The sequence below is a fragment of the Giraffa tippelskirchi genome, chromosome 2 (genome assembly GCF_054371585.1).
Source record: "Giraffa tippelskirchi isolate mGirTip1 chromosome 2, T2T-mGirTip1v1.2.pri, whole genome shotgun sequence".
In the NCBI taxonomy this organism is placed as follows: domain Eukaryota; kingdom Metazoa; phylum Chordata; class Mammalia; order Artiodactyla; family Giraffidae; genus Giraffa; species Giraffa tippelskirchi.
Genome location: NC_137276.1, coordinates 64,721 through 136,082, shown reverse-complemented (window position 1 = coordinate 136,082; position 71,362 = coordinate 64,721). Strand labels below are relative to the sequence as shown.

General features: G+C 45.6%; 1 protein-coding gene, 1 long non-coding RNA gene and 1 pseudogene across 3 annotated transcripts; all 3 read right to left on the bottom strand.

Annotated features, from left to right (window-relative positions):
- Window positions 1-27,130: 27,130 nt before the first annotated feature.
- LOC145539161 (histone-lysine N-methyltransferase PRDM9-like) lies at window positions 27,131-42,880 on the bottom strand. Of its 2 annotated transcripts, none has more exons than XM_081572714.1 (11): window positions 42,753-42,880; window positions 41,679-41,776; window positions 41,149-41,272; window positions 40,734-40,841; window positions 36,343-36,392; window positions 34,420-34,576; window positions 33,195-33,296; window positions 32,707-32,978; window positions 31,924-31,991; window positions 30,613-30,806; window positions 27,131-28,932 (listed from the first exon to the last, which is right to left on the bottom strand). In XM_081572714.1, the coding sequence occupies exons 2-11, from the start codon at window positions 41,751-41,753 to the stop codon at window positions 27,563-27,565; spliced, it is 2,520 nt and encodes an 839-aa protein (XP_081428840.1). In that variant the 5' UTR covers window positions 41,754-41,776; window positions 42,753-42,880; the 3' UTR covers window positions 27,131-27,562. The 2 variants fall into 2 exon arrangements, with proteins under 2 accessions (XP_081428840.1, XP_081428839.1); XM_081572713.1 differs by having other exon boundaries at window positions 42,660-42,810.
- LOC145540064 (small nucleolar RNA SNORA26) lies at window positions 39,747-39,878 on the bottom strand (annotated as a pseudogene).
- Window positions 42,881-60,197: 17,317 nt separating the features above from the next.
- LOC145539164 (uncharacterized) lies at window positions 60,198-65,952 on the bottom strand. Its single transcript, XR_014077612.1, has 3 exons — window positions 65,012-65,952; window positions 64,444-64,571; window positions 60,198-61,365 (listed from the first exon to the last, which is right to left on the bottom strand). It is a non-coding gene; the product is annotated as an uncharacterized LOC145539164 (long non-coding RNA).
- Window positions 65,953-71,362: the final 5,410 nt, after the last annotated feature.

Below are 71,362 nucleotides of genomic sequence, written 5' to 3'. Positions count from 1 at the left end.
CCATAGTTATTCAGATACTCTGTCTATCAGATCTAATCCCTTGATTCTATTTGTCACTTCCACTGTGTAATCATAAGGGATTTGATTTAGGTCATACCTGAATGGTCTAGTGGTTTTCCCTACTTTCTTCAATTTAAGCCTGAATTTTGCAATAAAGAGTTCATGATCTGAGCCACAGTCAGCTCCTGGTCTTTTCTTATTGTGCATATAGTCTGTGCCATTTTCCATATCCACAAGCAAAGAGTAAGGTTTTCAATTTTCTACATTGCTGTTAATATTTTGTTCTTGATTATAATCATTTAGTGAATGTGACCAAATATTGCATTGTGATTTTAACCTGTATTTCCATCATTACAGAAAGGAAATATACTTAAGACAATTTTATTATAAACTCAAACCTCAGCATCCTGCTTAGTAGCCATAGCTGTTTGCATTAACAAAAACTACTAACAATTAACCCATGTAAAATAAAACAAAACCCAAGCCCCCAAATCATTCATCAAAATTCATTAGGATATCATAACCAATAATAAATCCAAACCCACTACAAATCTATGAAGGTTTTGAAGAAAAAACTTATAAAACTGACAACAGAAACAGTACTTAAAATACAATGTATGTCATCAGAATTCTTACATGGACTGGAAACATGGCAATGAAATGAAAAATCATCATGTTGTTTTGACTGTAAGAACATTAATAACCAACAGTTGAAAATTCAAGATGTTAATCAAAACTGTTAATAGTGCAGTTATTGATCTACCATGTTCATCAAATATCTTATCATAATAAAATTCCCATAGTTTGCTTTGTATTTGTTTAATTTTGCAAATGAAATCATGACAGATTTATTTCTAGGAATTGATTACACATCAAGTACAATAACTGTCTTATTCATAAGCCATATGTACCAATATGTAAACAATCTATGAATTATTTGTTATTTACATGAAAATTAAGGTTCTAAATTCTTTATTTATTCATTTAGCGCCTTATTAGAGATATGAAACTTTAGAATCATCCCACTGTTTGTTTAATAGCCATAGCATTTATACGTCACCTGTTACGGTGAGTTTAAATGTCCTTTTGAGGAGAAACAGTTACTCCAAATCTTGTTTTAACCATTCCTCCCATTGGCACTAACTTTGTCAAAAGAATCAGAGGAGGATTCTCAGCTGATAAGATTCCCTTCATTTGATTATTTGCCTTCCACTTTATCCTCTCATTTTTTTTTTAATTGCAGTTATAGCAGTAAATTCCCTACTGTTCTTTCATGAAACAGAGTCTAGTAAATATAGTCCCTTGTGGTCCTCTTATAAGAAGCCTGTGATTACACTGAGCTCACCCACTGATCCAGGTGACTCTCTCCATTGCAAGATCCTTAATTCAGTCACCCACAGGTTTCTGGGATTCAAGGCGGATGTTTAGAGGGTGCAGCTATTCTGCTGACCACACCCAGTGTCCACAGACGGGGCACGGATGAGCAGGTGACTAGTGGAGGGCGTGACTGACGTGCTTCTGTTTGGCTTTTGATACAGACCTCCACTGATGGATGCTCTCCGTGAAGCAAACAGCACTTTTGCCATCAACTTATTAAAAATGTTGTGTGAAGAGGACTACTCGCAAAACGTGTTCTTCTCTCTGCTGAGCCTCTCCTCTGTCCTGACCATGGTCTTAATGGGGGCTGAGGGGAAGACGGAGGCCCAGATGTCCCAGGTATGTGGGCTTCCTCTGTGTTCTCATAGAGCTCATCTGTTCTTACCTCACATTGACTGATGGAAGCCAGTGAAGCCGGGAGGTGGGAGGGGCACCGAAGGGATGGAGAGAATGCAGACCTGAAAGTGGCAAGGAGAACTGTGTGAGACGAAATCTCCTGCTAGTGTTCATGGGATACACTGAGTGTTATTTGCTGCATCTTTGATAAGCAAGGGAAATTACAACTCTATTCCACAAAAAAGTCAAGAATTTCAACTTTGTTCTATTTTAAACTTTTGCTAATGTTATATTTCAAATGAAAATGCAAGCATGTAAATGAACTTTTTGTTTATTGTGTTGTTTCTAGTATAAAGTTACGCACAAGTGAGAAAAGTGCAACACAAATGGGGACTTATGTCTTTTGGAATTTTTTAGATATAATCTCACTATCTATCTCTCTCTATATATACATATACATATACACACTATAGAACAGCTGTATATATCATTTCAGTTCAGTCACTCAGTCGTGTCCGACTCTTTGCAACCCCATGGACTGCATCATGCCAGGCTTCCCTGTCCATCACCAACTCCTGGAGCCTACTCAAATTCACGTCCATCACATTGGTGATGCCATCCAACCATTCCATCCTCTATCGTCCCCTTCTCCTCCCACCTTCACTCTTTCCCAGCATCAGGGTCTTTTCCAAAGAGTCAGTTCTTCGCATCAGGTGGCCAAAGTATTGGAGTTTCAGCTTCAGCATCAGTCCTTCCAATGAATATTCAGGACTGATTTCCTTTAGGATTGACTGATTGGATCTCTTTGCAGCCCAAGGGACTTTCAAGAGTCTTCTCCAACACCACAGTTCAAAAGCATCTAAATATATATCAGTCAATATATAATCTGATTGATCTGACATGGTTTATATATGACTTTAGATACAAATGAAGTGGGCTTTCCAGGTAGCTCAGTGGATAAAGAATCCGCCTGCCAATTCAGGAGACCAGGTTCAATCCCTGGGTCAGGAAGATCCCCTGGAGAAGGAAATGGCAACCCAGTCCAGTATTTTTTCCTGGAAAATCCCATGGGCAAAGGAGCCTGGTGGGCTACAGTCCATGGGGTCACAAAGCGTTGGACACGATTGAAGTGACTGAGCTCACACACATGCACCAGTGAAGTAGTGGCTATTACTTTAGGGAGTAGACTCCCTGGTGAAAGTGTCCCAGAAAACTCATATACACATCATGTTCTTGTGAATACCAGGGTACACGGACCCTCCTCAGAGCCATCCCTAGCCCCAGCTGAATCCCTGGTGGCTGTTTCTTTCAGCTCCCTGGAGGAGGGAGGCTTTGGGCTAGGGTGGTTTGGAGATAGGAATTCCTAATGAAACATTTCCATGTCTATTTCTGCTCATCCCTGTATTCCAGAGGTCATTCCATGTATCTGTTTGTTCTCTTCATTCTCCCTCCTGAGTGATTGTTGCTGCTTTCATGGAGTAGAGAAACCTGCTAGAGCAGGGCTGTCCACCTTGGGGGCGATTTTGCACCCCCGTGGACAGTTGACAAGATCTGGACAGCTTTCACACCTTCTACACTGTTATTCTAATTGTTTTCTAACTGATCTCTCCAAGTCCAGCCTGGTCCTTCTACACTACTGATAGAAAAGTCTTTCTAAAATTTAAATCTGTCCCTGAAAAATAAGATTTTGAATCTGAGTATTTCCTATTTACCGCAATGTGTAATTCCAAAGTTCCCTAGTCCAGTAAAAGCCTGCCATTATTCAATAAGTGAGATCCAAAAAACTGTGCCATACGATAAGCAGAGGGATGCTGTTTTAAGATTAGTGAAAAGATCAGGGTAAGTCTGGCTATCTTACCAGTTGGCAGCTCCGAGGATTATTCTGTAAGATGCAACTATAACCTTGTCCTAGCTGCTGTTGGGTGCTACCCGGTGCAGATTACTTGCTCTGGGCTTCATTGTTCTTGGAGATGATTCTGAGTCCTTAAGCTAGTTAGGTTTTCTAGGATAAGTACTTGTGATTCCAGGAATCTTCTGGTTAATGGATGCTCATTTTTGAATATCAGCCAGATCTTTGAATATTGTAATTGGGGAATATTGAGGACACAGGGGATCATTCTCCACTTTTCATGGTTGCTTGGGTTCTTCTTCTCACTACATCTTCTTTCCTCTGTAGAAGCTAAAATGTTTGAGGACAGGAGATGGGTGGAGGATGGGAGCCAGTTGCCAGGCACATTATAGCAGAAAACAAATTTTCATGAGGTGAATTATCTGTGGATTTTAATGTGTTACATATAATGCCCTTCCTGATTTGACCCCAACTTACATTTCATGACTCATCCCTTGTTACTTTTTCCCTTAATTCCCTACACACACACACACATACACACACACACACACACACACACACACACACACACACACAGATTCCATTCCTGGAAGACATGCAAGACTTTTTGATAGTCTAGTTCAAGCCTCCCAATCATTCCATAAGGATGTTTCAGATCCTCTGGTCGGTGCTGGTGATACAGAAATGAGTAAAACAGGATTAGACCACCTAGTGGAGGAGATAAAATCAAACAGAAGGTCAATATGGAGTCACATGTTTCACAGGAACGTTTGTGGGCTGTTTTATGCGTGGCTGCCGCCATCCATGTTCTCAGAACATCCTGCAGCTTCTGTGAGTGTGTGTGTCTCAGCAGACTGTGAGCCTGCAGCTCTCTGTTGCTCCCCGCTTCGGCATGTGGCAAGCCAGGGGCCGGCCCACCACTACTCGCCGGGGGCCCGTGGGAGGTGCCAGGTGCCCTTGGCCGGGTGACCCCAGCATGGCACTTGGCCACCTCAGATGCACTCCCGCAGCCTCCTTCCCCATGGGCAGGACCGTGCTGACCTAGGAATGTGTTTGCAAGGCTCCCAGAGTGTGGGCAGACTCCTGGCCCTAACTAGGGAATTGAGGCCCAGGGAGTAGGCCCGGACGTCTGGCGTCTAAGGAGCCACACATTTGCTGCGTGATAGAGCCCTGAAAACCCACTCTTGGGTGGCCTTTCCTGCCTCAAAGGAAGACAGCGTCCCCATGAGCCTGCGGGCTGAGAGTCACCCCTGGCTGGGAAGCGCTGGCTGGGAGGTTATTTTTCAGTGGCAATGGCCCCTGTAGCCCTGCACCCAGATAGGGCTCCCACACTCCCAGGCAGCATCAAGGCACCCTCCACACGGCTGTTCCGTCAGGTTTGCTCTGCAAGAGAGAGCTCGTGAGCCTAGGCCTGTCTGCACCATGCTCAGATCCTGAGGGGAGAACACCCTGGGTGCCCACCTGGATCCTGGGCCTAGGGGACCAAACTTGCATTTTTCTCCCGGGGAGCCCTAACGCGGGGCGGCCCAGGAGCTGCTTGCAAAGGCATCCCGTTGCTGTTTGCGTCCTTCTGCCAGAGCTACCTTTGCTCCCCGCTTCAGTTTTTCGAAAGCCAGGGGCTGGCACGCCACTCCTGGCTGGGGTCCCATGGGAGGTGCCAGGTTCCCTCGGCTAGATGACCCCAGCATGGCACCCGGCCCCCTCAGACACTCTCCAGCAGCCTCCTTCCCTGTAGGCGGGACTGAACTGACCTAGAAATGTGTTTGCAAGGCTCGGAAAGTGCAGGGCGACACACTGCCCTGACTTGGGAATTCAGGGCCTAGGAGCAGGCTTGGAGGTCTGACCTCTGAGGAGCCAAACCCCTGCTGTGAGGAGAGCCCTGAAAACACATTCCTTCGCCTGCCTTTCCTCCCTCCAAGGTAGATAGCTTTCCCAGTCTCTTGCGTGCTGAGAGTCACACAGGGCTGGAACGCTTGCTTTAACATCAATATTCAGTGGCAATAGCCCCTGAGGCCCTACGCCTAGGTCAGGCTCCCAAACTCACAGGCAAATCAAAGTGGCATCCAAATGAGTCACCTCTTCACATCAAGTGGCCAAAGTATTGGAGTTTCAGGTTCATATTAGTCCTTCCAATGTATATTGAGGCCTGATTTCCTTTAGGATGGAGTGATTGGGTCTCCTTGTAGTCTAAGCGAACTTCGAGCGTGTTTTCCAACACCACAGTTCAAAAGCATCAAATCTTTGGTGGCCAACTGTTTTTATAGTCCAACTTTCACATCCATACGTGACACATGGACAAACCATAGCCTTGACTAGACGGATTTTTGTTGGCAAAGTAACGTCTCTGCTTTTTAACATGCTGTCTAGTTTGGTCATCACTTTCTTTCCAAGTCATAAGCATCTTTTCGGAGAAGGCAATAGCACCTCACTCCAGTACTCTTGCCTGGAAAATCCCATGGACGGAGGAGCCTGGTAGGCTACAGTCCATGGGGTCGCTAAGAGTCGGACATGACTGAGAGACTTCACTTTCACTTTTCACTTTCATGCATTTGAGAAGGCAATGGCAACCCACTCCAGTGTTCTTGCCTGGAGAATCTCAGGGACAGGGGAGCCTGGTAGGCTGTGGTCTATGAGGTCGTACAGAGTTGGACACGACTGAAGTGACTTAGCAGCAGCACAAGTGTCTTTTAACTTCATGGCTGCAGTCACCATCTGCAGTGATTTCCAAGCCCCCAGAAATAAAGTCTGCTGCTGTTTCCACTGTTTTCTCAACTATTTGCCATGAAGTGATGAGGCCAGATGCAATGATCTTAGTTTTCTGAATGTTGAGCTTTAAGGTAGCTTTTACACTCTCCTCTTTCACTTTCATCAAGAGGCTCTTTAGTTCTTCTTCCCTTTTTGCCATAAGGGTGGTGTCATCTGTATATCTGAGGCTATTGATATTTCTCCCGGCAATCTTGATTCCAGCTTGTGCTTCATCCAGCCCAGCGTTTCTCAGGATGTACTCTGCATATAAGTTAAATAAGCAGGGTGACAATATACAGCCTTGACGTACTTCTTTTCCTATTTGGAACCAGTCTGTTGTTCCATGTCCAGTTCTAACTGTTGCTTCCTGACCTGCATACAGATTTCTCAAGAGGCAGGTCAGGTGGTGTGCTATTCCCATCTCTTTCAGAATTTTCCCCAGTTTATTGTGATCCACGCAGTCAAAGGCTTTGGCATAGTCAATAAAGAAGAAATAGATATTTTTCTGGAATTCTCTTGCTTTTTCCTTGATCCAGCGGATGTTGGCAATTTCTGCCTTTTCTAAATCCAGCTTGAACGTCTGGAAGTTCACAGTTCATGTATTGTTGAAGCCTGGCTTGGAGAATTTTGAGCATTACTTTACTAGTGTGTGAGATGAGTGCAATTGTGGGGCAGTTTGAACATTTTTGTCATTGCCTTTCTTTGGGACTGGAATGAAAATTGACCTGACAACCTAGATGTTTTTAATTGCATATGCTAAAAGAACCACTTTGCAGTTTCCAAGAAAAAAAACGTTTCATTTTAACCAATTTTCTCTGAAGTCCAAGGAATATCATGGCCATCCTGCATCAAAAAGTCATCTTTCCTTTATGTAGTCATAGTTTCATGCCTAAATTATAGACCAAATAGTGCTCAAATTGACTCTGATATCAGGGGCAGATCAGCTGATAAAAAGCTTGGATGGTCCCTCTGGAGGGAAGTGAGACCTTGGTCCCATCTGAAGAATCTGAGGGCTTAAGGGAATTTGCAGGAGTGGGGAAAGCTTGGTCCATCCTACATGTACCATAATCTTAAATAATGCTTATTTACTTTACCGAAGTAAAAAAAGATTATAAAAACAAATATAAATCACTGAAAGGTAAAGAAATTCGTAATCTGTGATCGAAAGCTACATTATAAGAAAACTGTGTTCTCTTAACCTAGAGACTAGACTAAATTCCAGTCTGGTACCAGCTTACCAGATAACAAACAAAAAAAATTGTTTACGGGTAAGCTTAGAAAAGTCTTTTCCATATATCTTGAAGCAGCAGCATTTTTGCAAAGATATCAGTGTGGTGAAACCATAGAAGGCATGTTTAAAACCTGATTAAATTGAAATTGACAAAGTAATCTGGTCATTGCTATGACTTGAAACACTTTAATATGATAACTAGAATTATAACTGACAGCATTTTGCCAGAACCTATCAGATTTTCATGAATGTCACATAATTTCTAGGGTATCTATATTGGTATCATCAACCATACAATATAACTTGAGAAGATTCATCACTCCTTCTGACAACACTTCCCATGGAGTTTAACAGGCCAAATGAATACAGGTTGTTCAATATCTCTGTTTGGGAGGTCTCAGGGGCCCTCTGAAGCATCCCAAAGTTAGCTAGAAGTCAATTATTTAGGAAGGTTTGTTCATAAATATCCAAAGGGTTTGTAACAGTCAGGTAGGATCACATACGTCACTGTGAAACAATACTTACCCACTGAGCCAAAGTTAACAAAAGATTCCAAAGGTAAACCTAGAACAGACACTGAAGAGGTAAAGAAACCTAAAACCCATCAGCAAAGGCAGTTCAGCGTCTCAGGAAAACTTGTTCTAGGCACAGAGCTCTTTTCCGGGGGCCCACCTTCCATAAAACCTCCTCATCCCTTTCTGTACCCATTCCTTTGCTTCTCCCATCCTGAAACTGCCATCTGTAAGTCAGAACTACTTTTTTCTTCATAAAATGCGATTTCATTCCTCATACCTTCTTTGATAACAAGACAGACATTTTCCTTAAGCAACGAAGAACTGACTTTTATACTGACATTCTCTAGATTGGTGAACATACGTATCAGCGATACTATCTAAAAAAAAATTTTGCTTTCTTATAGTGGACATCTCAGGATGGCACCAGACACTGTTCATGGATAGTCAAAACCCTCTTTAGTTTCTGTGTAAGAGGAAAGTCCTGTCAAGTAGTGAATGTTTCAGCACCTTAATTTATTTGGAAATGACCTAGCTATTCAATATACTGTCATCACTTATTTTAGCACAACGATAGAAATTCAGGTAACCAAAATCTGGAGAAACTATTGTAAGTTCAGTTCAGTTCAGTTGCTCAGTTGTGTCTGACTCTTTGCGACCCCATGGACTGCTGGATGCCAGGCTTCCCTGTCCATCACCAACTCCCGGGACTTGCTCAAACTCATGTCTATCGAGTCAGTGATGCCATCCAACCATCTTATCCTCTGTCGTCCCATTTTCCTCTGCCTTCAATCGAGACTATTATAGACAGATATTTTAAAGTATAATTATTTTTAATAGTTTATCTAAAAGCTCATATCGCATTTACATTTTTTAGGAGTTTTTTTTTTGTCTGTACTTTCTTTGTTGACAAGCTTGTGACAGATATAACAATATCGCAATATATAACTTAAACCTAGGCAGTATAAAAATTTTGTGCTTAATGTTAATGACTCTTAGACATGTCTATATTAGAGTAACAAAAAAAAATACTAGATATTTAATATTGACTATTTCCCAGTTCTAAAATCATGAATCTAAAATTCATTTAGGTCAATTTTTTCTTGTATTTAGAACTGTTTGATTTGTAAAGGCTTCCTTTTCTTTGGATTATTTAAATAGGAACTCACTTACAACTTCAGCAATATTATCAAAAAACCGAAGACTCACAATGAGACATACATAAATCCACACAGACAGACAAAGATCTAGTTTTCCGCCTAAGATTTAAAATATCTCTTTGACCTCCTTTTTTTTGGGGGGTGGGGGTGGGGCTTGAAGTTCTCATTTGCCCAAGGCTGAGATCTCAGTCAAAGTGGGCAGTGTTTTTCAAGGAAAGGGTTAACTTCAAGCTTTGCCCTAGGCGGGCCTTTTAACAAGCTAATTGTTCCTAATTGCATATGCAAAAGAACCAGCTTTACAATTTCCAAGAAAAAAAATTTTTTTTAATTTTAACCAATTTTCTTTGGTTCTATAGAGCATCATGGCCATCCTAGGTCAGGTCATCTTTCCTTTCTGTAGTCATAGTTTTATCCCTGAATTATAGACAGATCAGCGGATAAAAAGCTCGGGTTGTCTCGGTGGGGTGGATTTGCTCGCTGACGGATGTCACCTGGCGGCAGTAGCGAGGCCCGCGGGCCTCTCCTGGGAGCGGGCGTGTGGGCGGAGCACACCTGGCCGCGTCGGGGGCGGAGCGCGCCTCCTCCGAGCTCCTAGGCTGTGTGTCTCGGGTCTCAGGGGTCTCCATTGCGGCTGCGAACGCCCATTTCGTGGGCTCCTGGGTCCCCGTCGATCGGCATCCCGTGAGCGGAGCGGAGGGGTGCGGACCACAGGTAAGGGAACTGGGGCTCGGTGGCGCAGGGCGGAGCAGGGAACCACCTATTCCGCCCTGTCTGTTGGCTCAGTCTCGGAGCCCCCTAACCTGGCGGTCGCAGAAAGGCCTCGCCATTGGGGTCAAGGCCTTTACCACTTTACCAGGAGTTGGTGGTGGACAGGGAGGCCTGGCGTGCTGCAGTTCATGGGGTCACAAAGAGTCAGACACGACTGAACGACTTAACTGATGGTTTTGGTAGAGGAATTCACATGGTTAAAGCTAGGCTCGAGGCTAAGATAGGTTCAAGGGTAAGTACAGGAACTGAGGATGTGGCTGGTCACAGGGCTTCTTTCTTTAATAAACAGTTTGGCTGCATCAGCAATAGTCTGGAGTAGGCTGTATGGCCCTACAACATTTGGGCCTTTGCAGAATTGTGTATAGCCTAGAACTTTTCATTCTACTAGTGTTAAGAATGCTATAGCTAGGAGGATGGGCATAATAAGTATTAGAATATTATGAACACTTTGTTAAGGATAAGATTTAAATCTCTGACCGTAGAGGTTCAAGTTTTATGCAATTATCAGGTTCTTCCACCTTAAATAAGCCCTGTTTTGGGGTGGAAATTTTTACTTTTCAATTAAGATAAAATTATTCCTTATTTTAAGGCAAAAGCTGGCCTTATTTCTCTTGTCCTTTCATACTGGGAAAATTGTATAATAGATGGAAACCGACCTGAATTACTCTGGTCTGAGCTCAGATCATGTAGAACTTTAATTGTTGAACAAAACAAATCTTCAATACTGGTCACACCATTCGGGTGTCCTGGTCCAACGCTGAGGCTGTAAACCCTGCTGTTACTGTGAGCTCTGAGATAGGACCGTGCTGTTATCCCTAGGGTTACTTGTTCCATTGATCAACTTCTTGGATCAATAAGTGATAATCTGATTTGACTGGGAGGTCTTGGCTTTAAAAATCACTCGGAGGATCCTTTGTTCTCCGAGGTCACCCCAACCAAAATCATTAGCTCATTAAAAATTCTGTTATCAGAGTGAAGTAAGCCAGAAAGAAAAACACAAATACAGTATACTAATGCATATATATGGAATTTGAAAGATGGTAGCGATAACCCTATATGCGAGACAGAATAAGAGACACAGGTGCATAGAACAGTCTTATGGACTCTGAGGGAGAAGGTGAGGGTGGGACGTTCTGGGACAATAGCATTGAAACATGTATATTATCATATGTGAAACGGACACCATTCCAGGTTCGATGCATGAGACAAATGCTCGGGGCTGGGGCAATGGGATGACCCAGAGGGATGGGATGGGGAGGGAGGTGGGAGGGGGGTTCAGGATGGGGAGGGAACACATGTAAACCCACGGCTGATTCATGTCAATGTGTGGCAAAAACTACTACAATATTGTAAAGTAATTAGCCCCCAACTAAAATAAATAAATTTATAAAAAAAAAATTCTGTTATCCCTTAAAGGTTTAACTTTATTTTGGGGGCTAATTAAAGTTCCATAGGGTCTTCTCGTCTCATTAGTTTTTTCCCTGACTTTATGGGAAGGTCAATTTCACTGATGAGAAGTAAGAGTAAAACGCTTGTGCGGCCATTTATACAAGTCCTTATTTAGAGAACCAGTGATTATGCTCCCTTTGCACAGTCAGGATACCACAGCTGTTTAACGATTGTCACTGGGCACGCAGTGCCTCTAATACTAGTGCTGCTAGAGATGATGTTTTTGGTGAACAGGCAGGGTTTATGTTTGCCGAGTTCCTTTTTCTTCTTTTACTCTTTGCTTGAGTGAATGCCTCTGTTGGGTTAACAGTGCAATTAATAATCTAATATTAGATTATTTTTTATTTACTGTTTACCGCCAAAGAGTAATACTAGTTGCTGACACAAACTTGTGCAAGGAGTCTTAGGGAGTTTTATTGTTTTCCTTTTCAGGTTTACAAGACCAGGAGTGTGGATATACTACAAAGTGTAGTATATGAAGACTTCTCTTCATTTTAGATTATTTTAGGTAATGCTGCTGCTGCTGCTGCTGCTAAGTCGCTTCAGTCGTGTCCGATTCTGTGCGACTCCATAGATGGCACTGGCATTAATAGTAGGATAGGGAAAAACATACAATAGATGCTAGTTGTCCAGTGATGATAAAGGGATGTTCTACTGGTTGTCCTCCAATTCATGCATGTGTTAAGAGGTCCACTACTAGAATTCAGAATAGGCGCTGGCTGAATGGTCAGAATGTCATGCTTTGTTGTTTGCATGTATGAAGTAATGACATTAATACTAAGATTAGGATAGAAAAGATTAGGGCTAAAATTCTAACTAGTTTGTTAGGGCTTGATCGTAGGACTGCATTTGTGAATAAGAAGTATCATTCTGGCTTGATGTGTGGAGGTGTGTTGAGGGGTTTGACGGGGTGTAGCTATCTGGGTCCCCTAGTAGGTCAGGTGAAAATAGGACTAGTATTTTTAACCCCAGAACTAGTAGCAAGGTACCCAAGATGTCTTTAAATGTATAATATGGATGAAATGGGATCTTGTCCATATCAGATGAAATTCCTACTGAGTTATTGGATCCTGTTTCATGGAGAGATAGTAAGTGGACTGTAACAAGTGCTGCAATAAATGAGCTTATAGAGAAGGGGAACCAACCATGTTACTGGTTGGTCAAAATTAATTGTTATTACAGAAATTACTTGTGGAAATTTAAATTATGCTGATGAGTAAGGTGATAAGGAAAGAGGAAATAAAGTGTGATTAGACCCTTTTGATCTGATACTAATGTAGAAGTTTTTATTTGAGTAAGGGAGGTGGTTTTTGGCAAAATATCCTCTCATCAGATTCAGTCTAGAAGGGGGATGATGACTTTTGGCTGGTTAAGTTTAAATAAGGGGTCAGGTGGTCTATGATAATGGAAAAGTATCCTAGGAAGTTAGAGAATTTGAATACATTTGAATAGTTGAACTTCAGGTTTTGTGTTACTGCTAATTTTGAGTGCCAAGATGAAGCCTAGAATATTCAGGGGCAGGGCAGTTATTTTGAGGTAGTAAGGTATGGTTATTTGTGGAACTGCTGTTGGGAGAATATTGTTGGTGATAATAAAGCAAAAATACTTCCACTAGTAGGCATTTAATAGAATTGATTAGGAGGGGCTTGTTCTTGTTAATGATAATTCGAGTAGAAAATGGAGGCCGTCCTAGTAGCATGAAGTAGATGGTGAGGATGCTGTAGACGGCTGTGAGTGAGGTGGCAGTTTGTAGAAGGGATCAGGCATTGGTAAAAGGCGTGTTCGTAGTTTCAATATTTAGGTCTTTAGAGTAGAATCCAGTGAGGAAAGGCATTCCTGTTAATGCTAAGCTGCCAATGATAAGGGTGGTTGTAGTAAAAGGCATAGCTTTAAACAGACCTCCTATTTTTTTAATATCTTGTTCATCATTTAGGTTGTGAATAATCTGGATCACGTAAATAAAATGGCCTTGAAAAAGGCAAGAGCATTTTTTGTGAGAAAGAGGAATGCTGGGTAGAGTTGGTTGATGCCAATTGTTACTATCATGAGGCCTAATTGACCGGAGGTGGATAAAGCAATGATTTTTTTGATATCGTTCTGGGTAATGGCACATATTGCTGTAAATGTTGTGATAGCCCCTAGGTATAATGTAACTGATGGGATACATTTATAGCTTTCTGTCAGAGGACAGAAGTGAATGAGTAGGAACATATCTGCTACTACTATTGTGCTTGAGTGGAGTAGGGCTGAGAATGGTGTGGGCCCTCTATTGCTGAGGGTAATTATGGATGTAGCCCAAATTGGCAAATTTTCCTATTGCAGCTAATACTAAACCTAATAGAGGTAAATTTGAATTAAGTTGAGCAAGAGAGTTCCACAAAAACATCTATTTCTGCTTTATTGACTATACCAAAGCCTTTGACTGTGTGGATCACAATAAACTGTGGAAAATTCTGAAAGAGATGGGAATACCAGACCACCTGATCTGCCTCCTGAGAAATCTGTATGAAGGTCAGGAAGCAACTGTTAGAACTGGACATGGAACAACAGACCGGTTCCAAATAGGAAAAGAAGTACGTCAAGGCTGTATATTGTCACCCTGCTTATTTAACTTATATGCAGAGTACATCCTGAGAAACGCTGGGCTGGATGAAGCACAAGCTGGAATCAAGATTACCAGGAGAAATATCAATTACCTCAGATATGCAGATGACACCACCCTTATGGCAGAAAGCGAAGAAGAACTAAAGAGCCTCTTGATGAAAGTGAAAGAGGAGAGTGAAAAAGTTGGCTTAAAGCTCAACATTCAGAAAACTAAGATCATGGCATCCGGTCCTATCACTTCATGGCAAATAGATGGGAAAACAGTGGAAACAGTGGCAGACTTTATTTTTCTGGGCTCCAAAATCACTGCAGATGGTGATTGCAGCCATGAAATTAAAAGACGCTTACTCCTTGGAAGGAAAGTTGTGACCAACCTAGACAGCATATTAAAAAGCAGAGACATTACTTTGCCAACAAAGGTCTGTCTAGTCAAGGCTATGGTTTTTCCAGTGGTCATGTATGGATGTGAGAGTTGGACTATAAAGAAAGCTGAGTGCCGAAGAATTGATGCTTTTGAACTGTGGTGTTGGAGAAGACTCTTGAGAGTCCCTTGGACTGCAAGGAGATCCAACCAGTCCATCCTAAAGGAGATCAGTCCTGGGTGTTCATTGGAAGGACTGATGCTGAAGCTGAAACGCCAGTACTTTGGCCACCTGATGTGAAGAACAGACTCATTGGAAAAGACCCTGATGCTGGGAAAGATTGAAGGCAGGAGAAGAAGGGGACGACAGAGGATGAGATGGTTGGATGGCATCACCAACTCAATGGACATGAGTTTGGGTAAACTCTAGGAGTTGGTGATGGATAGGGAGGCCTGGCGTGCTGTGGTTCATGGGGTCGCAAAAAGTCGGACATGACTGAATGACTGAACTGAACTGAGGATAAAAATTTGTTGTTAAGTCTCATGCATTGAAGTTAAGTAAGAATCATGCTATTGTTGTAATAAAACCAGTATCAGTATAGGGTTGTACAAAATAGGTCCACACCCCCCTCGCCCTGCATTCCCACATCCACGCAGTGCAAGCCAGCAGTCTGCCTCCTCTTTCCAGTCAGTCTTTGGGCTTCGCTGAGGTGTTTCGGCCCTGGAGAAGGAAACGGCAACCCACTCCAGTATTCTTGCCTGGAAAATCCCATGGACTGAGGAGCCTGGTGAGCTACAGTTCATGGGGTCGCAAAGAGTCAGACACGACTGAGAGACTGAGGTGTTAGACAAAATTGCCTGTAGTGCTGCTGTGTTTGCATCTGCCATCCATACCATCATCCAGTGAGCAGGAAGGATAGAATCCCTACTCCTTCTCAGCCATTAAGTAATTGCAAGAGATTTTTAGTGGTAACAAGAATTAGTATTGTAATAAGGAAAAGGAATATTTGAAGAATCAGTTAATGTTGGGGTCTGAGTAAATGGATCATATTGAGAAGTTTATAATTACTCATATGACAAATAGGGCCACCAGCACACATTATTGAGAAATCTATTTTAAAACTGAATGATAGCTTAAGGGTTTGGAGTGTGACTCAGTGCCACTTTGAGATAATTATCTCTTGGCCCATATAAATGAATATTATTGTTGGAACTAAGCTGATGGTGAAGGCGTATGAGATAATCTTACATATAGAAGGTTTGTGGTGGTTTTCTAAATGTTAGTGCTTGTTACTACGATAGATGATATAAGTAGTGAGGCTAGAGTGAAAGAGGAGAATTAATTTATTACTTTTATTTGGAGTTGCACCAATTTTTTGGTTCCTAACACCAATGGGTAAGTACTATCCTTTAAAAGTTTGAAAAAACCATGCTGTTAGTCATGGGAGTATATAATTAGCAATTCTTATATACTTCTGTGGTAAATAAGAAGGTATTGTCTTCTCTTACTAGATTCACAATTGAGTGTTTTTTTCTAAACTATATATACAGTATAAGAGGCCTAGAATGATTTTTGAGTCTAAGGATAGGAGTAGAAGAGGTAGGATGGCTAATGATATGAGAGCATTTTCTCATGTAAAAGATGGAGAGATGCTGTTTATGTGATGTGTGTATTTGCCTCACTGTGTTGTAAAGAGTATATATAAAGAGTATAGGGCAGTAATTACTATATTAATTCCTATTAAAATAATTGCAATGTTTGATCATGAGAAGGATATTACTACAAATAGCTCTCCAATCAAGTTAATAGTTGGGGGTAGAGCTAGGTTTGTTTAACTTGCTGGTAATCATCAGGTTGCTATTAGTAGGAGGAACATTTGTAGGCTTTAGGCTAGGATTATTGTTTGGCCACGGACGGGGTAATTTGAATTTGCCAGGCAGAACAATACAGAGGATGTAAGCCTTTGGGCAGTTATTAGGGCTGTGGCTCCTATACAACTTCAAGGTGTTTGGGTGAGGATAGCAAAGTGGTGTGTGGCTAACAGAAGAATACGCAGTGAGTGACTTTAGGTCCATCTGGCATAAGCAAATTGAGCTGGTTATAATTATGACTCATAAGGAAGAATGAGTGGATGCCCTATGAAGTCCGCTAGTGGCCTTCAGATTACTGTAATTCGTAGTAAACCGTAGCGTCCCAACGTTAGTAGCGCTGGTAGCATAGCCAGAACTATGAAGCCTGCAAGAGGGGCTTCTTCACGTGCTTTAGGGGGTCAGAGGTAGAGGCCACATAAGGGCATTTTTACTATAAAGGCAATTATGCACGCTGACCATATGGAAACATTGGATCAAGAGTTGGATATTGATTGGGCTCAGTATTAGAATATTTAAAGGTCCTACTGTATTTTGAACATAGACAAATATTCCTAAGAGGGGGAGAGATCATACTAGGGTATAAAATAAGTAGAGACTTGCATTAAGGTGTTCTGTTTGATTTCCTCATTGAGTAATGAGAATGAGTATTGGAACTAGTGTTGCTTCAAATAGAATATAGAAAAGGATAAATTTTACGGCAGTAAATGTTATAATTAAAATAATTGTAGTATGACTAGCAGTGATAATATATTTTTTTCTGGTAGAGATTCTTTTAATAAGTGGTGGTGACTATTAGTATAAGGGGTCATAATCATGTAGTTAAAATCAGTAGTGGTGTCCATAGGGAGTGGGAGAAAGCTAATGAGAAAGTGAGGCTGTTGTCATTGATTAAGGAGGAGTAGGCTTGTGAGTCTAATTAGTAGGCTCTGAGTGGTGGTGTTAATGCAGATTATCCTGATGATCAGGTTAGTGGTATTGTTGCTGACCAAAATATCAGCCTTCTCTGCCCACTGAAGCTGAATGAAAGAGCATGGAGACCGGGTTTGGAGGAAATAGGAAGCTGGCTTCAATTCTCAGCCAGCAGAGAGGGCAACCCAGCAGGCTTGTGCCTCCAGACCTGTGCCTGCCCCCCTTGAGGAGTCTAGGGGCTCATAGAAGGAAGGGCTCACCGTCAGGAGGCAGTGTGATAAACAAAGGGGATAGGACTTGGATTTCTTCCTCTTGCATTTATTCACAGACAGTCACATCAGTTCCGTTCAGTTGCTCAGTCATGTCTGACTGATGATGGGAAAGATTGAAGGTGGGAGGAGAAGGGGACGACAGAGGACGAGATGATTGGATGCCATCACCAACTCAATGGGCATGAGTTTGGGTAAACTCCGGGAGTTGGTGATGGACAGGGAGGCCTGGTGTGCTGCAGCCCATGGGGTTGCAAAGAGTTGGACACGACTGAGCGACTGAAGTGAACTGAACTGAAACCACTCCAGTTGATTCTTCTAAGCGTGTAACCCAAAGTGTTCTGCCTGAGGGAGTTGAGATCACACAGGTAAAATGTGTAACAGCACACAGGGTTCTCAGGACCGTGGAACTGACAGCCCTTCCTGGGCAGCCCCGACCCTGAGCAGCGACGAGAGCCTCGCCCCCTCGTGGTCCCAGGGAGAAGGGAGCCGGTCGGAGCCATTGCTGGGGGGTCCCTGCCTACCCTGACGACTGGAGCAGCCCAGCGGGCCCACCCTCTCGGGCCCCGCCGATCCCCTGCTCCACACCTGTCTGGAGAGTCCTTCCAGGCCGCCATGGAGAAGGAAGCTGGTCCGAGCCAGTGCTGGGGGGTCCTTGCCTACCCTGACCACTGAGCGGCCCATTGGGCCCACCCTCTCCGCCCCGCCGATCCCCTGCTCCACACCCATCTGGAGAGTCTTTCCAGGCTGCTGTGATGGAAATCTGTGGTGGGGACTCAGCAGAAAGGGTGTGAGGGCAGCTGGGCCCTTCCTTCACCGAGGACGTGACATGGCAGGTACACTGAGGTGATGCAGGTGGCGGGAAGGCCGTTTCAGAGGGTGGTACGTGCTGAGAAGGACACAGGGCAGGGGGTGGCAGGGGCTGACGGGGGACGAGTCCAGAGAGGCGGTTTCTTGGAGGAGGAGGGATGCTCAGACGGAACTGCATCCGGGGCCGGAGCTCCAGCAGGGCCAGCCGGTGGCTGAGGAGGGCGAGGCCGGGGCTCGGCCACAGGAGCGGTGCATCTGGCCTCTGGTAGAGTTTCTGCTCCCCAAGGACTGGGGTTATTGTCTGTCTCCTCATGCCTGTCCCGTGCCTGGAACACGACCTGGCCAGAGGCAGGTGCTAAGCAAATATCTGTGAATGAGTGGATGGTCTGAGTGTGGAGATGCACAAGATAGGCGGCGTCAGGCTGCAGAGTGGGGGTTAAGTAGATTAGGAGGCAGAGACGGGAGAGAGCCATACAGGGTTTCTAAGCCGGGACTCCCAGCCCCCTTGGGCTCAGCTCCACCAAAGCCCGTCTGTTCCCCAGACACTGTTTTTTACGGTAAATTCCCTCTGGCCTTCACTCACCTGCGTGTCCTGTCCTGCATGACTTAAAAAGCAGCTCAGAGTTTGTTCCCACCGCTTGTGCCTGAAGCCTCTTTATGCTTAAGCTGGGGGATCCCGAGGAAGCCCCTGAGACAGGGCCCCTTCCCAGCCCGGGGAGGCCGCACCTGGTCTGTGCCGTGGACTCTGCTCTCTGCAGTTGTCTGCCTGTTCGGGTCTCTGCCTGACCCAGGGCCAGGAGTGTTCATGGGTCAGTGTGTCCCTGCTGATTCTAGCAATCCGCCAGGCTGAGTTCTGCTGGCCTGCATCGTGACACTGCCATTTACTGGTGACACGGGGGCCACCCTAGAGCACAGCTCACAATGTGTCCTCTGGTCTCAGCTGGACCTCGCAGTTGGGCCAGGAGCCAGGTGGTCGGTGCTGTTGGTGCCTGTGGGCATGGCTACCATCACAAGTCTTCACTTTGGGGCTCAGCAGCTGAGCCGTCAGAATGTGTGCAGAACGTGCTGCAGACCGGCACAGGGGGGTCAGCGCTGGGCCACAGCCAGAGAGCGGAGGCACTGAATGTGGGGGCCTGCCCTGCATTAGAACACTTTCCAGCCTCCTGGGCTCTGTTTTGTCCAACCTTCGAGGAACAGGCTGAGCTGCTGTGCTCATCCTGGCCCACCGCGCTCCAGGGCTGCCCTCATAGACCTCCCCTGCATTGGGATCTGACCAGTACATTCCTGGTCCCAGCACCAAGCCAGGGTGTCCCGGGGCCCCTTCAGTTAAGGGATCAGGGGAAGCAGAGCCACTTCATCTTGAGCTGGAGGAGGAGTCATGTGGGTAGAGTTCTCATTTTTTCCAGCGACACTCGTGGCTTACGGCGCCCAGGGCTTGCAGCCGGCCTGTGGACTGCTGTGGGGCCCCGTCTCCTGTTGGCCCCTCTTCTGACTGGTTGGTCCGTGTTCTGACTGCTCGGGACTCGGTGCTCCTGGGTTGAGTATCTGTTGTAAATGGCTAGGGTCTGTTCTTTTTTTTAATCAGTATTTTGTTTTTTTGAAGTATAGTTGGTTTACAATGTGTTCATTTCTGCTGCACAGCTCAGAGATACACTTATACACATATATACGTTCTTTTTAAAAAATATTCTTTTATAGCTTATCATTGGATACTGAATATTGTTCTCTGCTGTACAGCAGGGCCTTGTTGATCCACTCTACTTATAAAAGCTCCATCTGCTGACCCCAGCCTCCCCCTCCCCCTCCAACACCCCCTCCCCCTCGGAGAGCAGCAGCCTGTTCTCTCTGCCCCGAGTCTGTTTCTGCTTCATGTGTGTGTGCTCAGGTGCTCAGTTGTGCCTGACTCTTTGCAACCCCATGGGCTGTAGGGATTCTCCAGGCAAGAATTCACCGCTGGGTGAGTGCAGGCTCGTGGTCACTCTGGTCTGTCACAGACCTCTCAGAGGCCATCTGCTGGGTGAATGTGGGCTCGTGGTCACTCTGGTGCACAGTCTCCATGGGGCTGTCGAGAGGCCCTGTGTGGCTGCTCCAGCTGGGGGCCACTTATTGCACTGTTGCTGTCCCCAAGGTAGGTCTGGAGAAGGCTAATCCCAATGAGAAGCTACTTTCAGACTTCAGCTCACATCTCAGGAACTAGTCTTTTAGCCTAAACAGGTCTCTGGGGTTTCCTGTGTTAGTGCTCACAGCTCACACCCCCTAGAGAGTGGGCCGGATCTGGGGACACACATCCTCTGTTGCTAAAGTGACATTAGACTGTGCTCCCAGGGATGGACCACAGGGGGTGATGGGAGAACTTCTGCCCTACCTGCTTGGAGGCACTGTGCCCCCAGCCCCTGCCTTCTCCCCACTCAGGTATGGAATGTGGGAGAGCAGGAGGGGGAACCTGGGTCCCGAGTGAGACCCTCTCAGCGAAGCTGGGCCTGGGTTGGGCTTGGAGGATGTGACTGAGAGTTTGCTGGACAGGACGCCACATTCAGAGGGCCTCCTGCAGTGTAGGTTTCAGGGCTACGTAGCAACTAAGTGCAGAGCATGGTGGCTGAGCTGATGGCTGTGGATCCTGCAGGCTGAACACTGAACCTGAATGTTGGAAGATGGTCTGGAGTCACAGGACGTGTTTGCTGTCTCTGCTGAGATGATCTCAATGGGGACCCAGGTTCCCCCTCCTACTCTCTAGAAGCCATCAAACTGAAGCTACTTCTCATGGTGAACCCCGAGGAAACTCAGGAAGGAAAAGAATACCTGCTTTCCAGCAGCCATCAAAGCACAGCCACTCCCCACAGTCATCCCCGAGGAAACGCTTGAAGGAGAATACATTCCCTCTAGGAGCCATCAGACTGCAGCCACTCCCCACGGTGATCCCCGAGGAAACGCTTGAAGGAGAAGACAGGATACTGGTCCCAGGTGGTGAGGTGTGTATCAAAGGGGATGATTACAGTGAGACGGCTGGTGCATCTTCCCATGCACAGAAAAGTGCTAAATTCCTTAACTTTAGATGCTGCCTCCTGGTTTTGAAATCCTAAAAGATTCTTACTGAATAAAACATAACTCTCAACAGCTAGATTATAAATATTTTTATGTCTACACATATGAAGTAGAGACTTTCCAAAGAACAACAAAAGACAAATCTCAACATTCGGAACACTGGCACCAGCGGTGGACACGCCCCGAAAGATGCAGCTCGTGGAGCCATTAGCACAGTCATCACCCATTTTCCATAAGATTGTGGAGTGGACGCTGAGAGTGGGGGATTGTTAGAGGGAAGAACAAAATCTGACTCCATGTTGAATGTTTTACTTTAACCTTTGCTTCCTGTTGGTTTGTTTACTACAGGGATTCTGTCCATACGTAATGGCCTGCCTCAGGAAACCCTGCCCCTCTGCCTTTGTTCAGGACCTGACCACCTCTGGATGGCTACAACAGGGAGAAAGTAACACGTCTCCTCCCAAGGCTGGCCATTCCAGGAGACATATGCCAGATTAATGGCCTTTTCACTTTATTTCCTCACCTCCCAGCTCTGTGTTTTATAAAAGACACTGGCATCCAGACCCTGACAAGATGGTTTCTTTGAGATATTAGTCTGCTATCTTCTCAGTCTGCCGGCTTTCCAGGTAAAGTCGTATTCCTTGCCTCAGCACTTTGCCTCTGATTTATTGGCCTGTTGTGAGGCAAGCAGAGCGAGCTTGGACTTGGTAACAATCCCACATGCCTTGCAGTCAAAAAATCAAAACATAAAATGGAAGCAATATTGTAACAAATTCAATAAAGACTCTGAAAATGGACCATCTCAAAAAGATCTGAAACCAAAAACCAAAAGGAGCTCAGTGGTGTCTGAAATATTTAAAAGGGAGTTAGTGCCCCTCTCACCCATCCCCCCTGAAGCCACACTGGGCAGTGAGGCCCGTCCATTCAGGACACCCTCTCCGGGCCCAGGTGGGTGTGCTCTGACCCCATGCCCACCTGGGTCTCAGGAGGCAGAAGAGACACACCCTAGGGGCTCTCTTCTCTGGTCCAGGGCAGCGTCACACCAGCCACCCTGTCTCCCTGCCCGTAATAAATAAGGAGGGCTGTTGGCACCTGGGCGAGTGATGTTTGGGCACCAGGACTGCCTCGTCCTTGTGAGATTTGATGTGAAGACAACACAGAAGGAGAACCAGCCAAGAGGGATCCAGTCAGCATAAAGCCCTCTTCACAGGGACCCCGTGAGACCCAAGCACTCACTCTGCCCACCCTGCGCCGACTTTTGGGAGCTGGCCTTTGTCATTCTCTGGGCAGGAGGTGGGAAGGACAACCCGGTCTCTCTTCCTTCTCCTGAGACCCAGGTGCGCACCGGGGGCAGCAGCGCCTCCACCTGGGGTCCGGAGAGGGTGTCCTGGATGCACAGGGCCTGACCATTCAGTGAGGCCGGCCCTTGGCCACAGTGCACTGACCTGCGACAGGGTCTCAGGTTTCCTGGCATCCGGCTCGCCCATCGCCAACCCCAGCTTGGTGTCTTGGGAGCCCCTCACTGGCAGGCACCCAGGAGGTGAAAGCTGCATGCCCAGCGAGAGGGAGGAGTAGCCGGTGGGGCAGGGGCCCAGCATGGAGTGTCCAAGGCCCCTCTGCTACCCCAGGAACACCCGGGCCCACCTGCCATGGCCTTTATCCTCTTCAGTATGTGTCTTTGTGGCTGATGTTGCCAAACACCTTCCTCTGGAAGATGAGGCTCCATGACCGTGGAAGGGGTGGGGGTGAGGAGGTGCTGTAGCCCTAAAGGAAGCTTGAGAACTCACTTCCCTGAGCCCTGAACATACTGCCTGTTACATCTGTACCAACCGAGGCCGAGATCCAGACAGATTCTCTGTGGAAACACTTTTCACATTCAAGAAAAGGACCAACCGAGGCCAAGATCTGGGCAGGTTCTTTGTGGAAACACGTTTTGTTTTCAACAAGAGAAACAACTGAGGCTGAGATCCAGGCAGATTCTCTGTGGAAACACTTTTCACGTCCAACAAGAGAACCAACTGAGGCCAAGATCTGGGCAGGCTCTCTGTACAAACAATTTTTGTTTCCAACAAGAGAACCAACTGAGGCTGAGATCCAGGCAGATTCTCTGTGGAAACAATTTTCTGTCCAACAAGAGAACCAACTGAGGCCAAGACCTGGACAGATTCTCTGTGAAAACACTTTCCACGTCCAACAAGAGAACCCACTAGACCAAGACCTGGGCAGATTCTCTGTGAAAACACTTTTCACGTCCAACAAGAGAACCCACTAGACCAAGATCTGGGCAGATTCTCTGTGAAAACACTTTTCACGTCCAACAAGAGAACCAACTAGGCCAAGATCTGGGCAGATTCTCTGTGGAAACATGTTTCATGTCCAACAAGAGAGGATTTGTTAACCCACAGCCGAACCCTGAGACATGGGACGTGCTGTAACTGTGGAAACTGCAGGAAAGGTGTTTGAGAGGCTTCTTCCTGGGCGGCTCCCCTGGGGCCCCTGGAGTTACTGGACCCAGAGGAGTCGCACTCACGCTTCTCTCCCCACTACAGGCCAGACAGTGCCCCCAACCTCACAGCCCCACTCTCCCACCTCCCTGAGTTCAACAGAAAGCCCCGGTCACGAGGCCAAAGCACAGGCTTCTTGGTGAGCAGAGCAGAGGCCGGTGGGAAGGTGGGTGGAGGCTGAAAGCTTTCAAAGAAGAAAAAGATGCACGTGTGTTCCCGTGTGTGGTGGCCAGATGCTGCAGTAATTGATGTTTCCTGCACATTTATGGGTGGGTTTTAGTTCCTTTTTTTCCTAAATGTCTTTTTTTTCATAAACAGCTGCATATTATGAGAAAATTTTTGCAATCAATCACGAGAACTTGCAAAATAATATCTTTTTTTTTTCTTTCGCTAAAATGTTGCAGTTTTCTATGGCCACAGAGGAACAGCCTCCTACTTTTGAATATTCATTTAATCGGCTGCGCTGGGTCTTAGTTGTGGCACACAGGGTCTTCAGTTGCGGTATGTGGGATCCAGTGCCCTGACCAGGGATTGAATGCTGCCCCCCTGTGTTGGGAGCTCAGAGTCTTAGCCTCTGGACCAGCAGTGAATGCTGCAACCTCCTACTTAAAAAAGATTGTTTATTTACTTTTGGCTGTGCTGGTCTTCTCTGCATGCGGGCTTCTCTCTGGTTGTAGGGAGTGGGGGCTGTGCTCTCGTTTCTGTGCTGAGCTTCTCGCTGTGGTGGCTGCTCTGGTTGGGAAGCACGGGCTCCAGGCCCTTGGGCTGCAGTAGTTGTGCCCGGGCTTAGTTGCTCCATGGTGCGTGGGGTCTTCCCAGATCAGGGATGGAACCCGTGTCTCCTGCATTGGCAGGTGGATTCTTAACCACTGCACCACCAAGGAAGTCATTCCCCTCCCCTCTTCCTGCCAACATCCCACTTTAAAAAAAGACTAAAAATAATCTGTTTAGTAAGTTTTCAGGAGTCTGAGCTCTGAGGTCAGCGTCTGTGGTGTTATTCTCCCAAAGGCTTCAGATACTGGTTGGGTTCATGAGTCTGGCGACCAGCGCAGATCTGGTGGCTGAAGACAGGCTTGACCCCTGGAGCTCTGCCCTCACCTACTCACCCAAGGTCCCTGAGTCCTGGCAGCCAAGCAGAGCAGCGCGCAGGCCCGGCTGGTACAGCTGTGGCACCGCTGCAATCAGGGTGGAGCGTGCCGCAGAGACACCTGCTGTCCTGTGTGCCCGTGCAGGGCAGTCACGGTGTCAAGTGAGGCCTGGCTGCTGTCTTGGGGACAGGATGGGGACAGGATGACCTCAGACAGCTCACATCCCCACCTCAACCCCCCGACTCCACTTCAGATCGTGGCTTGTGGCTGCTGGCAGCTCCCTGGGCTGGGAGGGTGTGTAAAGCACCAGCCCCCTTGCTCAAGGTCAGCTGAGACCCCAAGCTCTGGGGTCACACACCATCCCTGCCACCATCCAGGTCGTCCTACATCTGTGAGGGAGGGCCTGTGCGGGGCTGTGGGTGATGGGGATTTGGGGGTGTTGTGGGCTGGCCTAGGAGCCAGCTTTTTGAGGGGAGTGGAGGGGATGGAGAAACTTTGACCTGATCAGCCTTCCAGGGGATTCCAGGCCCAGCTCTGGTGGGAGGTGCAGGTGAGAAGCCCCTGCAAATTTCTGGGTCCCCAGTTGAAGCCCCTCTGCCTGCACCACCCCTAACTCTCCCTCTCGTGGCCCCTGCCTAAAGCCACAGAAGATGGGGAGTCTGTACGCTTCCCTTCCTGTAGGGAAACCAGGCCACAAATGTGTTCCTTTAAGAAAGCATGAAAGAAACGAGAAAATAATAGTGGGTGGTTATTACTGACACGGTTCATGTTGAGACGCTTCAGAAGCCTGGCACAGGGAGGGAACTGAGGGCCGTTGCCCCCAGTCCTGGAGTTTGCACCCTCCGCCTCCCGTCCCGCGGCCCACTCTCCCCTTGGTGTCTTCTGGTGACCGGGCGGACTTCAGCCTCCTGTACACATCCTGGAAGGACCAGGCCAGGGCAGAGGGCATTCACAGAGGGGAGGGTGTGGTCGACTGTTTAGAACGCCATTGCCTCCACTCTGTGTCGGAGCTCAGTTCTGGGTCTAAGCAAACGTGGCTTCCTGATGCGGTCCCCACCTTCACTCACCGGGGGGCCTTTGTGTCCACCTTGTCCCCTCGGGCAGCCTGGTCACCCCTGGGACCCGTGTGTGCGTATCTGCACTGCTCACAGCACACCCCGGGGTCCATCAGACTTCACTCATACAAGGGACGTGTAAGGATGAACTATTCCATAGTTAAGAATTTCAAGGTCGCGACAGCGTTGACCAGAGCATGTGAACACATGTACGAGGCCCGTGCATAGAGAAGCCGCTGTGTGGGCTTCGAGGGCCCTCCGTGTGGGGGTGGGATGGGGGCCGGACAGGGACTTCCTGCACACGTGGCCCCAGGCTCTGTTCTCGGCAGGGCGGCGACTGTTGGCACTGCCTGTCTGTGGAGGGGCTCTGGGGCTGCCCCGCTCAGCAGGAACGGCAGTAGTGGGAAGAGAGGTCGCCCTCCCTTAGCACCCCTGAGCTCATACCCACTCATCAGGGCAGCCAAGTGCCTAAACGGCCCCTTCTTTGTCTAGCTCTGAAGACCTAGAAGGTGTGGGGGCTGAAGGACATGCAGAAAACAAAATTCTGTAAAGCAATTATCCTTCAATTAAAAAATAAGAAAAGATTGAAGAAAAAAACACAAAGAACAGCAAAGGTGGGGCTTGCATCCTCAGCCAGCCTCTGCCAGATTCTGCCTGTGCTTATGCATCAGACTAAAATGCTGCTGCCTCCACCGTGTGTCACAGATGAGAACAGAGACACAGAGAGGCTGGGCATCTTGCCCCAGGTCACACAGCTGCTGAGGGCAGGGCTGAGAACTGGACCCCTGTGGTCGAATCTGGAGTCCAGATGCTGTGATGACCCTGAGGGAGTGGCAAAGACCAGATGGCCCAGGCTGAGCGAGGCACACACACACGCACACACACCATGCATGAAGCCTTCACCTTTGAGGCCACAGAAAACAGAGGAAACCAGAGGGCAACCAGGAGAGGCCAAAGGAGGGTCAAGTTCTATAAGGAGGAGAGGCCACACTTCCCAGGAGGCCGGGGAATTCCCTTCCTTGATGAGTCTGTCTCAAACCCTAGATTCCTCTCCCTGGACCCAGGAACTGACTGTCCAGTGCCTAACTGTGCTGGCTCCAGAATTATGCCTTCCCAGGGGTTCAGCTACCACTGGACCCCACTGCTCTCAGTAATAAGGGGAGAATGCATACGTAGTCTGGGCTTCAGATTTGTTTGGAGACAAAATTTATTAGAAGAGGAGTACAAAAAACCACGAAGGCAATTGGCATGAACATCTCCGGAACACTTAAGAAACCCTCTGCTGTTTATCTACCTCCTCTCCTGTCATGAAAGTGGAAGGTCTATTTAATCAACTAATTCTGTGCTTATCACACTCTTTCTTTAAAATATTTATTTATGTATTTATTTACTTGGCTGAGCTGTGTCTTAGTTGCAGCATGTGGGAGCCAGTTCCCCAATCAGGTATTGAACATGGGTCTCTGCATTGGAGTCTCGGCCACTGGACCACCTGGGAAGTCTCTCCTCATACTCTTGGGGACAGTAAAGGGTCATAGACCTCCTTTGAGTCCCCCTTAGAGCTGAGGCATGGGGTGGCTGCAGTAATCCTCCTGTGGCTAAGATGTGGTTTGTTGGTCATGACTCACTCACACTCCCTGCACACATAGGGCTTCTCCTCTGTGTGTGTCCTCTGGTGTCTGATGAGATTGGACTTCAAACTGAAGCTTCGCCCACACTCCCCACAAACACAGGGCTTCTCCCCTGTGTGTGTCCTCTGGTGTGAGATGAGATTTGACTTCTGACTGAAGCTTCGCCCACACTCCCCGCACACATAGGGCTTCTCCCCTGTGTGTGTCCTCTGGTGTCTGATGAGGACTGACTTCCAACTGAAGCTTCGCCCACACTCCCTGCACATATAGGGCTTCTCCCCTGTTTGTGTCCTCTGGTGTGAGATGAGACTTGACTTATCACTGAAGCTTCGCCCACACTCCCTGCACACATAGGGCTTCTCCCCTGTGTGTGTCCTCTGGTGTCTGATGAGGACTGACTTCCAACTGAAGCTTCGCCCACACTCCCCGCACACATAGGGCTTCTCCCCTGTGTGTGTCCTCTGGTGTCTGATGAGGACTGACTTCCAACTGAAGCTTCGCCCACACTCCCCGCACACATAGGGCTTCTCCCCTGTGTGTGTCCTCTGGTGTGAGATGAGACTTGACTTATCACTGAAGCTTCGCCCACACTCCCTGCACACATAGGGCTTCTCCCCTGTGTGTGTCCTCTGGTGTGAGATGAGATTGGACTTATCACTGAAGCTTCGCCCACACTCCCTGCACACATAGGGCTTCTCCCCTGTGTGTGTCCTCTGGTGTCTGATGAGGACTGACTTCCGACTGAAGCTTCGCCCACACTCCCCGCAAACACAGGGCTTCTCCCCTGTGTGTGTCCTCTGGTGTGTGATGAGATTGGACTTCCGACTGAAGCTTCGCCCACACTCCCCGCACACATAGGGCTTCTCCCCTGTGTGTGTCCTCTCATGTGTGATGAGACTTGACCTATCCTTGGAGACTTGCCCACACTCTCTGTACTTGTCTCTCATAATCCCTGAGACCCCTGCCCCCACGAATAATTTGCCTGTGTCCTCTGGATTCAGTTTCTGGCTTGTGCTGGGCTCTTCTGTCATTCTCTCATGCACCCCAGAACCCCCCATTTGCCCTCTGGATGAGTAGGAAGAGGCCCTTGAAATCCTCTTCAGCCTTATGCTTTTCAGCAAAGGTTGGGGCCTGTCCTTGGCCTCACGACCCTCAGGTTTGTCAGTCGGGCTGTGTGGATCGGAATATCGCTGCTGCTGATTTTGATTGCCTGGGCAGGGATCCTCTGCTTGGAGGTGGTCTCTTTCAGATGGTCTCAGGAGCGTCTGAGAGGGGTGATTGCGTTGGACGTGTTGGCTGAGGAATTTCTGACTGGAGAAGGCCAGAGAGCAGGAGGCACATGGGTGGATCTTGGGCTTCGGTTCTGCTGAAAGAGGAAGCTTTTGGTCAGGTAGCTGGTTTGTCATGGGAAGGCCTGCCCACTAATCATCTTAGGGTTGACAGCTCACGATTTGTCTCCCATCAAGTGTGTCTTTACAGTCCACTTTTCCATTCCATTCTTGTTCACTACATCTACAGAAATCCAGGAAGCCTGTGTCAAGGGCCTTTTCTACATATCACCCAGACTAGGGACCTTCCCGCAGCATCAGAGGCAGCGTCTCTCCTGATAGAGGTGGATCTGCAGGGACCTTTCCCTGCGTGTAAGTATCTGAAAAGTCATGTCACCGTGGTCACAGGTATTTTACCCTACTGAGCAATAAGACTTGATGACTTAGGTGGAATCTTCCTGAGCGGCTCCCTGTGAGGAGAAAGGGTCTATTAAGTTAGGGGTGCCTGGCCTGGAGCTCTCTGCATATGGTAGGGAGCACATGGGGTAGTTAGAGCAGGTGTGAGTAAAGCTGAATTTATGGCTCCTTGTTCAAAGAGCAGCCTTTGTGCCGATCTCTGCAGGAAGTGGGTTTCAGACTGGATGAGACCGAGTGGCCCAGGTCCCACTGACTACAGGTCTCTGGCTCCTGCTGCCCTAACTGGTTCACAAATTGCTCCTCTCTCAGTTTTCCATAAATCATAAAATAAAGGCATGTCCTTTCTCAAGCCTCAGCAGTATTCATACCTCATTTATTTCATTCAGTCTTAGTCCATTTAACATGCACTAGGAAGTCCTGTTTAAAAATACATCTCCGGCCAGACTCCTCACACCCTCACTCCCGTGCATCTTCAGCCAGCCCACTCTCCCCTCATGTCTGGCAATGAACTGACTTCTTAGGGGACTCCCCGCTACCGTCTCTTCCCCAAAATGAACCAAAGCATCGTCACAGAACAGAGAACGTGCCGCTTGCAGCTGAAAGCCTCACGGTTGTTCTGTGTCACCCAGGAAGAGCCCTGGGGCCTGCACGTGGACGCGGGCCCTGAGGCTTCCATGTCCGGTCCAGCCTCCTTCCTCGCCCTCTGTGCTTCCTCCTGCGACCACCGGCATGGCCTCTCGTCCCGGCCCTGGGGCTGCGGCACTGGCTGCTCCCCTGCCTGAATCCTTTCCCAGGGGTGTTATCTCTGCAGAGACCCTGCCCCACCATCCTGCGCCACAGCCCACCCTCTGCTCACGCTGATCCGAGGCAGTTTTCCTGCGCTGTTTTCCTCAGAGCACCAGCGCCTGTCTGGTATGAAGCCCGTGCTGCCCCAGGGCAGTGGTTCTGTCTGTTTCGGTGCGTGGAGCCCTGTCTGGCACAGAGTATGAGCTCACGTGACCACAAACTGAAACAGGGACTGAATGCAAATCACTGTACACGTGTCGCTTAGAAATGGGAGGAAATGAGGAAGAAACAGGGAAAGGTGAGAGGGCGGGTCGGTGCTGGGAAACTTGCAGTTTGCTTCTGAGCCTTTCAGCAGAAGGTGATGTGGCATAGTTTTTGCGTGAAATATTGAAAAGTAGAACTAACATTTTTAATATAAAAATCTTTCCTAACAGTCATATGAAATGAATCAAATTCTGAGGCATTTTAATGATGACTTGACTGACTTTAGACTGGACTGTACTCTGCTTCGGAATCGGACCAGGGAGGCTCCCCAGGATGGGCTGGGGCGCTGGAAGAGGGGTGGCACTCACCTCTCCCAGCTGCGAGCTCGCTCTTCCCCCTGCTGTCCCGCTTGATGCCGAGGTCCTGGCCATACTCGTCCCCGTACCAGACCAGCAGCTCACAGCCCGGCCTGACCACCTGGCAGGTTCGGTAGAAGATCTGCCCATGATACTGGAAGGCCACCAGGTTCTGCTCCTCGTCATCCCTGGCACAGTTCACGTACCTGGGGTCGAGGCCGGGAAAGGGAAAGAAACCTCGGGTGATGACTGCCCTCCACTGTCGGGCCATGCCCAGCTCCTTGCCTTCAGGCTCTGAGGCCGCCGTGGCTCCGACCGCCCCTCATGGGGACCTTCTGTTCACACCTTCGACCAGGCCGTGTGAATTCCCATTTCCAGATCCTGTTTCTGGTCCTCTTCTTGGCTGCTTTTCTCTTCTTACCTAATTAGCCGTTTTATAGAGCCCAGTTCCAGACACGTCTCCACCTGGACTGCCCCTGAGGCTGGTGACCTCCAGCTCCTCTAAACTCTGAATTAAGTTCTCTTTCATTCCACAGGACTTGGTGCTCCTCTGCTAGCACACACCCCTCAGCAATGACCCCAGCCTGCCTTCTCCCCCAAGGTTTTCCTCCAATCTCCCCACGTGTATCCAGGGCCCTATTTACTTGCCCACCCCCTTCCATGGAAACTTGGAGAGTGCTCTGACTTAGCTTGAGACCCAGAACAGTAATAGTTTATTCACTTTCTGCCTGCCCTGATGAAAGGAGAGGCCTTCAGAGAATGGCCATGCTCATGGCCATCCTGCCCCCCATTCCTTCCCAGGCCTCAGGGCTCACTTCTCACTGGAACCGAGCCTGGGGAGGTTGTTGCCCACATGGACTCAAGGTCTCCCGTGTTAGGTTATCCTGGCTCTGTGCAGTTCAAAGATAGAAAAATTAAGGTTACTGTTCCTAAAATCAATTGGCTAATGTCTTTCTGCAGTATGTTCTCCAAAAGGACATGGGTTGTGTGATCTGCTTCAGTAATGAAGTTCACTGTCTAAACTGAAACATTAAGTGCTTGGTAAGTGTCAATTAAGTGAGTTAAAGTGTCCCTAGTGAATCTAGACTCCTCAAGTTGTTTTCAAGTCCCCCAGTTTTGTTCAGCATATAGACTTGTATTTTGAGGGCACATGCTATATTTTTATTTCCTTCTTTCTAATGTATTTTGAAATGAAAAAGCATGATATGGAGGGAAAAGAGGAAAGAAGATGTGAAAGCTATTGAGGGAGACAGGTTGAGAAGGAAAGGGGTGTGGGCTTGAGGGAGGAGGGACATCTACAAACTGCAGACTCACTGCACTCACCTCATCCAGTTGGCCAAAGAGGTGTCCTTTCCATCCACATACTCATAGCAGTTTCTCCCTTTGGTGATCTGAGTGTCAGAAAAAGAGTTACAAGCTTTCTTCTCTTATTTTTTTTGGTAGGAAGTAATAGAAGGACTATTCCTCTCTGCTGTCATTGTTGCTCTTCAGCCGGCATGGATTCAACTGCCAGTCGGACCACACGATAAGCTCCTTATTCATCATTCCAAGTCTGAGTCTCTTGGTTCATTGAAGGCAAGGGCTCCACAAGGGAGGAGTCACCTCTGTGTATCTGGACCACTGTCTCCCACCTCTCCTCTGACCTTTAGATGGAAGTCCTGTGTGCCTGTACACTGTGCTCCCACCTCTCCTCTGACCTTTATACAGAAGTCCTGTGTGCCTGTACCACTGTGCTCTCACCTCTCCTCTGACCTTTAGATAGAAGTCCTGTGTGCCTGTACCACTGTGGTCCCACCTCTCCTCTGACCTTTAGATGGAAGTCCTGTGTGCCTGTACCACTGTGCCCCAACTCTCCTCTGACCTTTATACAGAAATCCTGAGTGCCTATACCACTGTGGTTCCACCTTCCTCTGACCTTTAGATGGAAGTCCTGTGTTTATGCCCTTCATGCCCAGTGCACACAGTACACAGGGCTGCCTGTGTCATTGCCGATCGTGTCATCACCATCTGCATCCTCCCAGGTAGACATGAAGTACCCCCCCCCCAACCACCACCACACACAAGGGATTAGAGGCCAGAGGACAGGGAAACAGGGGTATTTCTCACCAGCCAGGAGTATCCACTGTTGGTGGCCTCTTCATCGTCTGTGATCTGGCCCTCGTAGGGGCCAAAGTGCAGGCCCATCGGCAGATCGGACGCCTCGTTCCACACTCCAAGCCCAGCTTCAGGGATGCCCGACAGTCTGATACTCAACCCAGGCGGCAGAGTGAGGGCTGCGCGGTTGGCATGCCCCTTTTCCACTGCACAGTCCTTTACAAAGGTTGGGGGCCCGTGGGCAGCACAGCTGTCGATGAAGAAGTTCTGACACTCCTCACAATCTGGAGGCGAGAGCAACAGGGATGAGGGGAGGTATAGTGATGTTGCTGGTCGTAAAGACCTTCAGAAAGAACTGGGGCACTCACGGCATTTGGCCTGGACCCTGTACCCCAAGTCATAGAGGAAGGGGATGATTGGGGGGCCAAACGGCGAGGTGAGGTTATTGGACCAAGGCCTCGTAACCCCTTCTCCGTGAGTGGGGCAGCGGGGTCACTCACAGAGGTAGTCGTCATCCTGGGGCTCGCTGACCTCTTGGTACACATGGCCCTTTCTTTCTCGTAGGCTGTACCTCTTCACTCCAATCTCCTTCCTTCTGAGTTCTAAGATGGAGAACAGAAGCTAAGCAAGGCTGGTGGGGTCTGGAGAGTTAGTCCCTGTTTTATCGGAAAGTGTGAGATCTCCTACCTGTCCATCTATACACTTTGTTAAAACTTGTTTACATGTATTTTTCAAACTTTTACTTTTGTCATTTTATGTTTCAATGTTACATTATTTATTTATTGGCCATGATGCATGGCTTGTGGGATCTTAGTTCCCCAACCAGGAATGGAACCCCCGCCTCCTGCGAATGCAACCCCCGCCTCCTGCAGTGGAAGCCTGGAGTCTGAACCACTTAACCGCCAGGAAGTCCCTTCTCTATACTTTGTTTCTTCTCCCTTTAACTACTGGTTCAGGAGGCTGAGGCTCCACACTGAACACAGATGCCAGGTTCAGTGATAGTGTCCTGCACTTCCTGTAAGTAGGTTTAACTTCCCAACATTCTTAATTAGGAAATAGTTCACTGACACATCTACTCAGAAAATATATGTTAAGGGCACATGACTCATAAGGCATTGAGCAGAGGTCTGGGCATAAACACTAACAAAGCGTGGTCCCTATCATCACAGCTGGATTTATTGAACTACTTTTAGTTCAAAAAAGTGTCAGCACTTTTGCATTTAATGTAATGCTTTCTAACACTATATGAGTTATGTATCCTTATCTTCACTTTACGGATGAGCAATCAGGACCTCAGAAAATGTATAAGATTTCCCCAAGGCCCCATTGCTAACTTCATGTCTCAGATCTGCTGTGTGTCGCTTCAGTCGTGTCTGACTCTGTGCGACCCCATAGACGGAAGCCCACCAGGCTCTGCTGTCCCTGGGATTCTCCAGGCAAGAACACTGGAGTGGGTTGCCACTTCCTTCTCCAATGCATGAAAGTGAAAAGTAAAAGTGAAGTCGCTCAGTCGTGTCTGACTCTTCACGACCCCATGGACTGCAGCCTACCAGGCTCTTCTGTCCATGGGATTTTCCAGGCAAGAGTACTGGAGTGGGGTGCCATTGCCTTCTCCAGATCAGTCCATCTTAAACCCAAGCCTACCCAAAGTCCATGACACACACCTAGGCCATACTTATTAGCTTTTCTACAGGGATTAGAGGAACTCCCCAAATTTTCTCTTACCGACTTTTTGTCTGGCGTGCTGTCCAGGGGTCCTTGCTTTTCTGGGAGGGGGCACCGGTTTCTGAGCCTGCTTGGAGCCACTTGTCTTCAGCAATTTTGCTGCTCCTGGCAATTCCTTCAAACTAGATTCCTTACTTAATGGTGCCCTGGACATTCCCTTCCAGGTGAGTAAAAGACAACATGCATTTCTTTAGTTCTTTAGGACTTTATGAAGTGTTGTCACATGCATGACTTTAGTTAATACTTTGACAGTTCTTGGAAATACCTGGGGGGGGGGGTCTGAACACTGGAGTGTAAAATAAGGACCTAAGTGGGTAGTGAATCAAAACTAGAATTCATATCTTAAGGTTCTTTCCCTTCAACTTTCTGCATAAAAATGAGAGCAAGGCAGGGAGAATAGCTGGAGGTCAGGGAAAGAAGAGGGTAAGGGCTCATAGAGAAATCCGAGGGTTTTCTATTTATTAGTGGACCTTTGATGGATGAGGAAGTATGGAAAATTACAGAGGGGACAAAACACATCTGGAAAATAAGGTGACAAAGCAGTGAGATTGAGAAGAGAAAAGACGATCGGCAGAAACACATTTAGACAATAAAGAAAATGAGCTGAAAGTTCCAGGTTGCTGTGTCCTAGAGACAATGTTTGGAATTAAAGTAGCTGGCCTCATGAGTTCTGCTTGAACAAGGCTGTATGACTAGCTGGTTCTCCTCAGTTTCCTGATCCGTAAATTGGTATACATGCTAATTCTTAATGTTACAGTGGACATGGAATTTAATAACATTTCAACAAATCGTTGTGTGAGCCATTTAGTACAGTGTGAATGTGAGCGTACATCCGTGCCATCAATTTACCCCTTCAACTGCCTCTATATTTGAAGTCTAGCTCACTGATACTATCTTTATCATTCTTTGACCTTCTTAATCCTAGATGAATGTTTAAATGTGGAGTCACTCATTCACAAAACATTCAGGGGGCCCTCGGGGGCTTTGAGCTGGGTCTAGACTTCTGAGAATTAATGGGTATGGGCTAGGCTCTCAAAGCTCACAACACAGGGCAGGCTAAACAAATGATTCCAAACATGAGAGTTTCCTAATCAGAGCTCAGGGGCAGGACTTGTTACTTCCTCCTGCAAGAATGAGCATTTGAAGTGATGCCCAGATGATGAGTTTCTACTCAATAAAGTGGGTAACCTATGTGAAGCCCTTCAGTTATTTTCTTATTTGTTGCTTTTCAGTCATAAACCAGAGGCGTGTCAGGGTTGCGAGTTGCTTCCTCTTATTGGAGTGGGAGGCTCAGAGGTAGGGATCCTGTCGCCTTCATCATCTTGGACCGTCCACTCTACAAACTGCCCAGCATGTCCTTAAGCTTCTTAATCCTGGACCTTAAGCTTCCCTTAGTTGATGTCTTAGCATATCCCTCCCTAGCACAGCACAAAATAACTGAGATTGAAAACATCTCTCAGATGAATGATATAAAGATGTATGAATAAACTCCATAAAACTATGGAAGTTTTAATCATTTTGTAAGGAGTTTAGAAAAAGTGCTTTGGATTAGATTGCACTACCAGTGATACTGTGATCTCAGGCATATAATCAATCATTTTTTTTACCTCAGTTTTGTGATCTATAATGGTGATAGCTATATACCTACTTATAGGTACTGTAGGATTGTTTTAAGGTTTAAGTAAGTTTATTCACATAAAATGCTTAAAGTCTGAAATATTGGGAAAATAAAGTAACAATAGAACAGCCTACTGTTGTTGCTGTTCTTACTAACTATAAAGATGGTGATGATACCAGACACTGTGCTAAAGACTCAGGACAGGAAGGCAGCCGGCTCCAGGAGCTCTGTGTTCTCTCCTGTCCTCACCTGTGACTGAGTTCTTGAGAAGGATATTTTGGCAACAGGATTTGGGAAATACTCACCTTCTGGTGTTTACTGTGCCCCACTCTGAAGGCCACTGAAGAAGGTTTCCCTAAAAAATGATGAGAATCAGTGTTTTGGTTGGTAAATGTTTCCAAACACTGGGCATTCTAATTAGGGACACATAATTCTGAGCCAGAGAGTGACAAGGACAAGGATTACCAAAGGAGGAATGGAAAATGATTTCTGTATCATCAACTCCTATGCTTCCACTGGGGGCATTACATAATTTTCTTAAAATTAAAAAAAAATATGAAACTTCATCTGTGCCTCATCTGATATCCATAAAGTATCTAATAAATTTGCTAGCCTTTCATGACAAACATACCCAACAAAGTAGAAATAGAAGGAAGTGACTGCAATATAATAAAGGTCATATATGAAAAGTCTACCTCTAACATCATAGTCATCAGTGAAAAGCTGAAAACTTCTCTAAGATTCAGAAAAAAAGGCAAGGATGCCCACTCTCAACATTTATATTCACTATAATGTTAGAAGTCCTAGCCAGGGCATTAGGTTAGAAAAGGAAAAAAAGGCTTACATTTGGAAAGAAAGAAGTAAAATTATGTCTGTTCACAGAGGACATGATTTTATGTACAGAAAAATCTTTAAAATTCCACACACACAAAAAACCTGCACAGAAAGTTGCATGGTACAAAATCAACATTCAAATATCTTTCCATGCATGAACAATGACCATTCCAAAAAGGAAAATAAGAAAACAATCCTATTTATTTTTTATTTTTTTAAAACTATATTCAAGATCTAAATTTAAATTTTAAAAAATATATTTATTTTTATTTATTTATTTGTGCCAGGTCTTTGTTGCGGCATGTGGGATCTAGTTCCCTGACCAGGGACTGAACCCAAGTCTTCTGCATTGGGAGTGTGGAGTCTTAGCCTCTGGACCACCAGAGAAGTCCCAATAATCTTATTTATAATAGCATCAAAAAGAATGAAATAATTGGGAGTGAACTTAAGGAGATGAAAGACTTATACATTGAAAACTACAAAGTATTGCTGAAAGGAATCTGACACAAATAAATAGAAAGGCGTCTCATGTTTATGGATTTGGAGACTTAGTATTATTAAGCTGTTCATCCTACCCAAAGCAATTTAAAGATTCAATGCAATTCCTATTAAAATCCCAATGGAATTTTTTTCTGATATAGAAAATCCATCCTACAGTTAATACCAAATCTCAGAGGACCCCAAATAGGCAAAACAATCTTAGAAAGAACAGCAAAGCTGGAGGCCTCTGATTTCAGAACATATTACAAAAGTACAGGAACCAAAAGAGTGTAGTTTTGGCATAAAGTGTGTGCTTAGTCGCTCAGTCGTGTTGACTCTTTGTGACCTTTTGGACTGTAGCCCACCAGGCTCCTCTGTCCAGGGGATTTCTCAGGCAAGAATACTGGACTGGGTTGCCATTTCCTTCTCCAGGGGCTCTTCTTAACCCATGGATTGAACCTGTATCTCCTGTGCCTCCTGCATTGAAGGAAGATTCTTCACCTGCTGAGCCACTGAGGAAGCCCGTTGGCATAAAGACAGACATGTCAATCAATGGAACAGAATAGACAGCCAGAAATAAACAGAAATACACTCTTGGATACATGGTCTAATGATCTTCATCAAGGGCGTCAAGACAACAGGGAAAGTTTAATCCCTATAACGAATGGTGCTGGGGAACAAAATATCCATATGCAAAATAACAAACATCTTACATCATGAAGAAAAATCAACTCAGAATGGATTAAAGACCTAAATGCAAGATTTGATAAGACTCTTAGAGGAAAACAAAGGTGAAGCTTCATGACACTGAATCAGCAATGATTTCTTAGATATGGTACCAAGTGCACAAGTATTAGTAACAAAGTAAAAATAGACAAATGAGATCACAGTAATCTTAAAACCTCTGTGCAGCAAAAGGACACAGTGAACAGAGTGAAAAGGATGGTAGAAAATATTTGTAAAATATGTATCTGATAAGGGGTTAATAAGCATTCACCAATATGAAGCCTACCTATAAGTCAGGAAGAGAACCTGATTGACCACGATGGCACCCTGATATCAAACTTCCATGCTCCAGCATTGTAAGAAAACAAATTTCTGTGATTTAAGGCATGCAGTTTGTTTTGTTATGGCAGTCTGAGCTGACTAACACAGTGGGAGAAGGAATTCAATAGACATTCCTCCAAAGAAGATACACAAATGGCCAACAAACATATGAAAAGATGCTCAATATTACCAATCAATAGGGAAATACAAATTGAAACCTTCTGTGATGGGCAATATGAATAAGAAGACAATAGCAAGTTTGGTAAGGATATGGAGGAATTGGAACCCTTATACACTATTGTTGGAAATGTAAAATGTTGCAATCTTCATAGAAAACAGTATGGAGTTTCCTCAGAAAATTAGAAATGCTGTATGATCTAGCAATTGCACTCAAGAGTGTATTTCCATAAAAAATTGAAAGCAAGATCTTGAATAAATAGTGTGGACATCTATGCATCATTGCAGCATTATTCCCAGTTGGCAAGATGTGGAAGCAATCTAAATGTTCATTGGTGGATAAACAAAGATTATATGTAAGATATATCTTATATCTGTTATATACACATGGACACAATGGAATGTTTTTAAGCCTTAAAAAAGAATTCTGTCATATGCTACATCAGGGGTGGGCCTTGATGATATGCTAAGTGAAATGAACCAATCCAAAACAGACAAATATTGCCTAATTCCACTTCTATGAGGTATCTAAATTAATCAAATCCATGGAAACAGAAAATATAATCATGGTTTTCAAGGGCTATGAGGAGGAAGGATTAGAGAATTGTTCCTCAGTGGGTTAGGGCTTCAGTCAAGCAAGATGGAAAAGTTCTACAGATTTGTTGTACAGCAATGTGTATATATATCCCTGGTGGCTCAGAGGTAAAGAATCCGCCTGCAATGCAGAGAGGCAACAGACGCAGGTTCGATCCCTGGGTTGGGAAGATCACCTGGAGCAGGAAATGGCAACCCACTCCAGTATTCTTGCCTGGAGAATCCCATGGACAGAGGAGCCTGGCAGGCTACAGTCCATGGGTATGCAAAGAGTTGGACACGATGGAGCGATTAACACTATGGCCACTAACACTAATGCGTACATAATTAGCAAGAGTGTACCATACACTCAGAAATTGTTAAGAAGGTAAATAAAGATGTGCAGAGGTATGGTGAACCGTGGCGTATGTATTCCCTATGAAGAATCTCTCATCATGTCAAAACCTTTGCAGACAACCAAATGTTTGGTTTTCATGTCCCTTTCACTACTTTTATTTTTTTTCTAGTTTAAATTTAATGACTTTGGTATTAACTATACACATACTAGTAAGTGCTAAGACTTAAAATCTTCTGGTTCAGTTGTGACTCCAGACAGGATCCAGAGAGGAGTTTTAAAATCTCTTCTCTGGGTTTTATGGAGACTTTCTTTACCCTCCTATGTTAGCCTCTTAAGGCACTGTGTCCACTAGTTTTAATAACCTAAGGGAACAGAAGGACTTCCCTGGTGGCACAGTGAATGAGAATCTGCCTGCTGATGCAGAGGACACAGTGTCACAAACTACTGAGCCTGCATGTGCTCTGCGATGAGAAGCCACTCACTGCAACCAGAGAAAGCCTGTGCACAGCCATGAAGATCCAGTGCAGCCAAAACTAAATAAACAATTTGTAAAAATCTGGGAGAGCAGAAGTTCATAGATGGAGAATTATAGAACTATCTAAATTGTTTTCTCCAGTCTAGCAAGATTAACTCTTCTACACTGTCTGAGCAGCAGAAGAGGAAGTGAGCTGCTCACTTCTATTTTATAATGAGTGTGCTTCATTTTATTTACCTGATGCTGTCTCTGGTCAGTGAAATGTGGGAAAGATCAGGGAGAATAAACAGTTCTCTCAAACCCTTTCCCAGAATTAAAACAAAGAATTAGTTTCACCTTAGGGTAAGAAGATCATGTGTTGTTGTTTTATATACATACATAAATAATGTATCTTGACATAATATGTTAATCATTTCCTCTTCTAAGAGATTTAATCCAATAACCAATTAGGAGATTAGTATTAAATCTCTTTGGTGAATTTATTTCTAAGTTTTCTTTAACTGCCTTTCATTAAGAATGTTTAGCAAAAATAATTCTATTTAAAAAGAATGATAAATTTTAAACATAAAACTTTTGAGACTTACACTGGAAAACCTATACATTCATCTTCACTCAGGCTTATGTCAATTTTCGGCCACAACTACTTTGGAATGCTGAAAATTATGTTTTCTTTGCTAATGGCTGAGATGTAGTTGAGACCTAAGTGCAGGCTGGTTTCAGGAAGACACCTCTAAATCCTCCTGGCCCCTCACCTTGCTGCCTTGGTGTCCATTCTTCATCAGAATCCTCAGTGTCATCTACCTGGGGTTTGATGACCTGCCTGCGGTGATGCATGAAAGCTGGTCGAGTGGCTCTGAAACCTGAAAAGAAGCAAAATATTTATTATAAGAAGGAGGAACAAAGCACAGAAGCAATGGAAAGTGTCACAAAGTCAGGGAAATCAGTAGGATGGGCTGGGAGAATCTAGAACAAGGCAAGAGGTGAGCTCTGCAGTGCAGGGTCAACTTCCCTTTGGTACAAAACAATAAAAATTTCCTCCAGGTTAGTCTCCCCACAAAAGGCAACTGTGAGCAAATGAAGCCACCTAAGAGAGGGCCAAGTGAGCACTGAGGGTGAAGACCTGTTTCATGTTTCCCAGGCTTACAGGCACCCAGCACTTCCTGTTACCTATAGCAATCAGCGTTTCGTAGTTCCTTTTCACATTCCTATATCGGATTTTTTCCCATTCTCCCATCTCTTCCCATTCTTCCTTGGAGAAGTATACAGAGATGTCTTTGAAAGCATCTTTGGCCTAAGGAAAATAATAGATTTCATCAGTGATTTACTAATATAAGTCAGACCTTAGAGCTGGGCCTTCTCCTCCACCTTTTATGCAGGGAGTAGCCTGAAGCTACTGGATGGTCTCTGTGAGGCAGGGATGAAGACTTTCCTTCCCGACTGTGTCCTGCTTAACTGAACAAACACTGAACATTTTCCTAACTCTCCCTGGACACAGAGCAGTTGATGATGCTAGTGTCCTGTTTTGTCCCACTGCACCCCACTATCTCAGACAGGACCAGGCATTCCCATCCTGTGTATGGTCACAGAGAATTTCACTCAGCTGCCCAGGCAAGCAGTCTGTGGTCCTTCAGGGACCAGTGCCGTGTCCTTCCTATAGAGCTGGCTTAGAGCCCAGCTTTGCTGCCTCTGCCTCTCACCGTGGGCTTCCACTCTGTTCTCCCGGCATCTCCCTCAGTGCTCTCCTCTGGAGACCTGTTCGGCCTCATGGCCATTGGAGTGCTCAAGGCCAAGGTGCCTGTGGAAGAAGAAGGTGCTGAGATAGCCCAGACCACTGTCCAGAGCCTGGTCTGTCTTCCTTGGGTGGAGTGTCCAGGGCAGGAAGGTGAGGGGAGAGTCGCGGTGAGGGTATTGGTAGGATGGACGGACCCTGACCAGCTATGACAGACCAGCCTGATGTGAACTAGCTTTGGTTTCTTTGGTTCCGCTACAGTCCAGCCCCTCCGAGGAAAGGCACTGGGAGGGACGTGTCTGTGGGTGACGGAGGGAATCCTGAGGAGACCTGGAAGCCCCTAACTGCTGGACTGGGTTCAGGCTGAAATCAGGGCTCTGTTCCAGTGCAGGAGAGGGAATATTTCTCCAAGAAGGGTTTTAAGGCTCTCCGCCTGGGGACTCAGAAAAATCTGGGCATAACGTGGGTTCTACGTCTAAGCGACAGGTCACTTGGCCTGAGGAGATCTGGGTCACACGGGCTGAAGGAACTGGGCTCTTCAGACAGAGGGCACTGGGGATCTTTTGGCTGATGTAGAATGCACAGGGTGAGAGAACTTGGGATCTTTGAGGCTGAGGAAATCGGGTTTTTTTTTTTTTATTAAGGCGCTTTAGGTCTCCTACAGGCAGGACAGTTGGGATCTTGAGGACGAAGAGTTTTAAGAGCTCCCAGGCTGAGGTATTCAGGGTCTCCGAGGTTAAGGAAATTTGGTCTCTCTGTGGTGCTATTTTTAGGGTGCCTCAGGCTGAGGGGAACTGGGGTTACTCTAGGTATTTGAGGGTCGCAGCACTAGGGGATTCGGTGTTTCTGTGGCTGAAGCGACTTGTAGTCCCTGAAGCTGACAAGAGGCAAGCTTCCTTCAGATTAGGACTCAGATTCCTCAAAGCTGACGGGATTTGGGGCCTCCCACCCTGGAATTTGAAGCCATCAGGCTAAGGGTTTATGAGGTTTGTTCAGGGTGTGTTCCCGACAGTCTCCCCGCTGTCCTGCGGCGCTGCCCAACCCGGCCTGGGGAGCGCTAGTAGCTAGCGAAGTCCACTCCTCCCGCGCTGAGGCGAAGTGAAGGGCGAGCAGCCGGCCTGTACCCTGTCAGGCAAGAGCGACCAATCGGCGTTGCGACCGAGGCAGTCTGGCCAATAGGCGCCGGGAGGGTGCGGAGCGCGATGGAGGCCCCGCCCAACAGCTCAGGGATTGACTGCTCTGGGGGCGTGTCTGTCAAGAAGCCTCCAGCGCGCAGGCGCGTCTTGGTCGTTTTCTTTGCTGGTTTTCAGGCAAGGCCTCTTACGCCTGGATCCTCAAGTGGGCGGGTTGTCCTCAGGCTCGATGTTTCCTTCCAGCGCCCTCAACTGGAATCTCGGCTCCCCTAGACTGTAGTCATGCTCCCGGACTTTCTTCTAGGCCCACCTGTGCCCTACCTTGTCAAATCCAGTTTTGGCAAGAACTCTATGTGATGAGTACAGCATTATTCAGGGGAAAAGGGTGCAATTAACCAAATTCTGATGAGACTCAGGATAAACAACATATGGTCAAAGATTTAAACGCAAGGCATGGAATAAGTATGTTAGAAAAAACTTGGAGGATTTTAAGCCTCAAAGTAGAAGTGGCACTGATGAGTCATCTGTATATTTAATGTAGGTATTAAAAGCCTTCAGAAATGAGGTATAAATAAAAGCACAAAGCCTTGCAAGTGTTTTCTGTAAAACGAAGCATCGGACTGGAGGACAAAGGATACACAGAGCTGAGTTTGCTTGACACCTGCTGGCTTCACAAGATAAAATAGGGACGCTGTTTCTGGCCCTTAACTAGCTTTGCTCACAGAAAAACAACGTGATTTCCATGTATTGGAAGCAAGACAACTGACTGTGGATTTAGTATCAAATGGTGGTTTGGAGTCTGGACAGAGAAATATTACCAGGAAAGTGAGTTTACCTCTTGGGGGGTGTTGAGTCAGAAGATACAACCCAGCCAAAGCTCATGGGAAGGAAAAGTGTATTACTTGCAGAACTATGGAGAACACCATGGAGCTTTCCAGAGCAGTGTCTCTCTAAACTGCAAACTTGGGGAAGCTTTAATCTATGGGTACAGGCATGTTCAGGCTTTCATGGTGGCTCAGACGGTAAACAATCTGCCCATAGCAGAAGACCCGGGTTCAATCCCTAAGTGGGGAAGATTGCCAGAGGAGGGCGTGGCGGTCCACTCCAGTATTCTTGCCTGGAGAATCCCACGGACAGAGGAGCCTGGTGGTCCATGGGGTTGCAAAGAGTCAGACACAAGTAAGTGACTAACATGTTAAATTTACAGGCATGTTCATTAAGGGTCTTGGGCTGTGGCAGACTCCAAGCTTCAGTTGATTGAAGTCTTGACAGTTAGAACTAGTCACCATCAGCATCCCTTACATTCCAGCTGGTCTGGTATAGATATAGATATCTATTCTTGATATAGATATAGATATCTATTCTTCATATTCTTTCCCCTAATCAGTTCAGTTCAGTCAGTTGTGTCTGACTCTTTGTGATCCCATGGACTGCAATACGCCAGGCTTCCCTGTTCATTACTGACTCCCAGAGCTTACTCATGCCCATTGAATCGGTGATGCCATCCAACCATCTCATCCTCTGTCATCCTCTTCTCCCGCCTTCAATATTTCCCAGCATCAAGGGTCTTTTCAAATGAGTCAGTTCTTCACATCAGGTGGTCAAAGTATTAGAGCTTCAGCTTCAGCATCATTCCTTCCAATGAATATTCAGGACTGATTTCCTCTAGGATTGACTGGTTGGATCTCTTTGCAGTCCAAGGGACTCTCAAGAGTCTTCTCCAACACCACAGTTCAAAAGCATCAGTTCTTTGGCACTCAGCTTTCTTTATGGCCCAACTCTCACACCCATACATGACTACTGAAAAAACCATAGCTTTGACTAGGTGGACCTTCGTTGGCAATGTAATGTCTCTGCTTTTTAATATGCTGCCTAGGTTGGTCATAGCTTTTCTTTCAAGGAGCAAGAGTCTTTGAATTTCATGGCTTCAGTCACCATGTGCAGTGATTTTGGAGCCCAAGAAAATGAAGTCTGTTACTGTTTCAATTGTTTCCCCATCTATCTGCCATGAAGTGATGGAACTGAATGCCATGATCTTCATTTTCTGAATGTTGAGCTTTAAGTCAGCTTTTTAACTCTCCTCTTTCACTTTCATCAAGAGGGTCTTTAGTTCTGCTTCACTTTCTTCCATAAGGGTGGTGTCATCTGCATATCTGAGGTTATTGATATTTCTCCAGACAATTTTGATTCCAGCTTGTGCTTCATTCAGCCTGGCATTTCACATGATGTACTCTGCACAAAAGTTATGTAAACACGGTGACAATATATAGCCTTGAAGTACTCCTTTCTCAATTTAGAACCAGTCCGTTGTTCCATGTCTGGTTTTAACTGTTGCTTCTTGACCTTCATACAGATTTCTCAGGAGGCAGGTAAGGTGGTCTGGTATTTACATCTTTTGGGAATTTTCCAACAGTTTGTTGTGATCCACACAGTCAAAGGCTTTGGCATGGTCAATAAAGCAGAAGTAGATGTTTTTCTGGACTCTGTTACTTTTTCTATGATCCAGTGGATGTTGGCAATTTGACCTCTGGTTCCTCTGCCTTTTCTAAATCCAGCTTGAACATCTGGAAGTTCTTAGTTCGCATATGTTGAAACCTCACTTGGAGAATTTTGAGCATTACTTTGCTAGCATGTGAGATGAGCGCAATTGTGCAATAGTTTGAGCATTCTTTGGCAGTGCCTTTCTTTGGGACTGGAATGAAAACTGACCTTTTCCAGTCCTGTGGCCACTGCTGAGTTTTCCAAATTTGCTAGCATATTGAGTGCAGCATTTTAAGAGCATCATCCTTTAGGACTTAAAATAGCTCAGTTGGAATTCCATCACCTCCACTTGCTTTGTTCATAGTGATGCTTCCTAAGGCCCATTTGACATCACATTCCAGGATGTCTGGCTCTAGGTGAGTGATAACACCATCGTGGTTATCTGGGTCATTAAGATCTCTTTTGTATAGTTCTGTGTATTCTTGCCACTTCTTCTTAATATTTATTGCTTCAGAAGTGGTCCATACCTTTTCTGTCCTTTACTGTGCCCATCTTTGCATGAAATGTTCCCTTGGTATCTCTAATTTTCTTAAAGAGATCTCTATTCTTTCCCATTCTATTGTTTCTATTTTTTTTTGTTTGTTTGCATTGTTCACTTAAGAGGTTTTTCTTAATCTCCTTGCTATTCTTTGGAACCTTGCTTTCAGATGGGTATATCTTTTTCCTTTTCTCCTTTGCCTTTAGCTTCCCTTCTTTTCTCAGCTATTTGTAAGGCCTCCTCAGACAACCCTTTTGCCTTTCTGCATTTCATTTTGATGGATGGTTTTGATTATGGCCTCCTGTACAATGTTAGGAACCTCCGTTCATAGTTCTTCAGACACTTTGTTTATCAGCTCTAATCCCTTGAATCTATTTGTCACTTCCACTGTATAATCATAAGGGATTTTATTTAAGTCATACCTGAATGGCCTAGGGGGTTTCCCTACTTTCTGCAATTGAAGTCTGAATTTTGCAATAAGGAGGTCATGATATGAGCCACAGTCAGCTCCCAGTCTTGTTTCTGCTGACTGTATAGAGATTCTCCATCTTTGGCTGCAAAGAACATAATCAATCTGATTTTGGTATTGACCATCTTGTGATATCCATGTGTAGAGTCTTCTTTTGGGTTGTTGGAAGATGGTGTTTACTATGACCAATGCATTTTCTTTGCAAAACTCTGTTAACCTTTGCCCTGCTTCATTTTGTACTCCAAGGCCAAACTTGCCTCTTACTCCAGGTATCTCTTGACTTCCTACTTTTTAAAAAAATTATTTATTTATTTTAATTGGAGGCTGATTACTTTACAGTATTGTGGTAGCTTTTGCCATACGTTGACGTGAGTCAGCCATGGGTGTACATGTGTCCCCCTGTCCCAAAGCCCCCTCCGGCTTCCCTCCCCATCCCATCCCTCTGGGTTGTCACAGGACACCAGCTTTGAGTGCCCTGTTTCATGCATCGAACTTGTCTAGTCATCTGTTTCACATATGGTAATATACATGTTTCAATGCTATTCTGTCATATCATCCCACCCTCGCCTTCTCCCACAGAATCCAAAAGTCTTTTCTTTACAGCTGTGTCTCATTTGCTCTTGTGTATAGGGTCGTTGTTACCATCTTTCTAAATTCCACATGTATGTGTTAATATACTGTATTGATATACTGTTTTTCTTTCTGACTTACTTCACTCTGAATAACAGGCTCCCATTTCATCTACCTCATTAGAACTGACTCATATGTGTTCTTTTTAATGGCTGAGTAATATTCCCTTGTGTATATGTACTACAACTTTCTTATCCATTCATCTGCCTATGCATATCTAGGTTGCCTCCATGTCCTAGCTATTCTAAACAGTGCTGCAATGAACATTGGGGTATGGGTGTCTCTTTCAGTTCTGGTTTCCTTGGTGTGTATGCTCAGTAGTGGGATTGCTGGGTCATATGGCAGTTCTATTTCCAGTTTTTTAAGGAGCCTCCACAATATTCTCCATAGTGGTTGTACTAATTTGCATTCCCACCAACAGTGTAAGAGGGTACCCTTTTCTCCACACCATCTCCAGCATTTATTGTTTGTAGACTTTTTGATGGCAGCCATTCTGACTGGTGTGAGATGGTACCTCATTGTGGTTTTGATTTGCATTTCTCTGATAATGATTGATATTGAGCATCTTTTCATGTGTTTGTTAGCCATCTGTATGTCTTCTTTGGAGAAATGTCTGTTTAGTTCTTTGGCCCATTTTTTGATTGGGTCATTTATTTTTCTGGTATTGTGGTGCATGAGCTGCTTGTGTATTTTTGAGATTAATTTTTTGTCAGTTGTTTCATTTGCTATGATTTTCTCCCATTCTGAAGGCTGTCTTTTCACCTTGCTTATAGTTTCCTTCATTATGCAAAAGGTTTTAAGTTTAATTAGGTCCCTGACCTGTCTCTTGAGAAACCTGTATGCAGGTCAGAAAGCAACAGTTAGAACTGGACATGGAACAACAGACTGGTTCCAAATAGGAAATGGAGTGTGTCAAGGATATATATTGTCACCCTGCTTGTTTAACTTATATGCAGAGTACATCATGAGAAACGCTGGGCTGGAAGAAGCACAAGTTGGAATTAAGATTGCCGGGAGAAATATCAATAACCTCAGATATGCAGATGCCACCATCCTTATGGCAGAAAGTGAAGAAGAACTAAAGAGCCTCTTGATGAAAGTGAAAGAGGAGAGTGAAAAAGTTGGCTTAAAGCTTAACGTTTAGAAAACTAATATCATGGCATCTGGTCCCATCACTTCATGGGAAGTAGATGGGGAAACAATGCAAACAGTGTCAGGCTTTATTTTTTTGGGCTCCAAAATCACTGCAGATTGTGCTTGCAGCCATGAAATTAAAAGACGCTTACTCTTTGGAAGGAAAGTTATGACCAACCTAGATAGCATATTTAAAAGCAGAGACATTACTTTGCCAACAAAGGTCCGTCTAGTCAAGGTTGTGGTTTTTCCAGTGGTCATGTATGGATGTGAGAGTTGGACGGTGAAGAAAGCTGAGCACCGAAGAATTGATGCTTTTTAACTGTGGTGTTGGAGAAGACTCTTGAGAGTCCCTTGGACTTCAAGGAGATCCAACCAGTCCATCCTAAAGGAGATCAGTCCTGGGTGTTCATTGGAAGGACTGATGTTGAAGCTGAAACTCCAATACTTTGGCCACCTCATGCGAAGAGCTGACTCATTGGAAAAGACCCTAATGCTAGGAAGGATTGGGGGCAGGAGGAGAAGGGGACGACAGAGGATGAGATGGTTGGATGGCATCACCGACTCGATGGACGTGGGTTTGGGTAGACGCTGGGAGTTGGTGATGGACAGAGAGGCCTGGCCTGCTGCGATTCATGGGGTCGCAAAGAGTCAGACATGACTGAGCAACTGAACTGAACTGAATTGAGGTCCTGTTTGTTTGTTTTTGCTTTTATTTCCATTACTCTGGGAGGTGGGTCATAGAGGATCTTGCTCTGATTTATGTCAGAGAGTGTTCTACCTATGTTTTCCTCTAAAAGTTTTGTAGTTTCTGGTCTTAAATTTAGATCTTTAATCCATTTTGAGTTTACTTTTGTGTATGGTGTTAGAAAGTGTTCCATTTTCATTCTTTTACAGGTAGTCGACCAGTTTTCCCAGTACCACTTGTTAAAGAGATTGTCTTTTCTCCATTGTATATTTTTGCCTCCTTTGTCAAAGATAAGGTGTCCATAGGTGTGTGGATTCATCTCTGGGCTTTCTGTTTTGTTCCATTGATCTATATTTCTGTCTTTGTGCAAATACCATACTGTCTTGATGACTGTAGCTTTGTAGTATAGTCTGACTGACTTCTTACTTTTGCATTCCAGTCCGCTATGATGAAAAGGACATCTTTTTTTTTGGTATTAGTTCTAGAAGGTCTTGTAGGCCTCATAGAACCATTCAACTTCAGCTACTTTGGAATTAGTAGTTGGGGCATCAGTTCAGTTCAGTCACTCAGTCGTGTCCGACTCTCTGCGACCCCATGAATTGCAGCACGCCAGGCCTCTCTGTCCATCACCAACTCCCGGAGTCTACCCAAACCCATATTCATCGAGTCGGTGATGCCATCCAACCATCTCATCCTCTGTCGTCCCCTTCTCCTCCCGCCCTCAATCCTACCCAGCATTAGGGTCTTTTCCAATGAGTCAACCCTTCGCATGAGGTGGCCAAAGTATTGGAGCTTCAGCTTCAACATCAGACCTTCCAATGAACACCCAGGATTGATCTCTTTTAGGATGGATTGATTGGATCTCCTTGCAGTCCAAGAAACTCTCAAGAGTCTTCTCCAACACCACAGTTCAAAAGCATCAATTCTGCGGCGCTCAGCTTTCTTCACCATCCAACTCTCACATCCATACATGACCACTGGAAAAACCATAGTCTTGACTAGACGGACTTTTGTTGGCAAAGTAATGTCTCTGCTTTTAAACATGCTATCTAGGTTGGCCATAACCTTCCTTCCAAGGAGTAAGCGTCTTTTAATTTTCAAGTTGGGGCATAGACTTGGATTATTGTGATATTGAATGGTTTGCCTTGGAGATGAACAGAGATCATTCTGTCATTTTTGAGCTTGCACCCAAGTACTGCATTTTGGACTCTTTTTATGACTATGAGGGCTACTCCATTTCTTCTAAGGGATTCTTGCCCACACTAGTAGATGTAATGATCATCTGAATTAAATTCACCCATTCCAGTCCATTTTAGTTCACTGATTCCTAAAATGTCAGTGTTCACTCTTGCCATCTCCTATTTGACCACATCCAATTTACCGTGATCATGGACCTAATATTCCAGGTTCCTATGTTCTTTATGGCATCGGACTTTACTTCCATCACCAGTCACATTCACAACTGGGCACTGTTTTCACTTTTTCTCCATCTCTTCATTCTTTCTGGACTTATTCCTCCACTCTTCTCCAGTAGCATATCGGGCACCTACCAACTTGGGGAGTTCGTCTCTCAGTGTCATATCTTTTTGCCTTTTCATACTGTTCATGGGGTTCTCAAGACAAGAATACTGAAGTGGTTTGCCATTCCCTTCTCCAGTGGACCATGTTTTGTCAGAACTCTCCACCATGACCTGTTCGCCTTGGGTGGCCCTACACAGCATGGCTCATAGTTTCATTGAGTTAGACAAGGCTGTAGTCCATGTGATCAGTTTGGTTAGTTTTCTGTGATTGTGGTTTTCATTCTGTCTGCCCTCTTATGAATAAGGATAAGAGAGTTATGGAAGCTTCCTGATGGGAGACAATGACTGTGGGGGAAACTGGGTCTTGTTCTGACGGGCGGGGCCGTGCTCAGTAATCTTTAATCCAATTTTCTGTTGATGAGTGGGGCTGTGTTCCCTCCCTGTTGTTTTGCCTGAGGCCACAGTGTTGACCCCCGCTTCCACCAGAGACTCCTGGGCTCTCGCAGGGAAGTCTGACTCCGTCACTTGTGGGGAACCTGCTCCTTCCTCCTGGTGCACACAAGGTTTTGTTTGCGCCCTCCAACGGCCCATTTCCCAGTCCTGTGGAAGTTCTGTAATCAAATCCCACTGGCCTCCAATGTCTAATTCCCTGGGGGTTCTCAGTGCCTTTGCCAGATCCCCAGGTTGGGAAATCTGTTGTGGGTCCTAGAACTTTCTTAACAGTGCAAGAATTTCTTCAGTATAAATGTCGTGCAGTTTGTTGGTCATCTTCTCAGTGGCTCTGTGGTGGGGCTAATGGCAACCTCCTCCAAGAGGGCTCATGCCACACGCTGCATGACCCAGGTCTGCTGCAGCCAGAGCCCCTGTCCATGAGTCAGGCCAGTGCTGACCTGTGCCCCCGCAGGAGACACTCAAACACTCAAAGGCAGGTCTGGTCAGTCTCTGTGGGGCCTCTGGGTCCTGGTGCACATAAGGTTTTGTTTGAGCCCTCCGAGTGTCTCTGGTGGGGATGGGGTTTGATTCTAAATGCGATTTTGCCCCTCCTACCATCTTGTTGGAGAAGGCAATGGCAACCCACTCCAGTACTCTTGCCTGGAAAATCCCATGGACAGAAGAGCCTGGTAGGCTACAGTCCATGGGGTCGCAAAGAGTCGGACATAACTGAACGTCTTCATTCCACTCACTTCGCTCACTTCATACTTTATCACTGGAGAGGGAACTGGCAACCCACTCCAGTATTCTTGCCTGGAGAATCCCACGGACTGAGGAGCCTGGCAGGCCATGGTCCATGGGGTCGCAGAGAGTTGGACACGACTGAAGTGACTGAGCTACCATCTTGTTTGGCCTTCTCCTTTGCCCTTGGGTGTGGGGTATCTTTTTTTGGTGGGATCCAACATTCTCCTGTCAATTGTTGTTGTTGTTTCGCAGTGAGTTGCAATTTTGGGGTGCTTGCAGGAGAAGATGACCACACGTCCTTCTACTCTGCCATCATTCCCCTTATAAGTTATTACAAAATGTGGCGTGTAGTTACCTGTGCTATACAGTAGGTCCTTGTTGATTATCTATTTTACTTTAATTTTTTAAAATGTTGATTTTACTTGTTTATTTTATTTATCTATTTTTGGCTGCACTGTCTTTGTTGCTGTGCTTGGGTTTTCTCTAGTTTCAGTGAGGGGGGGCTACTCTTCCTTGTGATGTGAGGGCTTCTCACTGCAGTGTCTTCTCTGGTTGTGGAGCACAGGCTCCGGGGTGCGCGGGCTTCTGTAGTGGCAGCACATGGGCTCAGCAGTTGTGGCTCCCAAGCTCTCGAGCACAGAATGAGAAGCCCTCACACTGCAACAAGGAGAAGCCCACACTCTCCTCAACTAGAAGAAAGTCCACGCAGCAGCAAAGACCCAGAGCAGCCAAAAATAGACAATCAATCAATAAATAAAATTATAAAATAACAACAGCAATAAACCCCCACAAAAATCAGAGCTGGTATCAGGTAGCCCGGTAATTAGGTCTGTTTGTCTCTGGTTCATTGCACTGCTGCTTTCTTTCTGAAATGCAAAAAGAAGGAAAACTACAAGGGGTGGTCTGTGGTAAAGGCAAGCTCCAGGGAGTAAGTAGCATGGGGTTAGAGGAGAGTAAGTGCAGGGTGCAGCTCAAGCAGAGCAGGGGCAGGAAGGCAGACTCGGTCGCGGAGCGCAGAGCAGGGGCAGGAAGGCAGACTCGGTCGCGGAGCGCAGAGCAGGGGCAGGAAGGCAGACTCGGTCGCGGAGCGCAGAGCAGGGGCAGGAAGGCAGACTCGGTCGCGGAGCGCAGAGCAGGGGCAGGAAGGCAGACTCGGTCGCGGAGCGCAGAGCAGGGGCAGGAAGGCAGACTCGGTCGCGGAGCGCAGAGCAGGGGCAGGAAGGCAGACTCGGTCGCGGAGCGCAGAGCAGGGGCAGGAAGGCAGACTCGGTCGCGGAGCGCAGAGCAGGGGCAGGAAGGCAGACTCGGTCGCGGAGCGCAGAGCAGGGGCAGGAAGGCAGACTCGGTCGCGGAGCGCAGAGCAGGGGCAGGAAGGCAGACTCGGTCGCGGAGCGCAGAGCAGGGGCAGGAAAGGGAAACCTGGGGGACCCGGCCTGCTCACTGTGCTCTTTAACTTCTATGTTCTCAGGAAAAAAAAGAAAATCATTTCTCTCTTTTCCTTTTCACTGCAACACTGATAGAAGCAACTTAATGAGAAGGACTGGCCTTCAGGAGCCTGGCCTCGTTCTCCAGTTCCTGTATAAAAGCAGTGAGTTTGAGACATCACCAGGAGAAAAGCAGACATTTAATAATTTGTATACCTCCTGTATATAGGGGAACTATCCAGGAAACCTGAGTCACTCCCTGAAATGTCCAAAGCCATCACCTTAAGTACGATCTTTAGAGAAAAATAAAAGAAAGACCTTGGGGAAAGGGGGAAGCCTGTTATGACAAGTTATCATGCAAACATAGTAAAGAAATGTATGATTGCTGCAGAATTAAGTCAGGACCTCTCCACTGATAAGAATTACTTGAGAGTTACTCGTCATCTACCTCTGGTGCAAAGAGGGATAGCCCTTAAATATGTAGAGTTCTCTGTTGTAAATGTCCTTCACAAAAGGGCGATTGCTACTTAGTTTTCTGAGATTTCTGTTTTTTCTTTTTTAAAAAAGTTAGACTGAAATAATCCTTATGCCAGAGAGGCATATTTTGGGGTGGCATATTCTACTCATCTTATCATGGATGCACCCCATTTTGCTTATGCTTTCATGTATTGAAGGATATCCTGAATTTTTTTCAATTTTTAGCTATGATGAATAGTGCTGCTGTGCATAATTGCATCCTTGTTTGAATTTGGGATAAATTTTCAAAGCAGTTGACAACACTGAACACATGATTGTTGGATCCAGTGTTTTGGTTTTGGAAAACACTGCCCAGCTGTGTTATAAAGTGGCCGTACATACATCCCACCAGCAGTGAGGGAGACTTCTTGTTCCTCATCCTCCAGCAGTGGATATTGTCACGTATATGGAGTTTAGTAGTCCTAATAAGTGTGGTGTGATACCTCATGATTTTAACTCAATGTTCCCTAGTTCAGTTCAGTTCAGTTCAGTTGCTCAGTCGTGTCCGACTCTCTGCGACCCCGTGAATTGCAGCACGCCAGGCTTCCCTGTCCATCACCAACTCTGAGAGCTTGCTCAACTCATGTCCATCGAGGCAGTGATGCCATCCAACCATCTCATCCTCTGTCATCCCTTTCTCCTCCCACCTTCAATCTTTGCCAGCATCAGGGTCTTTTCAAATGAGTCAGTTCTTCCCATCAGGAGGCCAAAGATTTGGAGCTTCTGCTTCAGCATCAATCTTTCCAATGACTATTCAGGACTGATTTCCTTTAGGAATGACTGGTTTGATCTCCTTGCAGTCCAAGGGACTCTCAAGAGTCTTCTCCAACACCACAGTTCAAAAGCATCAATTCTTCGTCACTCAGCTTTCTTTATGGCCCAACTCTCATATCCATACATGACTACTGGAAAAACCATAGTTTTGACTAGATGGACCTTGGTCAGCAAAGTAATGTCTCTGCTTTTTAATATGTTGTCTAGGTTGGTCATAGCTTTTCTTCCAAGGAACAAGCATCTTTTATTTTCATGGCTGCAGTGACCATGTGCAGTGATTTTGGAGCCCAAGAAAATAAAGTCTCTCACTGTTTCCATTGTTTCCCCATCTATTTACCATGAAGTGGTGGGACTAGATGATCTTAGTTTTTTGAATGTTGACTTTTAAGCCAACTTTTTCACTCTCCTCTTTCACTTTCATCAAGAGACTCTTTAGTTCCTCTTCACTTTCTGCCATTAGGGTGGTGTCATCTGCATCTCTGAGTTTATTGATATTTCTCCTGGCAGTCTTGATTTCAGCTTGTGCTTCATCCAGCCTGGCAGTTCTCATGATGTACTCTGCATGTAAGTTAAATAAGCAGGGTGGCAATATACAGTCTTGACATACTTCTTTCCCAATTGAGAATCAGTCCAGTGATCCATGTGCAGTTCTAACTGTTGCTTCTTGACTGGGATAAAGTTTTGCAGGAGGCAGATAAGGTGGTTTCATATTCCCATCTGCTGAAGAATTTGCCACAGTTAGTTGTGATTCACACAGTCAAAGGCTTTATCATAGTCAATGAAGCAGAAGTAGATTTTTTTTTTGCTGGAATTCTCTTGGTTTTTTTATGATCCAGCAGATGTTGGCAATTTGCTCTCTGGTACCTCTGGCTTTTCTAAATCCAGCTTGAACATCTGGGAGTTCTTGGTTCATGGACTGTTGACGCCTCGCTTGGAGAATTTTGAGCATTACTTTGCTAGCATGTGAAATCAGTGCAGCTGTGTGGTAGTTTGAACATTCTTTGGCATTGCCCTTTTTTGGGATTGGAATGAAAACTGACCTTTTCCAGTCCTGTGGCCACTGCTGAGTTTTCCAAATTTCCTGGCATATTGAGTGCAGCACTTTAACAGCATCATCTTTCAGGATTTCAAATAGCTCAGCTGGAATTCCATCTCCTTCACTAGCTTTGTTCATAGCGATGCTTCCTAAGGCCCAGTTGACTTCACACTCTAGGATGTCTGGCTCTAGGTGAGTGATCAAATCATCATGGTTATCTGGGTCATTAAGATCTTTCTTGTATAGTTCTGCGTATTCTTGCCGCCTCTTCTTAATATCTTCTGCTTCCGTTAGGTCCATACCATTTTTGTCCTTTATTGAGCCCATCTTTGCATGAAATGTTCCCTTGGTATCTCTAATTTTCTTTGCACATATTCAAGTATTTTAACTGGGACGGGTGGAGAATGTTCAGGAGCAGCTAGCCTAGGGATCAGGCAGCATTTACTTCAAGATGTCTCTGCGTGGTCCCCCAGCTTCCCACTGAGGACCCTCCTTGTGGGAGTGGGGGTGGGGGGTTGGGAGGGTAGAGGAGGGGGTCGGGAGTGCGGAGGAGGGGTGGGAGAGTGGAAGGGCTGCTGTCTGCACGTAAGTTCCCACCCCCGACCATCTTCAGCATTGCTCATTGGTGTAGCAAGCGTCCTAATTGGGTTTTCACCTGTGTAACTGGTGGGTTCTAAATGAGCAATGTGAACAGTGACACTAAATGTCCTCAGTCAGGACTAGATACTTACTATGCCACATACAGGTGTAAGAACCTGGGGAGGCATGTGCAGCCAGTACCCCTAGGGACAGGGTTCAGACTTGACCCCTCAACATTCTGCGGTCCAGCCACTGCTTTAGCATTTCTGAGGGCCCAGTGCTGACTCTAAGGGTTCTGTAATCCAGCCTCCATCTTCCTTTAGTGAGACCCACACTTCTAGGATCCCACAGAGCAGGGCCTGTGTGAGTTCTCTGTGGCTTCTCTAACAGACAACCACATGTTGGGTGATTTAAAACAGCAGGAGTTCATCCTCCCCCATTCCTGGAGACCAGACACCTGAGATCAAGGTGGCGCAGGGCTGAGGTCCCTCCAGAGGCTCCAGGATAGGGTCCTTCCTGCCTTTTCCAGCTTTGGGGCTCCAGGGGTCCCGGGGCTTGTGGCCCCCTCCCTCCCATCTCTGCCTCCATCTTCACGAGGCTTCTCGTCTGTGTCCTCTTTCATCTCTTATAAGGACTCTGTCAGTTGGATTGAAGGTCACCCTAACCCTAGATGACCTTACCTTGAGATCCTTAACTACATCTACAAAGACCCTTTTCCCAAGTGTGGCCCTGTTCCTGTGTTCTAGGGGGACATCTTTTGGGGCCACCATTCACCCCATTATCTGTATATAAAATAACCCTTATTTTAGGAGATCACACAGGCCCATGTAGACGGGCACAGACAGCGGCCACGCAGGTGGGCTCTGGAGAGAATGAGGATCCTGGATCACCTGGAACGGATCAAGGCCTGGCTTCATCAGGTGAGGGGAATCACAGGGAGGAGGGGGCACGGTCTTGCTCAGGCTTCAAAAGACCGTGTTGGGTGGGATGTGAGACGCACCGTGAGGGCAGGGAGCTTTGTCAGGGCCTGATGGAGGGATTAGGCTTGGGCCAAGGCTGAGGGTGCAGAGGGGAATTAGTGTGGGGGTTGGCCGTACGCCCTGGAGAAGGAGCTGACAGTCCCTGGGGCACAAGGAACTGAGAACCTGGGAGGCCTCCATGTTCCTGAACCAAACTTGAGTCCACACACCTGAGTGCAGTAAAGCCAGTTGCCTGACACCAGTTGCCATAAAGGAAAGTGCAGCATTAATTGTAAAGGCACCAATACCTGGAGACAGGTAACTCGTGCTCTAAACCCTGAAGTCCCTGAGGGTTTCAGGAAAGCAGTTTTACAGGCCACATGAGGGAGGGGGGTCACAGACTATGTGATTTGCTGCTGCACGGTTCTCTGGTTGGTGAGGTAACAGGCGGCTAACCTCACAAATTCCCAGGCACTGGACACTCTGGGGGTGACGTGTTCATTCTTATCAAGTAGTTAACTTCTTCCACTCAGTGGGGCTTCTGGCAGCTGTAAAACAACTCCCTGAGTGTGCCTCAGATACTGTTATCTCCATACTTCAGAGAGGAGCTGCAGCAGAGGATACGGGACGGGGTCTGTCCTGGGAGGGCCCCATAGGCTCCTGCTTGGTTCCACCAGGTGTCTGGGCTCAGCACCTGGAGAAGTTGGGGCTGCCTCCTGGCTGTGGGCAGCAGCAGGACCGCAGTCCTCGAGGGGCCTGTTAGCCCCCAGGATGAGATGGGGAGGCCGTGGATGGACAGATGCACCTGGCCTGGGAGAGGGGTGCAGGCTGGAAATGTCGCTGGAATCATCACAGGGAGGAAGGGGAGAGGCCAGGAGGGGGCAGGTGGGTTACAGCACCTACATGCAGGTGATGGTGGTCCTGTTGGACACAACTCAGAGCCATAAGGAGTGGTGGTCAGGGGCTCAGCTTCATCCTCTTGTTCTTTGCTTATCTGTAACTTCCCACTCCTGCAGCGAGGAGCCTGGGCCCCACCATTTGCATTTGTCAGCTCTTTTCTCCTCTTCACATTACATGTACAGTGGGCTCAGAATTGCTAGCTACTGCACTCTGGAAAGATCTCTATAAAATGAAGCCCAGTGTTTATGTGCAGGGCATTTTGCCTTTTGTGTATAGATTTCATTTGCTTCCAAAATCAACACATTTTGCCCCATCTCCTACAGTGAGATATCTTTTTCATGCATTTCTAATGTGCTTAGGTTTTGTTCATTGTGTATTCTGTCCTGCGACTCTCCTACACTCTGAATAACTATACTTGAATAGATTGTTTGATCCCTTGGGCTATACAAATTGATGAGAGTAGACAAATGCATAGTGACAGGTGTCAATCCTAAAGCATCACAGGGAATACTTCAACCCCCTTCAGCAGATGATCTGCTTATCATCTATGTAGCTTTGCTTTTCCTAGAATGTCATAAATGAGGTCATACTGTGTGCTGTCTCTCCAGACTGTATTCTTTCACTGAGTGATATGCAAGTGAGATTTAACCATGCTTTTCATGGTTTGGTGGTTCATTCCTTACTACTGATGAGTAATACTCCATTGCATGGGTATGGGAGGAAAAACAATTTTCACTCTGCCCTTCCATAATAAAAGACAAATTACCAGGAGAAAAAATAGAAGCATACCTCCTCTATGCTTCCCTGGTGGCTTTGTGGTAAAGAATCTGCCTGTAACACAGGAGACTTGGGTTTGACCCCTGTGTTGGGAAGATCCCCTGGAGAAGGAAATGGCAACCCATTCCAGTATTCTTGCCTGGAGAATCCCATGGACAGAGGAGCCTGGCGGGCTACAGTCCATGGGGTCGCAAAGAGGCGAACACGACTTAGTGACTAAAACAACAAATAGCTTCTGTATACAGGGAAGCTACCAAAGAAACCAGAATCACTCCCTGAAATGTCCAAAGTCGTCACCTTAAATACCATCTTCAGCTAAAAACAGAAGACCCTGAAGAATGGGAGAAGCCCGTTACGGAAGGTAATTATACAAAACACAGTAAAGAAGGGTATGATTGTTTGTAGATTTAAGTCAGGACCTCTCCATTGATAAGTTACTTGAGTTTTAATTATCCTTTTATTTCTGGTGCAAACAGGGACAACCGTTAAATGCAGAGATTTCTCTGTTGTAAATGTCCATCACAAAACGGCAATTGCTATATATTTTCCGGAGATTCCTCTTTTTTTTTTTTTTTTCATGGAAGTGGACTTAAGCAATCCTCACAGCAGAGAGGCATATTTGGGGGTGGCATGTTCTACTTGCTTTGACATGGATATACCCCAATTTGATTATACATTCATCTATTGAAGGATACCCTGATTACTTCAACCTTTTAACTATTATGGATAGTGCTGCTGTGCCTAAGTTCATCTTTGTTTGCATTTGGGCATGGATTTTTTCAAAGCAGTTTCCTAAATATTGGAAGTACGCTTGTTGGATCCCAAGGTGAGGTTTGTTTAGCTTTGGAGAAAACTGCCCAACTGTGTTACAAGGTGGCTGTGCATGCGTCCCACCAGCAGTGAGGGAGCATTCCTGCTAGTCCTCAGCCTCCAGCAGTTGGTATTGTCATATATTTAGAGTTTAGCAGTCCTAATGTGTGTAGTGTGATAGCTCGTGACTTTAATTTGTAATTCCCTAATGGTATATGATGTTGAGCGTGTTTCTGTTTTGTACTATCTGTATAACATTTTTTTGGCTGGGTGTCTGTTCAGATCTTTACTTATTGTTTATAGGGTTGTTCAAGAGGTCTTTTTCTATTTTGTGTCCAAATCCTGTATCAGATATGAATTTTGCAAATATTTTTCTCCCAGTTTGTGGCTTGTGTTTTGATTTTCTGAATGAGGTCTTTCAGAATAGACATCTTTATTTCTATAAAGTCCACAATATTATTCTTCTGAGGACTGACAGCTTGTGTGTTAAAACTCAAAGCTCATGATATACAGGCCAAACCCAGGGTCATGTAGATTTTCTATGTTTATGTCCACAATTTTGATAGTTTCAAAATTTAAATGTCTGTTAATAAATTTGAGTGAATTGGGTGACTACATTTCATTCTATACAGTGTCAAGTTAATTATTCCTTAACTATTTGGGAGAAGTTTTGGATATTGGCAATACTTCAGTTTGAATTTCCATAGTTTAATGGACCTGGCAGAACTGCCCAGAGGGGCGGAGTCTCCACTTAGCTGTGCCTGCGCGAGTGAGGGAGGCTTGACCTGCAGTTTTCATTGGCTGGCAGGGAGCGAGGAGCCCGCCTCCCTGACCCACTCCCACCCCAAGCGGAACTCCCGCTCTGACTGAGCACCTGGCTGCGTGTGGCTGCTGACAAGAGTGTGGTCTCCTCAGGACCCATTGGGGCTTCAGCTTTGGGACGTTGTGGGGTTCAGTTCAGGCTGAAGGGAGTCTGGTCTCCTCAGGACCCATTGGGGCTTCAGCTTTGGGACATTGTGGGATTCAGTTCAGGAAGACAGGGAGTCTGGCCTCCTCAGGACCTGCTCGGGTTTTGGCTTTGGGGCATTGTCGGGGTCACTTCAGGCTGACAGGAGGTGGGTCTCCTCAGGACCCATTGGTGTTTCAGCTTTGGGACATTGTGGGGTTATTTCAGGCTGAATGGGTGTCTGGTCTCCTCAGGACCTGCTGGTGCTTCAGCTCTGGGACTTTGTGGGGTTCAGTTCAGGCTGAGAGGAGTCTGGTCGTTTCAGGAGCCACTGGGATTTCAGCTTTGGGACATTGTGGGGCTCAGTTCAGGGAGACGGGAGTCTGGCCACTGAGGATCCACTAGGGCTTTGGCTTTGGGACGTTGTGGGGTTCAGCTTAAGCTGACAGGAGTCTGGTCTTCTCTGGACCCATTGAGTTTTGAGCTTTGATACATTTTGGGGTTCAATCCAGGGTGATGGGAATCTGGCTCCTCAGGACCCACTAGGGCTTTGGCTTTGGGACATTGTGGTGTTCAGTTCAGGCTGACAGGAGCCTGGTTTCCTCAGGACCTTCTGGGGCTTCGTCTTTGGTACACTGTGGGGTTCAGTCGAGTCTGACAGGAGTCTGGTTTCCTCAGGACCTGCAGGGAGGTGGTGCCGCTGAAGGAAAAGGTGAGGAAAATAGGGAAGAAACTTTCTGTGTGTGGCTGTTGCTGAGTGTCTGTCTTCAGAGGACCCAGGACAGTTAGGGCTTGATGTGGAAAGTTGTGGGGTTTTAGTCAGTTTTTGTCTGTGGTATAGAATGGTGTCCAGTGTTGTTCCTTGGTGTGTGGTGTCCATTTTTCCCAGCATAGTTTATTGAGGGGACTGTCCTTTCCTGGGTGTGTGTTCTTAGCTCCTTCCTTGTAAATTGATTACCATGAACCTGTAGATTTTATTTCTGGGCTCTCTGGTATCTGTGCCTGTTTCTGATACAGTCCCACACGTCTTGTGGTGCCTTTAGGTGCGTAATGTAGATTGAAGTCGGGGATGGAGGTGCTGCCAGCCTGTTCTCCTTTCTCGGGTTCACTTTGGCTCTTCTGGGTCCTTTGTGGTTCCACACAGATGTTAACATTGTTTCTGTTTCTGTGAAAAATGTCAATGAGATGTTGGTAGTGATTGCATGAGTGTGTACGTTACTTTGGTTAGAATGGAGATTTTAACAGTATTGTCACCCATGAGCATGGGATATCTTTTCATATCTGTTCAGTTTAATTGAGCACTGTGTCTTGCAGTTTTTAGCTTGCAGATCTTTCAAGTCCTTGGTTGAATTTCTAGTTTTGGGGGGATGCAATTGTACAGGGGATTATTTTCTTAATTTCTCTTTCTGATAGTTCACTATTAGTGTAGAGAATCACACACGATCTTGCAGTTCTACTGATTTATTTTTTGGCCATGCAACTCAGCATGTTGGATCTTAGTTCCCTGACAAAGGATCAAACCCGTATCCCCTGCATTGGATGTGCAGAATCTTCACCACTGGACTGCTAGGGAAGTCCCTGAATTCATTTTATAGTTCTGACAGTTGCTTTGGTGTAGTGTTACATGGAAAACTAGAATTCAGACATCTCATAGTTTCAGTTCCATCAGGGCCATCCGCAGCACCCTAGGCATGGTGGCTACTCTTCCTACGGTGACCTTTAATACCATGTGGACTACTACAAGGCAGTTAGCATCACTACTTTAGTTGAATTTGGTCTGGTTAAGTCTTGGACTCTATTGCAATGTTTGATGCCATCTCTGATTTTCTGGCATGTGACTTACATGGTTGTACTGAAAAGTAATTTACTTTATAGTAAAATTTCAAAAGTGTCCATTTTAAATAGTGGTACAAAGTTTTCTGTAATCACACCGAAGAATGCAATGTGTTTTACCCCAAACAGGGTCACTTTCCCAGGGAACCAGCCCATAACCCCAAAATGGGGGATAGTTATGGTGTCCACATTACAATCCTATCCATAGGACCACTTCAACTTGCATCAGCTGCCCAAACTTTGTGCAAATGTCTTTCTCCATTCTAAGGCAGTTTTCTTTTTCTGGGACCACCACTGGGGCTTTCCCTCATGTTAAAACTTCCATGGATTTAAAGTGACAAGATGACTATGATCTGCGTGGCTTTTTCTGTGTGGCTTCTTTCACTGAGGATGTTTTCAGTGCTTTTCCATGTTGTAACCTGTATCATTTTTAATTGTGATTACAAACATATAATATTTATCATTTGAGTCATTTTAAGTGTACACTTCTATAGCATTAACTGCACTCACATTGTAAAAATATCCTTACCATTTATCTCCAGAATCTTTTCCTTTTCCCGAAGTGACACTGTAACCATTAAACACTCACCACCCTCAATCCCTGGCTACCTTATTCTACTTGGAATTTGTCCTATATGGATATCTCGTACTGGTGGAATCATAGAACTTTTTTCCTTTTGTGTCAGCCTTGTTTCAACTTCACATAGTGACTTGAAGCTTCATTCACATTAGAGCATGTGTGAGAGTTGTCTTGTTTTTAAAGGTTGAATCATGTTCCGTTGTGTATCTACTACACTGTGCTTATCCATTCATCTGTGGAACGCTTGTGTTGCTTCCACCTTTTGGCTACTGTGAATAATGCTTCTGTGAATATGGGATACGAATATCTGTTCCAGTTCTTGGTTTTAAATATGTTGGTGTATTCCCTGGACAGGAATTGGTGGATTCTATGTTAATTCTGTGTTTGTTTTTGAGGAGCCCCCTACTGTTTTCTGCAGCTGTGGCTCTATTTTACTATATTCCTTTATATGGCAGAGGAATGCATCTTATGGATGGATCTAACTTATTTTGCCTGTTCATTCATCTGTTGGTGGACATTTTCATTGTTTTTACCTTGGGTTGTTGAAAACAGTGCTGCTATGAATATTGGTGTACAACTTTATATTTGAACACCTGTTTTAAATTCCTTATATGTATATCTAGGGGTGGAGCTTCCAAAACATATGATAATTACTTTTCTATATTTTTGAGAAAATGCTGAAGTTTTACACACACTGATTTTACCATTTTACATCTCCACAAGTAAAGTTGGAGTTTCAATTTCTGTACATTTTTGCCAACATTTGTTATTTGTCTTTATTGTTGATTTTCCCCATGTCCATCCTGTGTGCCTTATTAAGGAGGAAGTCATAATGCAGGAGGAGAAGGGAGTTAGCTTCACATACTTGATGGACAGCTGAGTGTCTGTATCAGTTGTTTAGAATCTTTCTGAATAGAGATTTTTATTCATCACTACTCATAAAAGCTATGTAACTTTTTTTTTAAACCAGTTTGGACACATGAAAACTATTTAAAACTTTTGGTTATAATCCAGCATTACATTATTAGATTGCTTAGTTTATTCTTGCTTTGGCTATTGAGAGCTTTTTCCAAGCTCTCCTGTTTTTATTTTACATAATTCAGCTTTCATGGGGTTTTTTGGTACTTCTTTCTCATATTTTAAGATGATCTTGCTTTACATATTTACTGTCTCAGTCCTAGTATCAGCCACATATTTAAAAAACCCTTATTCCTTTTTATTAGAGAATAGTAATAAAAACTTGCATGTGGGAACTTACTATTCTCAGCAGACAATGCATGAAAATACATATGCATGTATCCCAGACTGTGCATACACACAGTTATGAAGATTTTCACAGGGAGCTATGTGTTTCTGTATTAGGCTAAAGATAGTTTATAATTATGTCTCCTGATCTGTTATGACACAGGTATTGTAACCTTCTCCGTTTGTCTGCCTGTAACTTCCCACTCCAGGGATAAGAAACCTGGCTCCCACTACTTGTCATTTATCAAGTCCAGTGCCTGTTCCGTTCGATGACTGATACAGTAGTTCCAGTCCTGTTAGCTACACCCTTCCCTAGGAAAGAACTTACAGAGTCCATTGTTTGTGCATGGTACACTTTGCCTGTTAGCTACACGCTCCCATAGGAAAGAACTTACAGAGTCCGTTGTTTGTGCATGGTACATTTTGCCTTTGGCCTGCAGAGTCCATTCATTTCCACACTGAACTTAGGTCGGCTCATTTTGTCGTACCACTAAGAGTGGGTTTTTTCTTCTTTTTTAAGAAAATTGCTTGGCTGTGCTATATGGCATGTGGGATTTTAGGTCCCTGACCAGGAATTGAACCCACCTTTCTTGCATTGGCAACATGGAGTCTTAACCACTGGACCACCAGGGAAGTCCTGAAGTTTTTCATACATTTCTCAGTCAGTTAGATTCTTTGTTAAATTCTTCATTCCAGTCTTTGACACTCCCATACTATAAATAAATAAGTTTGAATAGGTAATAATTTACTTGTTGCGTTCTAAAAACAAAAATATATGTGCTTAGACAAATGCATAGTGGCAGGTATTCATCACTACGATATCATATGAAATATTTCAACCACATATTCCATAAACTATCATGTCTGTTTTGTCTTTTCTAGAATGTCTTATAAGTTTGTACAGTGTGTAGCACTTGAGGCTGGATTTCTTCACTTAGTAATGTAAGTGTTAGATTCATGCTTTTTTAATAAATGGGTTGGTGGTTCATACCTTTGTATCTCTGAATACTACTGTACTGCATTATATGAGAGGAAAGATAATTTTCTCTCTACCCTTCGATGTTCTTCATTGAGATCCTCATAATGAAAGGGAGATGAACTGGCGAAAAACAGTTTAATATATGCCATGCATTCGTGTATACTTGAAACATACCTGGGAAAACTGAGTCACTTCCTGAAATGGTGCAAGTTCAGTTCAGTTCAGTGGAGACCAACTGTTTACAACTCCATGGACTGCAGCACACCAGGCTTCCCTGTCCATCACCAACTCCTAGAGCTGGCTCAAACTAATGTCCATCGAGTCAGTGATGCCATCAACCATCTCATCCTCTGTCGTCCCCTTCTCCTGCCTTCAATCTTTCCCAGTATCGGGGTTTTTTCAAATGAGTCAGTTCTTCGCATCAGATGGCTAATGTGTTGGAGTTTCAGCTTTAGCATCTGTCCTTCCAATGAATATTCAGGACTGATCTCCTTTAGGATGGACTGGTTGGATCTCCTTGCAGTCCAAGGGATTCTCAAGAGTCTTCTCCAACACCACAGTTCAAAAGAATCAATTCTTTGGTGCTCAGCTTTCGTTACAGTCCAACTCTCACATCCATACATGACTAGTGGAAAAACCTGGTGTGGGAGGACCTACGGAGAGAACCTTGGGCGGGGCGGGGCGGGGGGGGGGGTGTCCGCGGAGAGGACCCTGAGGGGAGCAGTCAAGCGGACCTGGGGTGGTGAGTCGTAAGTGGACAAGTGGCAGTGCACGGGGTCTGTGGAGAAGACCTGAAGTAGGCGTCTCAGGGTATAGAGAAAGGAAAAAAGTCACGGCCGGTCACAGGCCGCATCAGGTCCTAGAGAGGAAAGACGTCAGGGAGCAGTGAGAGGCAGCGTCAGGTCCTAGAAAGGAAAGACGTCAGGGAGCCATGAGAGGCGGCGTCACGTCCTAGAGAGGACGACCTCAGGGATCAGTGAGAGGTGGTCAGGCTCCTAGAGAGGACGACCTCAGGGATCAGTGACAGGCAGCGTCACGTCCTAGAGAGGAACGGCGTCAGGGATCAGTGAGAGGCGGCGTCACGGCCTAGAGAGGCAATACGTCATGGATCATTGAGAGATGGCGTCAGGTCCTAGAGAGGACGACCCCAGGGATCAGTGAGAGGCAGCGTCTGGTCCTAGAGAGGAAAGACGTCACAGAAAGACGTCATGGAGCATTGAGAGACGGCGTCAGGTCCTAGAGAGGAAAGGCGTCAGAAATCAGTGAGAGGTGGCGTCACGTCCTAGAGAGGAAATACGTCATGGATCATTGAGAGATGACGTCTGGTCCTAGAGAGGACGACCTCAGGGATCAGTGGGAGGCAGCGTCAGGTCCTAGAGAGGAAAGACGTCAGAGAGCAGTGAGAGGTAGCGTCAGGTCCTAGAGAGGAAAGACGTCAGAGAGCAGTGAGAGGAGGCGTCAGTTCCTAGAGAGGACGACCTCGGGGATCATTGAGAGACGGCGTCACGTCCTAGAGAGGAAAGGCGTCAGGGATCATTGAGAGACGGTGTCAAGTCCTAGAGAGGACGACCTCAGGGATCAGTGAGAGGAGGTGTAAGGTCCTAGAGAGGAAAGACGTCACGGACCAGTGAGAGACGGCGTCACGTCCTAGAGAGGAAAGGCGTCAGGGAGCAATAAGAGGCGGCGTCAGGTCCTAGAGAGGAAAGGCGTCAAGGATCAGTGAGAGGCGGCGTCAGGTCCTAGAGAGTAAGACCTCAGGGAGCAGTGAGAGGCGGTGTCACGTCCTAGAGAGGAAAGTGTGGGTCACGACTTGGGGACTGAACAATAAAGAGGTGGCTGCTGCTGCTAAGTCGCTTCAGTCGTGTCCGACTCTGTGCGACCCCATGGACTGCAGCCCACCAGGCTCCTCCGTCCATGGGATTTTCCAGGCAAGAGTACTGGAGTGGGCTGCCATTGCCTTCTCCGAATAAAGAAGTACTCATAAGCAAAACTCTTAAGGTTGCTATTGCAGGGAATGACCACAAGGCGGCAGGATTCTTTCATGCCCAGTTGTGATTACCTTGGAAATGAAAGCTTTCGAGTTTTAACTCAGGACTATAATTTAATACGGAATGTACCTGAAGAAACACCGAAAAGCTTGTGTGTTGTTCCTGAACATTCTTATTTATTTATTTTAATAATTTTATTTATTTTTTGGCCATGCCATGCGGCTTGTGGGATCTTTAGTTCCCTGCCCAAGGATCGAACCTTCACCCTCTGCATTGGAAGCACAGAATCTTAACCACTGAACGGCAGGGACGTCCCCTTGGGCATTCTTTTTTTTTTTTTTTAATGAACCTTTATTTTATATTGTAGTAACAGTGATATACTATGTGTTGTTGGTGGCAGGTGAACCGAGTATATTTTCTATTTTGTTGTTCAGTCGCCTAGTCATGTCTGACTCTTTTTGTAGGAGCGTTCCCTTTTCGCCAGGCCCTGTTACACTGGTAAAACATCTATTTGTGTATACAAAAGTGTACATAGTTATAGATGTCTAGGTACATAGATACATAAATGTCCAGACTGATAGTGATATGTCTAGGTACATAGATATATAAATGTCTATATGCATAGATATATAGATATATAAATACCTAGATACACAGAAACATAAATATCTATATACATAGACATATAAATATCTATGTACATATAGACATAAATGTCTATGTTCAGTTCAGTCGCTCAGTTGTGTCCGACTCTTTGCGACCCCATGAATCGCAGCACGCCACATACAGATATAAATCTCTATTATAGATACATATAGACATAGATATTTATATACATAGACATGTATATAATTATGGAAGATGGTTACACAGTGGAAAATGCAAGAGATAACCTTATAGACAAAATAAGAGACACAGATAGTGGCATTTATAAGAGCATCCTAGGAGAGAGAAACATAAACAATTTCAAACAAAGAGAACAAAGCTAACCACGATTCCTGTAACTAGTTTTTATCTGATGGCAATAAACCAAGTCCACAGGGGAGTCAGTAGATGATGACAAATTCTGGAAGGGTCAGATAGTGAAACCAAGTTCAATGTGTCATCTTTGTTTACAAAGTATACCTCATCAATTTATGGATTCATACTTGTTGATATCTCCTTAAGTATGTATCATCCTATATATATCTTCACATGCCCACATCCAAACTGTTTCAACTCAAATCAGTCCAAGCATAATTCCAACTTATTGCAACTCTAGTCAATTGTTGCAATTTCACGAAAAAGGCACATTGTGATTCTTTTGTATAGACTAGTAAAGGCTAGGATTTCTGTCTAATGTTTTTTTAGAGGCCTTAGAAATCATTGAAAATTTCAACTCTTCTCCCTGCTTCACCTTGTTCTGATTCAGCTGACATGGGAAAAGCTATGGAAAGAGTGTTTAATATAATCTGAACTCACCAGGTATCTACTATTTGGTGTACATGAAGATCTGAGAAGTAGACTTTGATAGATATAAAAAAAATATTGTGAATGTAGAACATAATTAGAAATTGCGAGAGTCATTTGACCAGAGAACAATCACAATGGATCAAATTTATCTTCCACACCCATGAGGACAAGTTTATCTTGGTAACAACGTCAGCAACTGAGGAGTTAAAGTGTTATCACTGTGAAAAATGATTATGAAAAGAAATCTATGAAATGTTTAGAATACAGCTTTCCAAGAGGCTTTAAATTTCAGGCAAGTGTTTTATTATTTGAAATATTGAGTGGATTACAGACTCTGTGTAAGTTTTACAGACTGTTCAAAGTAACATTCTATTCCATCCTGGAATGAATACATCACCTTTTGATTCAGGCCCTTGTGACACACTTAATCAGACTTAGAGACAATCTATGTTGGAGAGTGTTCTAAACCAATTTGTGCATACCAGCTGCAGATCTGACAAGAAACATCTACTCTCACGTTGTTGTTGCTGTTCAGTTGTTGACTTGTCTCTGACTCTTTGTGACCCCATGAACTGCAGCACTCCAGGAATCACTGTCCTTCACCATCTCCTGGAGATTGCTCAAACTGCTGTCCATTGAATTGGTGATGCCATCCAACCATCTATTCCTCTGTTGTCCCCTTCTCCATTTGCCTTCAATCTTTCCCAGCATCAGGGTCTTTGCCAGCGGGTCGGCTCTTCACATCAGGTGGCCAAAGGATGGGAGCTTTGGTTTCAGCATCAGTCCTTCCTATGAATATTCAGGACTGATTTCCTTTAGGATTGACTGGTTTGATCTCCTTGCAGTCCAAGGGACTCTCAAGAGTCTTCTCCAGCACCACAGTTCGAAAGCATCAGTTCTTCAGTGCTCTGCCTTCTTTGTGGTCCTACTCTCACACCCGTACATGACTACTGCAAAAACCAGTAGCTTTTACTCTCACATATGGGGTATCAAATTTGCTTTTACATATTGCCTACTACGTTTAGACTCTTGGTTCATACTTCATGTAACCATGTAGTGTTGTATTTAAATCCAATTTGAAACAAAGCTTTAAGAATGTTTTGCCTACCAGTAGCGTTCTATTTTCACCAGCACCTCTTACCTTGGTGTGACATCTCTAAACTCAGAAATTCTTACATGTTGATATGAATATCAATTTCATTTTAGCAGAGTTTGAACAGAGAAGTGAAAAAATCAGGATGCCTATTTTATCAGATTTCTCCAGGCAGAAAATTGAAGCTTGTTGCTGTTCTGTCGCTCAGTCATGTCCAACTCTTTGTGACCCCATAGATTTCAGCACGCTGGGCTCCCCTGTCCTTCACCATCTGCCAGAGTTTGCTCAAACTCATGTCCATTAGGTCGGTGATGCCATCCAACCATCTCGTCCTCTTTCGTTCTCTCTTCTTCTGCCCTCAGTCTTTGAAATTGAAACTGTTAGAAGGGAGAATTCATTCAGTTTATGGGCTCCTTGACTCAATTTTTTGCAGGAATTTTCTTACGTATTTTTTCAAGTGTGACCTTTCCTTCATATAATAGCAAATAAACAGAATTAGAAGAAACTAATTTGAAACGATGGATTGTTTCTACCCTGACAATCTGAACACAAAGGAACCAGTGGGAACCGCAAAGATCTGGGGGCCAGGCTTTTAAGAATATTTTAGGTTGGCAAATAATAACTAATATACTTTCAATTTCAACAATTTTATTCTGATAAAGAATATCCTTTTCTAGAAGGCTTCCAGTGTGGCTGCCTCCTGCTGGAAGCCTTGGATGATGGAATCAGGGCACTTTCTGTCTGTCTGTACAGGACCCTGGGCTCAACTCTAAGAAATCCCTGGATCTCCCCTGGATCCTGACCCCCATGTGCCCAAAGATACTGGTAACGGTTTGGTTTTGCCTGTTGAAGTGTTTAACGACAAAGGTTCTTTCAGTTTCCTGATGTGGGTGACATGTGGAGCCCAGTGATGATTTTTTTCTTTAAGAAACGTACTTGCTAGTTCCCACATGAGGGTGAGGCCCCTGTCCAACGATGAGAGACCCTGCATGTGTGTGACCTGGGCCTCCAGGGAGAGCAACTTTATGCTAGTTTAAACCTGACCACGTTCTGTCTACATGGTAGATTTAGACCTCCCTTAGTCTTGTCTAGGGGCTTCCCTGGTGGCTGAGATGGTAAAGAATCTGCATGCAGCGCAGGAGACCTGGGTTTGATCTCTGGATCAGGAATATCCCCTGGAGAAGGGTATGGCAACCGACTCCAGTATTTTTGCCTGGAGAATCCCATGGACAGAGGAGGCTGGAGGGCTACCATCCATGTGGTCACAAACAGTCAGACATGTCTGAATGACGAACACCTTGACTTTTCAATCCCTTCTGCACTGATTATGTTTAGACAAGACTGTGTGCTTTCTACAATGATTCCATGTCTTGCCTATTGAAATAGTGTGAGAATATTGACACTGACCATGTTCTGTGTGCACTAGGACATGGAGACCTGGGTGCAGACTGGGCCTGTCCTCTGTCCTGGAAAACTCCGTGCCTGTGTCTGAATGTCAGTGCTCAGAGGCCTGGGGTCTGGAGCTGAGGTGGGCTCCTCTGGGTAACGTGCCCTCCTCTGAGTGGGGTTCCATGGCCCTCCCAGGGGTCAGGGCTGCAGTAGGGCTCTTAGTCTTTCCTCCTGCCAGGTTCACCTGCCCTGGGGCTCACAGAGACACCTCAGGTGGGCTACCTGGTAATTAGTCCTAGTTTCCAGCACATTCAGTTTGAGTAGGAAGGCAGGTTTCACCTGGTAAATTGATTCCAGGGTACTGGGATGAGGCAGAAAACCAACGGGCCGCAGGTGAGATTGCTCCTGTGATCACCTTCCGGTCCGCCGTCCCTGCTCAGCAGAGACCAGACCTGCCCCTCATCTCCTAGCCCCGCGCCTGATGTGTTTTCTCAACACCTCAGTGGGAAAACGAAGGACCGAGCCTGCTGGAACCAAGGTAGTGTGTTCAACATTATCGTGACAGCTGTAAAAACAGTATCAGACAGAACCAAAGGGCGGGAG

What these genes read in the sequence shown, in the direction of transcription:
- LOC145539161 (XM_081572714.1), bottom strand. Translation starts at nt 41,753, where the DNA reads ATGGCCATGAGGCCGAACAGGTCTCCAGAGGAGAGCACTGAGGGAGAT. An exon ending in CGAAACGCTGATTGCTATAG is followed by an intron (nt 40,842 to 41,148) that starts GTAACAGGAAGT and finishes GCTTCTTTTCAG; the next exon opens with GTTTCAGAGCCACTCGACCA. An exon ending in GCACGCCAGACAAAAAGTCG is followed by an intron (nt 33,297 to 34,419) that starts GTAAGAGAAAAT and finishes TCTCCATCTTAG; the next exon opens with AACTCAGAAGGAAGGAGATT.